Below are 60948 nucleotides of genomic sequence, written 5' to 3'. Positions count from 1 at the left end.
GGGGCTGAAAATTCCAAGCTTCTAATCAGGACTTGCTCTTTCTGGTGACCGTCTGTCAGTCAGGAGCCACCCAGGAACCTGCCTAAAGTTGCCTCATTAGATTAGAACAAAAGACATGCCTATCCCCTGGGGAATTACAGGGTGTCAGAAACTGGGGTCAAAGACCAAATACTAGAACAAAAGATGCTCCCAGTACTCTTATCACTTAGGAAATTACAAGGGTTTCTGGAACTTTGTGCTAGGAACCAGGGGCAGAAACCAATACATGTATTTTCTATTATCTCACAGTATGTCATTTAAGACTGACAGTTGGGAATTACAAGACAGACTATGTGGGAGAAAGAACAGTGACTTATGAGTGAGGGAGTCCACAGTTTATATTCTGGCTCTGTCAGTTACCAGTATATAAGGCCCCAGTTTTCAGAGGACTAAATGCATGAACCTATAGAATAGCCTTAGGACAGTGTCTGGCATAGCGTAGACATTATAAAAACCTAAACCTAGTTATTTCCCCATCCTTGTTACTGAATTTTCTCCATTTTTGCAAATCATTTCATAAACATTGACCAATTATTTGGGAGTGATCTATTTAATTCTGGACTCATCAGAATTCAAAAGACAGTTAACTTGACCTGAACAACTTTTACTGAGAAGGTTACAGTAAGTTTTTGACTCACTGACCTGCCTGTGTCCAAAGATTAAGTGTAAATATACCATCCACAGTACCTAAGCTTCATAATTCTAAAACAAAGCTCACTGACATAGATTATGTTTATTGACCTAGGTTGTCCATGTGTATTCCTTCTCATGTTTCTAAATATGTCAGTAACACTTCTCTGCTAGATATCTAAGCTTTTAAATTCAGCTTTGACTGTGCTGAACAAGGAGTGATAGAAAGATAAGATCCACTTTTGTTGACAAACGTTTGTCATGTCCGTATTCACCTGCTCTGTGCTAGGTACAGAAGAGTCAAGGGCAAGAACGCTCGGTACCACTGCCCAGAAGCAATGAGCCTAGTGAACAAGTCGGGCAGAAAACGCAATGATAACAATGAAGTGTGGTAAGTGCTAAGAATTTAAACACAAAGTCTTATTGAACCACTGAAGAGGAAGAAATTACTTGGTCCAGTGGTAGCAGAGAGAGCATGCCAGAGGAAGTGCTCTTTGAAATGTGTTTTAAGGAATGAGTGAGAAGTTCAGTAGAAGAGGGACAGGGAGGTCATTCTAAGAACTTAGGAGATTCCAACAGTTAGTCTCCTTGTTCTGGACTTATTATGAAATGTTTGGGTGGAAAGTGATGGGAAATGAAATCTGAAAGTTACACAATCTGTTGCAAGGGTGTGAAGGGTTGGGTTTTCTGCTAGTAAGGGCAGGCATCCTGAAGGTTTTGTTGAATGTTTAAAGACATAAGTTTATCCTGGTGTTATCAGAATTTGTTTCCCTCTTCCTTTTTAAAAAACAGACATCTTTTTGAGCATTTGACTTGAAACTTCCATTAATAATATTTTTATGTTTAGTATTAAGCATGACTTTAGTTACAACAAAATGAACCATATGAAATTGTTAATGTTCAACCATTCTGATTTACAAACAATAATTTCATAGGCTTCAAACTGTATATTATGGCTACACTACCTAAATTTGTCATCATTTTATTGATTTTATTTGGTTGATTATAAAATGTATAGTCTATAGGCACAGACCTGATCATCTACATTTGCCCTCTTACAGCACTAAATTATGTTTTCTACCTTTATCTTGCATCTACCTACCACTTCAGCATTTTATTAAAAAAATAATGATAATAATAATAAGGGAGAAATGTGGGATTCACATATAAATCAAGTATAAAAATTTAAAAAATTATATAATACATGAATATTTATCATAGTTTTTTTATACAAGTCATACTATATAGACAATTTTAACCATTTCTCACTTACAAATAGCACACTAACCTAAAAGAATTCTATTAAAGAATATAGTGAAAAGCATGCTGTGTTTGACAAGTTTTAAGTGACAATACCTTATGCTTGACTTGGGAAAGGATGAATGTTAAACACTGATTGGAGTTTTATGACCTATTACACCATTAATACTGAACAAAAGCAGCTTTTACGATTTTGTGTTTATAATTGTTACAACTTATATTTAAATATCAATGGAATTATTTTTGTAATGTTCATGGTCTTTAATAAATAAGGAAATAAGGAAATAAAATATGAGTTTATCTGTAAGCATTCCTTAGACCAATATGTAATGTTTTCCAGGAAGAATATTTTATCACTGACATTGTTTGAAATTGTGGGCACATTATTATTGTTTTAAAGTTATCTATAGACATACTTAGCCTAATATAGATGACTCATATTGCCCTGTAAACCTTAGTATGCCGTAGGGGAACTGTAAATGAAAAATGTTCACTTAAGTTCCAATACAGTACAACAGTTAACTGTATGAGAGTAGGCCGGAACTGGGAGAATGGGTTGGGATAGGGTTTGAGCATGCACCTTGCTTCTCTTATATAGTACATTTCTTTCCCCACAGACATTCAAACTCAGTTTTTGATTTAAGAGTCATAAGAATATCCAAATCTGACACTTTGAGAGAAAAATTTTTATTTTTAACAAGCTTGTTATCTTATATATCCTAATACTATGCTAAATGTGTTCTTGGACTAGATAATTAAATGTCATCTTTAAAAAACTTTGCCTCTATTGGTTTACTTGATGTTTGTTATTCTGGATATAAAAGCAGAGTTTGGCAAGCCAAATGATTTCATTTGGCTGAATGCTCACTTGTCTAGCAAACAAACTGTCCCCAACATAAATCACTCTAAAGTTTACAGAGGTTCAGCCTCCCTACTAATTGAAATGAGATCCTAGCTAAGAGCACACAGAGCGGGCTGATTGGCTGGCGCAGGGTGAGCAGGGCATATAAAAGGCAGCTGTAGAACATCTGGGGAGGGCCGTGGTATCATCTGTCTAGAGGCAAACCTCGGTGCTTCTCAGACAGTGCTTTTCACCATGAGTGGGTGCCCATTTTTAGGAAACAACTTTGGGTGAGTATTTACTTCTGTACTATGGTTGGGCTCTTAGAATTGCCAAATATGAACACTTTAATTTCTGAAGTTCAAGAGTATTGAAAGCTGTCACCCTTATTCCTTTATTTAATAATCTCCTTTTAACAAATTTGGTAGTGAGAGAATTGTAATGACTCATGGTATTAGTGGATTTTCTCAAGATCTATTTTTTTTTCTCATTTAATTAATCTGCAGATATGCTTTTAAAAAATTTTCTGTAGAAGGCGGTGAAGAAGACAAATCACAGACCGGCATGAACAGAGCCAGCAAAGGAGGTCTTATCTATGGGAACTATCTGCATGTAAGTGACAGAGTCCTTACAGTGTTTAGCTTCCACTGTTAGGGGCTAAATTCGCTGTTTTCTTTTTTTTTTTTTTTCCTCAGTCACCAAATAGTATTCTGGACCTAACGATATCTCTTTTCATATAACTTCATGCTTTTCCAACTTTTGTTAGAACAATTCTAGAGACTCCTCTATGAAAATTCACCTCTCCCACAAATGTACAGCAAAAGCCAGGATTGTTGCAGAATCTGGGCAGAAGAATATAAATGATAAGATAAAGGGTAGATAACTGGCAGGCATTGCACAACTTGTATAAATAAGACATAGTCACTAAATTCCAACCCAGACAATTACAAATGTATCTAGAAAAAAATTTTATCTTTTAAATCCCTTATCATAAAGTAGAAACATTGAAGGCACATGTTTTCTTGAAATCATTAGTAAATAAAAGAGGGATGTTGTAAACGAGGTATTTGGAGATTATTCTGGGATAAATATTAGCCTGCTTGTCTTCTATGTTTTTTAAGTGAAATGAATAGAGCCCTTGATCCTTCATCAATGGTTTTCTAAGGATGAGATGATAAAGAATGTTAAGATCTTAGAATGAAGTTCTTTAGGATTGAAAAGAATGGAAGATACATGTTCTACTAAGCAAGTTACTGAGCCTTTATCATACTCATTTCAAGAAATTGAAGCGATATGACTTCTCAGGGAGTGTAACAGCACTTGTTATGACAAAATCCTACCAAATATTATTTCTTCTGAAAAGAATAAAAATCATAAATTCAGCTCATGCTTTATGAGACTCATTAAGTGCTTAAAAGAAAATAAGTCAGTTCCTGAGAAGTTGGGAATTTGGGGACTTTTTCAGTATTGTATTTTACTTCTTATTAAAGTGGACAAAAACCAAGGTTTGCAATTTCAAAATCTGTCTTTCTTTCTAATCTTCTTTCTAGCTTTATTGAGATATAATTGACATATAACATACAACCTTGATGAATATCATTGTGTAAATTTAAGGTGCACAACATGGTGATTTTTACAATATGGAGGTGCACAGTCAGTGAATATACACTTATATACTGCAAAATGATTACCCCCATAGCATTATCTAACACCTGTATCACATCACATAATTACCATCTTTTTTGTAGTGAGAACATTTAAAATCTACTCTCTTAGCAACTTTCACGCATATAATACTGTATTATTAACTTAGATCACTATGCTATACAATAAGTCTTTATAACTTAATTCTTAAATCTTATAACTGGAAGCTTGTACAAAATCTCTCCTCCTTCTTTTTGTTTACAGCTAGAAAAAGTTTTGAATGCACAGGAGCTTCAAAGTGAAATAAAAGGAAATAAAATCCATGATGAACATCTTTTTATCATAACTCATCAAGGTAAGTTGCACAAAATGTTGAACAGTAACTATTCCACAGGCATTTTGCATCAACAATGAAGAAATCTATAATTCCTTTAACTTGAAGATGGTGAAAGATCAAGGAATCACTTTTGTTTGAAATGCCTAAGAGTATTTTGCAGCCATATAAATTTTCATAGGCCTCTTGCCTGGCTTTATAACAGCCTTCTTTGTTACCTCACTGCTAATTGAATCAAGTAGGACTTTAGCTTTATTCTAAATCCAAAGGGACTTTTTATCTTTCAGAATTTATGGAGAATTTGCAAACTAATATTTGCTAACATCTTTGCAAGGAAGATGTTACTATTTTTTAACTTGCAACTTAAAAAAAAAGTATTTTCAAGAAAGAGACCACTTAAATTTATTATGACTTTGTGAAGTAATCCTCATAAATCTGGTACTAAACAGTAATATAAATTTTACCTAAAATGTGCTTATCTTTTCCAGGCTTCTAATCTCTGGAGAGGAGTTTTTAATAGGAGAGTCCATGTCTGGGAGTTTAGGCAACCCTGAACTCTTCGAAATTGCTTGAAATTGCAAAATATCTTTGAAATTGCAAATTTTCATGAATATGGACTTTTAAAAGTCTGTGACCCCAAAATATTAAGATTTTTTCTAAAACAGTTGTTTTTATAACACTGTACCCTTGCTGACCAGGGAGGGCCCAGTGACTCATGCTATCCAGTGCCCCATTTGTAGACATATTTCTTTCCCTGCCAATTCTTAGAGTCTTTTCCTGAAGTGGTTGTTTGCTTCACTGACTAGCTAAAATGATCAACTCCTTGGAGTTAAAAAAAAAGAGATGGGAAATAATTGGCTTCATGTGTAATAATTGGCTCCTGTTTTATGTTTACATTTTTATTGGGGGATTATACCAAGACACATTAACAGACAAGGAACCATGGCAGAACAGCACAAATCAGGAATCAGAAAATTGTTGAGAAACCCACTTCTACCATTATAAATTGTGTGATCTTGGTCAGGTATCTTTACCAGGAATTCTTTCCATTTCCCCATCTGCAAAACGGAATTATTGTATCTTCTCATTCACAGAGGTTTTGTGAAGGTGAGATGAGGTAACGTGCATTAAGCACTCAGATGGGGTACAGCACAAAATAAACAACAGCAAGCAGTAGCTATCATGATTTGATAGGAAGACTTTCCTTCCAATCAAATCTTTGGTTACAACATGTAGTCAGTGGGTCATGGGACTAGCCACCCAAAGTAGTAGCCTGAAAAGCAGAAATGTAAATGGATCAAGGAATATTTGATTTGCTCTTTGTCCATTTATGAAAGTTAGAACCTAAAAGTCTCCTTAAAAGTAATTTAAAATTATAATTTGATTCCTTTAGTACAGAAACATAGCCTTTACCTATCTGATAGCACCAAGAAGAATGTACCAGAGATCTCTAGCACTGATTTTCTGTGCTCATTTAATGATTACTAGCGATTTAATTCATTTATTCATAGAGTGTTTATCTTTGCTAAGCACTATGCTAGGTATTGAGGGAAACAGATGAATATAGCAGTGTTAGACTAGTCATAAGCTTGTCCTTTCCATAATACTCTAGGCCACTAGAAACCACAAATTTGTCATATTCATTAAATTGAATATCACTTCTGTTTCTCCACATACCTCCAGCTTCCATATGGGAAGTTAGAATTAGATTATGTACCTAAAAGACCTAATCAATACATTTGCTGAGAGAAATCGGTGTAATAATAATGAATATAAAGCATTTCATTAACATGCCTGCCATAGAATGACAATACAAGAAGCTATGAAAACTGTATCACTAATATTTGTTTATGGCATAATAATATGGCTATATTGGCTTTTATTGACTTTTTTATTGAAGTATAGTTGATATACACTATTATATTAGTTTCAAGTATACAACACAGTGGTTCACCAGTTACCCACATTATTGAATCCTCACCCCCACTTGTTACTATCTGTCAATACAGGAAGATGTAACAGAATCACTAGTTGTATTCCCCATGCTGTGCTACCATCCCATCCCTTTGGCCAACTTATGTTATGATTGAGATTTTTGTGCCCCTTTATATCCCTGTTCCTCCCTACCGACCAACTCTAATCCTTCCCCTATGGTAACACCAGTTACTTCTCAGTGTTTATGTGTCTACAGCTATTTTATTCATTTGTTTTGTTTTGTTTTTACATTCCACAATAAGTGAAATCATATGGTATTTGTCTTTCTTCACCTAGCTTATTTAGTTTAGCATAATATTGTCACAAAAGACAGAATTTCTTCTTTATGGCTGAATAATACTCTATTGTGTATATATACCACTTCTTCTATATCCAGTCATCTACTGATGGACATTTTGATTGCTTTCTTATCTTGGTTATTGTAAATAATGTGGCAATAAACAAAGGAGTGAATATATCTTTTCAAATCAGAGATTTTGTTTTCTTTGGGTAAATTCCTAGAAGTGGAATTACTTGGTCATATGGTATTTCTATTTTTATTTTTTGGGGGACCTCCATACTGCTTTCCACAATGGCTGCACCAATTTACATTCCCACCAACAGTGCAAAAAGGTTCCTTTTTCTCTACATTCTCACCACATTTATTATTTCTTGTCTTTTGGATACTGGCCATTTTAGCTTGTGTGAGGTGATATCTCACTGTGGTTTTGATTTGCATTTCCCTGATGATTAGTGATGTGGAACATCCTTTTATGTGCCTGTTGGCCATCTGAATTTATTCTTCGGAAAAATGTCTGTTCAGGCACTATGCTCATTTTCTGATCAGATATTTGTGTTTTTGGTGTTGAGTCATATGATTTTTTTTTATATTTTGGATGTTAACCTCTTATCAGATAAGTTGTTTACCAATATATCCTCCCATACTATAGGCTGCCTTTTTGTTCTGTTAATAGTGTCCTTTGCTGTACAGAGCTTCTTAGTTTGATGTAATTCCACTTGTTCATTTTTGCTTTCATTTCCCTTGCCTAAGGAGATTCATCTAGAAAAAAAGTTGCTCATGCTTATGTTCAAGAGATTTTTGCCAATATTTTTCTTCTAAGAGTTTTATAGTTTCATGTATTATATTCAGGTCTTTAATTCAGTTCAAGTTTAATTTTATGTATGGAGTTAAATGTTAATCCAGTTTCATTCTCTTGCACATAGCTGCCAGTTTTCTGAACACCGTTTTTTGAAGATACTATCTTTTCCCCATTGTATAAGTGTGGCTTCTTTATTATGTATTGATTGACTATATAGGCACTGGTTTATATCAGGGTTCTTTATTTTGTTCCATTGATCTATGGGTCTGTTCTTGTGCCAGTACCATACTGTTTTGATCACTATAGCTTTCTAGTATTATTTGAAGTCAAGTAGTGTAATACCCCAGCTTTGTTCTTATTTCTCAAGATTGTCTGGCTATCTTAAGATTCTTTTGTAGTTCCATATGAATTTTTAGAATTGTTTGCTCTAGTTCATTGAAAAATTCCATTGGTATTTTGACAGGGTTTGTATTGAATCTGTAAATTGTTTTGGGCATGATGGACATTTTGACAGTATTACTTCTTTTTATTCATGAACATGGGATAGATTTCCATTCATTTGTGTCTTCCTTAATTCCTTTCATCAATGCCTTATAGTTTTTCAGAGTACAGGTCTTTCACCTCCTTCCTTCTGTTTATTCTTAGGTATTTTATTTATTTGAATGCAATTGTAAATGGAATTATTTTCCTGATTTCTCTTTCTGCTAGTTTGTTGTTAGTATATAGGAATCCATTGGATTTCTGTGCATTAATTTTGTATCCTGCAAGTTTGCTGAATCCATTTATTGGTTTTAATAGTTTTTCGTCTTTTGGGTTTTCTATGTATAATATCATGTCATTTGCAAATAGTGACAGTTTAACTTTTTCTTTACCAATTTGGATGTCTTTTATTTATTCATCTTGTTTGATTGCCATGGCTAGGACTTCCAGTACTATGTTGAATAAAAGTGATGAGAGTGGACGTCCTTGTCTTGTTCCTGATCTTAGAGAAAAAGATTTCAGCTTTTCACCATTGAGTAGAATGTTAGCTATGGGTTTGATCTATATGGCTTTTATTCTGTTGAGGTATATGTTGAGACATTCTGTCTATGCCCATTTTGTTGAGAGTTTTTATCATGAACAGATGTTGAGTTTTGTTAAATGCTATTTCAGCATCTATTGAGACGATCATGTGGTTCTTATCCTTTTCATTAATGTGGTATATGATATTGATTTATTTATGAATATTGTATCATCCTTGCATCCCTGGAATTAATCCCATTTTGTAATGATGTATGATACTTTTCTATATATTTTTGAATTCAGTTTGCTAATATTTTGTTAATCTTCACATCTACATTCATTAGAGATACTGCTGTATAATTTTCATTTTTTATAGTGTCTGGTTTTGGTATTAGAGTGGTGTTGGCCTCATGGAATGAGTTTGGGAGTATTCCCTCCTCTTCTGCTTTCTGTAATACTTGAAGAAGGATAGGTATTAGCTCTCCTTTAAATGTTAGGTAGAAGCTAGCTGTGAAGACGTCGGGTCCTGGCATTTTGCTTATTGGGAGTATTTTGATTACCAGTTCAATTTCATTGCTAGTAATTGGTCTGTTCAGATTTTCTGCTTCTTCCTGGGTCAGTCTTGAAGATTGTACATTTCCAGAAATTTGTCCTCTAGGTTTTCCAGTTTATTGGCATGTATTTTTTCATAGAATTCTAATAATTCTTTATATTTCTGTTGTGTCCATTGTGATTATTCCTTTTTCATTTATGATTTTGTTTGTGCCCTTTCTCTCTTTTTTTTTTGATAAGTCTGGATAGTGGTTTGCCTATTTTGTTTATCTTCCCAAAGAACCTGCTCTTGGTTTCATTGAATTTTTCTACTGTTTTATTTTCCCCTATTTTGTTTGTTTTTGTTCTGATCTTTATTATGTCCCTCCTTCTACTAACTTAGGGTTTCATTTGTCTTTTTCTAGTTTCTTTAGTTGTATATTTAGACTGTTTATTTGTGATTGTTGGCATTTATTGATTAAATGATAATTTAATATCTCTTTAGTGTGTTAATTCTATCTTTCATGTACTTATGGCCAAAGAAGCTCCCATAACTTTCCAACTGACACTGTTTTTCTCATTGCAGCTTATGAACTCTGGTTTAAGCAAATCCTCTGGGAATTAGATTCTGTTCGAGAGATCTTTCAGAATGGCCATGTGAGTTACCATGTTACAATATTGTTTTATACTTTTTTGGACAATGTTAGAAATATTGTTAATGAGAAAAATCTAACACCAAATAATAGTGGAATTACTACTTAATGGAGAAAAAAACAGCCTTTCTGAGTGTCCAAGAGTTTAGTCCTATTTTCCTGATGGCATTACTATCCTGGAGCTACACATTGCTTTAAGGATCCTTTCAATTTTCAGTTTCAGAAGCCTTGTTTAGAACTACAAAGAAGAATTTTGCTCTTAAAAAAGTTATTATAAATGATGTTAGATTGCCAGGATAGCTAATATAGATTTTATAATTAACAGACACCAGGATTATATTTTTAATGAGTACTCACTGTGGGAACATAGGAAGAATAATGAAGAAAGTGAAACAGGAAAAGAAGGAGGTTGGGAAAGAGTAGCAGGAGGAAGAAAAAGAGGAAAGAGACACAGAGGTGGGAATAAGGGAGGAAAGGATAAAGGGGATCAAGAGTGGGGAAGCAGACTGCCAAGTGACTGAAGAGGTCTGTACTGCGCTTTTTCCCTCCCACTTTCCTCCTGCTTCCACACACCTTCCAGACACAAGATACAGCCTTTGGTTCTCTGTCACTGAGCCCCTGCTCCAAGAACGGGTGGAAAACAGAGAACATCCTACACAGGCAGCCCTCTTATTATATATATGAATATAATTTCCATTTATGTCAATGGCAACTGTGACCTTCAGTAAAGAGGAGAATTATGCAGGTGTTGTTTAATCCTTACCTGAAAGTTTCCATGTTACCTTGACCTTTACTCCTTAAAGCAAACCAAAGTCTCATTTCTTAACCATCAGGTCAGGGATGAAAGGAACATGCTTAAAGTTGTTACTCGCATGCACCGTGTGACAGTGATCCTTAAACTACTTGTACAGCAGTTTTCTGTTCTGGAAACGATGACAGCCTTGGACTTCAATGACTTCAGGTGTGCAACTGTGGCTTTGTAACAATGCAGTGACATTTACCCCCTCATTTTGGTGGGTAAAAGAAGAACATGGTGGGTAAAATGACAGACCTAAGGAGTCTGTCCTACTGATACTTTGTCACTATAAGCACTTGGGAGCCTTAATCACAAACCATTTGAGATATTATTAAAAATATCTTATCACTCACTTTTACATACAAACATAACATAACCTATAAATTTCAGTTAAGCATTGTGTGCCCTGCTTTTATCCAAAAAGTATTTAGACAACTTACTCAAATGGCTAAAATTACTGATATAATATATGTAGCTAAATATTTAAAATTAAAACATTTTTAAGTTAAAAACTAAAAATAAAAGAGAAACAGGAGTGATATATATACCACTGTAATACTTCAAGAAGGATAGGTATTAGCTCTCCTTTAAATGTTAGGTAGAAGCTAGCTGTGAAGACACTGGGTCCTGGCATTTTGCTTGTTGGGAGTATTTTGATTACCAGTTCAATTTCATTGCTAGTAATTGGTCTGTTCAGATTTTCTGCTTCTTCCTGGGTCAGTCTTGAAGATTGTACATTTCCAGAAATTTGTCTTCTAGGTTGTCCATATGTGTGTCCTTTAGTGTGTTAATTGTATCTTTCATGTACTTATGGCCAAAGAGGCTCCCATAACTTTCCAACTGACACTGTTTTTCTCATTGCAGCTTATGAACTCTGGTTCATATATATATATATATATATTAAAGAATCTCATCAGCAAAAATGTCAATATGAGTTTTGGATTGAACTATAAATTTTAGTTCTACCTTTTCAAGCAGCCAAAGCCATGCATATGTAAAGAAAAAAGTTTTTTCATATCAATATTTGAAAGGAAATTTTTTTAAGAACACCTGGTGCATTTAATGGTGTGATAGGCAGGGTCTCCAACATGTTTGACAATCAAAGAAATGCAGTAAAATTCCTCTGTGTGAAGGATTTAAAAAATTGAACTCTTAGTATCAATTAGATGAAGACATTTATAAAAATGTAAACATTTGGGTTATTGTGTGGGGTGAGAGTAATTACATTTTTGATCATCTATTTTGTAGTAGGCAAAATACTAGGTAATGAGATCAATGATAAATCATAAAATGTAAGTTTTAGAAGGGATCAAATAATATTTATAAAAATCTTTTAGCACTATTGAATGAAAAATATTGCTCAATGTCCCCCCTGTCTTTATCTTTGGAAAAATTTAATACACATATATATGATATATATTTATACACACACACACACATGACGGCATCTCACAAACTATATAAACATTCCAACAAAATTGACTGACCAACAGTAATAATGATGCTCAGTATCTCATTTTCCTTATTTCAGAAAGGCCAAAACTGTAGGTCCTTCTCTAGGCAGTTGTGTATCTGTATTCTTGGCGATATCTAGAAGAGTAAAACTGACAACCTCTCACACTAGAAGGAATCATTACGGTGACTTATAATGTCAATCCATCTCCCTGTCTCTTCTTCTCCCTTCCCCCATTTATTCTCAAAGAGAGTACTTATCTCCAGCGTCAGGCTTCCAGAGTTTGCAATTCCGACTGTTAGAAAACAAGATAGGTGTCCTTCAGAGTCTGAGAGTCCCTTACAACAGAAGACATTATCGTGATAACTTCAGAGGAGAAGAGAATGAACTGCTACTTAAGTCCGAGCAGGAAAAAACACTTTTGCAACTAGTAGAGGTACATGCTCAACTACTATTTCTAAAGTCTAACTCAATATATTTTACTAATTTAGCTTCTACTAAATCAGTATTTAAAACTCATAGTAAAGTTTGGTCACATTCATTGTAACTAAAAAAAGAAAAAAATTATAACAATATACTTAAACTGGTAAATTCAACTAATTGAAATATTTAAAATAGTAAGAACTCTCTTGAGAATTTCAGAAATGTTTATATAATCAATTATTTAGTATTTGAAAACCTTACCTTATAAAAACAATTCTTTTAAACATCCCTAGTACGCAACATTTAATTAGTTGATTTTTAAACTAAGTGTGGTTAATTATTCAATAAGGTTTATTTCTTTAAAATATTCTGTAATTGAAAAGTTTCAACAGTTGTAAATTTTTTTTAAAACTAAATTACTTATAGTATACCCTTCAGAATTTCTTCTCTTCATATCTTAATTCCACACAGACCTATAAATAACTGAGGAATCATTGATTTAGAATTGGTTATGATAATTATATGTATTTAAATTTATATTTATTATAATCATAAACTACACTTGTTCATAAGTGAATTAGATTCACAAATGAGGATTATATGGTCTTTATTTTCTTCACAAAGGCTTTTCCTTTGCAAATTAAACCTTTCTTTTAGTGAATTATACTCTGTGCACTAATCTCCTTGGTATTGTAAATGTGGACTTAGGTTAATATATTGTACCTAATGCTATACAACAGCTTAAAGATAGGGAGAGAAAAAAGCACACAGCTAATTTCAAAAACTTTTTCAAATTCAAACCTATTCAAAGCTATTTTAATCTATTCAAGAATAGGTTAAATGAAATATACAGAAATGCATGAATTTGGTTTTATTTCTACATTAAATTCCTTCAGTTCCTAAGATGAAGTATTTAGAGAGTAAACTGGAAGCTTCAACAAAATATTTAGATATTTTCATAGATTTATAAGGAAAATTTGGGTTTCTATAATATATTTCTTAAAAAATAAAAAATAAGGATTGTTAATATGATTACCTTAAAGATTAAGAAATGAAATAGACCATTTTTTAAATGAAGAAAATTATGGGGAGGAGAAAATATTTATACACAAAAGGACTTATGACATGTTTTGAAAATCATTGAATCTTCCTGTTTCAAGTTTATAAATGTTAGTTACAATTTTTTACATATTTTAAATTATATAACACATTCACTTAAGAAATAATATTTACTTAAGGCATGGCTGGAAAGAACACCAGGCTTAGAGCCACATGGATTTAACTTCTGGGGAAAGTTTGAAAAAAACATTGTCGAAGGCCTAGAAGAAGAATTCAGAAGGATTCAGGTATTTATGACACCATAAGTCACTATATGTTTCCTACAGAAGTATTGGTGATTACAGTTAACCGTTCTCTACTTCTCTCTTAAACTTTCATTATTATATTCTTTTTCTCTCACCAATGAATCTGCTTGGAATATATTATATGGTTGATTTAATTTTATTAATGCACAATAAAAATTAAAGTTTCATTGTAGGCAAGGTTTTGCCTTTAATAAGCAAATTAGATTAATAGGTCTTTTTCATTTCTATTGAAAATTTCATATTATCACCGATTCTAGACAAAAGTAAGCTCACAAAAGACCAATCAAGTTAATGTATTTAGCCAAATAAGTTTCCCTTGGCTCTTACATATTCGCTGGGTCCTTCCTATTGGCTCTCAGATAATGTCATTCCTTTCTTTTAAATAAATACTGTTGATGCTCAGTTCCCTCAAATAACAGTCCTCTCATCCTCTCTTCATGACTAAATTTCCTGAAAGAGTTATTTCAATTCTTTATCTTGAGGGGCTTATCAGGTAGTGCTTATGGCAGGGACTTGGAAGTCATACTACATGAGTTCAAATCCTGCCTTCACTTCTTAATAACAATGTGACATTGAACTCCTTTTATTTAACCTCTCATTGCTTCATTTTCATCATTACTAAAATAGAAAATAAAAGTATATATCATATAGGATTATTATGAGCTTAAATTAGATAAACATTTTTAAAGTGTTTATACCAGTAATTAGCATAATTAATCTCCCATCTAATCCTTAACCCAATTCAATACTAATTACTACTTACTCTTTCTTAAGAATTTTTCCTTTGTATGTGGTACACAAAATTCTGTCTTCATCTAACTCTATGGCTTTTATTTCTCTATCTTCTTAACAGGCTTATTTTTCTCTCTCAGACCAATAAATAGCAGTTTCATGATCCATTAGTGTAGATCCTTTTTATTATTTCTCTGTAGCCTTTCAATAGATGAACTCAGTTATACCCAATGTTTCAATATCCCTTTATATGCCAACAATTCTCAAACTTTTCTCCCTAGCTTAGATATGTCCTTAAATTTCAGATCATAAACTTAACATCCCCCTTTATATTTTATATTGAGAGGACACATGATAAGACCAAATTGAAAAAGATTTCACTTTCTTCCAGTCTGGTATAATTTTGGTCGTCTCTAAGTTGAAGAAATTTTCTCCTATAAACCATCTAATTCATCAGGTAATACACATACAATTGATCCTTGGCATCTCCCTCTGTCTCAAACACTTAAGGCTATTACCAAATCATGCCAATTTTACCTTTAAATAGCTCTCAAATATCTCCCTTTAATGTACTACTTCCTATCAAGTGCAAATTGCCATTATTTTCCACACGGACTAGATTAATAGTCTCTCAACTATTTTATATGCCTCTTCCATATGGCTCTGTTCCAATTTATTCTCCATACTGCAGTTTGAACAATCTTTTCAAAAAGCAAATCTGATCACATTTTCCTTTTGCATAAAACTCTTTGATGTCTCCCATTGTTTTCAAGAAAAAGATAAAAATCCTTAACATTAGTCTTCAGGTGTTTCAGGATCATATGTGGTCCGACCATACTGAATTTCCTTGAAGCTGAATTTAGTTCTTAGAATTTACCACCACAGAGTCTTCTCATGTGTTATCTATGGGCTCAGAATGTTCTTTCCCAGGTAACTCCTTCCCATTCTTTAGGTCCTGACTGAAGGAAAACTTCAGGAAGGTCTTCCCTGACCTCTTTACTACTATAAATTATCATGGCACTGTACTGCTCCTGTATACTACTGTCCATGGTTGCAATTTAATGCTCAGGTGATTATTTGTTCAGTGTCTTATTTCCACCAGATAATATACTACATGAGATCAGGGGACTCAATTTTTGTTCACAATTTTATCTCTATCATCTTAGCATGCTTTTTCCTGAATAAGTGAGTAATTAATTGGCAATAATGTGCACATAAGTTCTTACCATACAGTATGGATGCTCTGAGGAATTGAAGATAATTGGGATAGCTAATTTTTACTCCAGCACGTTGTAAATCAAGCATGTGTTGTTGGCATAAAGTATAAATTTCCTTAAATGAATCAATAGATATCAAATGAATAAAAACATATAGGAAATTATATTTAAAGAATACAATACTGAATACTGAATTTCAGTAGAGCTCATATTTTTTCTGACTCGGAGTTCTTAACTTTTCCTAAGTAAAATTACTTTACTTCCTGCATTAAATAATTGTTGTCTAAAATTAGATCATTATTGACCACTTGTATTTACCTCCAGTTTTGCCCATCTGAGCCCACTTCTCACAATGTTTATGAAGAGAATATCTGAGATCAACAAATCATTAAAATCAAGTGAAAGGATAGAACCAGTGAGTTTAAGAAAGATCCCTTCTCAGAAGGTGTAATTTCCAAATTTTAATATTAGATGATATGGTTAATATTCCAAGTACACCCTTTCTGAATCTTGCAAGTCCTTTTCTCACAAGCAATGTTTTTCTAAAATAAGAATCTATTCTCCTATTAATATTAATACAGTGTTTTTCCCAAAGGCTAAAGAAGAGTCAGAGGAAAAAGAGGAACAAATGGCTGAATTTCAGAAACAAAAAGAGGTGTTACTCTCCTTGTTTGATGAGAAGCGTCATGAACATCTCCTTAGTAAAGGGAGGTATTTTAATTCTAAGGTTCCTTCCCCTGGAATGTATTTTTGCAAGATCAAATTTTCAAACCATATTTGGGGGACATAAAATGAAAACTGTTATTCCACTCACAGAAACAAGGGCTCAGATAATGTTATCTTTGATAACCCTATATGAATAGCCTTAACCAAGTTTATCTCAAAGACGTAAGTAGAAACTTTCACAGTATGTGTTAGACCTGAGGATTACCAAGATAAATTGAATATGGTTTTTCAAGTAGTTCACAGCCTAATAGGGGCAGAAATGAAGACACTCAGTGTAGCTGTAAATCCTACAGTAATGGTAGGAGAGGGAAAGTATAACTATTGTGGAGGCTAGGGTGGCTTGGCAGAGGAAATCAGTTTCCCAAGCAGACCAGGAAGGGCACACATTAAGACTACTGTCATAATTACTATTGATCTATTTATTATCTGAAACTAATTGACCCATATTATCAATACCTTGGTTTTCTTATCTCTTTTCTTTTTGAAATGTTTGTGTTCACTTTTGGTAAAACTTCTGCTATAAAATACCTATACATTTTTTGGAACTAGGCATAACAGAAGTAAAAATTGAGTTTTGTAACACAAATACAAGGCATAGCAATATATGTAGAATGAAATCTATAAGCTTAAAGGCTGTTACCTGTTTTCTATAAAACCTTCATAAAGAATAACAAAATCTTGTTTTCCTGCAGATAAAGTATTTCATATGAGCACACGTATGAGATTTTAAATAATGGTTGTATCCCTTGAAGCCAAGTGATTTTAAGTAATTTAAGTAATCTTAAGTGAATTAGAGAACATTACTTTCAAATGAAATTTGGAATGAACTTTTTAAAAAGTAAGTCGTATACTATTTACTTGAAAAATAGTATACAATAGAACACTATCATGTAAGTTAAGTATTTTCTATATCAGGTTTTACTAACATGATCTTTAAAGTGTGTATATATTTTAGTTTGTCTTTTAAAATCCAGTGTTAAAGTAATGTTTTGTATGATAGTTTTCCAAATTCAAGCTAAGGGACAACAATTTTAAACTAAAACATTGTTTTCTAAAATCATGTAACAATGACTTAAGGTGATGATGACAAGTTAATATAAGACTTCTCAGATTACCTATTAAGTTAAAAGTTCCTATGTATCTTGCAGGTGAGAGACGACTGTCCTACCGAGCACTTCAGGGGGCCTTGATGATATATTTTTACAGGTAAAAGTAAATCCAGAGAAGAGAAGCAGAAGTTAAAATTGAGGAGTGGATACAGCTACTATGTCAAGTTCAAAGATTATAAATTGCAATTGCAGTTTTAAAAAGTCATTAAGTTTTAGAGGAAAGCTTAGAAGATAATTGTGATGTTTCATGAGTTTTTTTAATAGTAAAACTTTATCTGTGTAGTGAATACAAAAATTAAGAAAATATACCCACATACATACACATTAATCAAATATCTTTTTATTAAATTCCACAAAATATTGTTAGTTTAAAGGTCCTAAAGGGCCAAAGTTTAATCTACCTCAGTCATGAAATGTGTTCTATCATTAAACATTTGTATTATTTTGCTTTTAAAATGAAAAAAATATATGATAAAGTAAAAATGCCTTATAAATTGTTCTCCTTAATTAGCAATTTCAAGTAAAATAGCTTTCACTCTCTAAAGTATGAAATGTCCATTTACACCTATGCCATGTGTATGAAGGGTCCACTTTATGCTCCATGATTTAAATGTGTCAGACAGTGGGTAGCAATTTAGCAAAAACAAAAACAAAAATCTATGTTTACTGGATGTCCTACTTATTTAATTTTTTAATCCTCTCAAATCTGTTTCTTCAGAATGGCAGTATAAACAAAATCTTTAAACTCACCTCATTAACTCTTACTGAATATATGCCACTCAAGCTTATGCATCCTAAACAGAAAAGCACCAAGAAAGCCAAAAGATTAGATGGAGAAATATATCAGAGGAAATAAAAAACCTTTGCTTTTATGGTTTAGTGTCTTTCTGTAAAAAAAGGTTTTGGCTATTACTAGCTGGAAAATTTAAGATAGTGTGTATATCTGCCGTTTAATAAGAATTGATATTAGGTGTGACTGGCTGGTTAGTGTATTACATGGAATATTCTAGACTCTTCAAGCAAATGCTGTAAATTGAGTGGTAGTATCCCGATTTTTGAACTGAAGAAACTGAGTGTAATCTAGAGCTGCCACAGCTCCTAAGAAGCAAAGTCGACATTTGTTTCCAAGGTTTACAGATTTTAGAACTTATATTTTTTCTAATACACTGGATTTGCTGAATAAATTTGTTATTATTTCTCCTTTAGGGAAGAGCCTAGATTCCAGATCCCTTTTCAGCTTCTAACTTCTCTTATGGACATAGACACACTCATGACCAAATGGAGATGTAAGTCCTTCCTGCCATCTCTGACCCTATAAACCTTCCCTGCCAACTGTCCCTTTACGCATTTACTCCTTCTGTCTGGCCTCATTCTCACTCTCTCTTTTCTTTTTTCCTTTGTGAGTTGTTTTTATTTAAATCAGATGGATAATTACTCTCTCCCAGGGCACTTAATCCAGTATACAGAGCAGGTACAGTGCCCAGAGCCCACAGAATGAAAATGAAAATGAAGATGAAAAGTGTTTTATTTGATAATTAGAAGGAAAAAATGAACTGTAGGTCAAAGAAAATGTTTTAATATATAACTGTAATTTATTCATCATTTATGTACAGTGATTTATTCTTTATGCCAATGCAATTTTAAAACATGACTTAATAGTTTTTTTTTTTTTTGAGAGGGCATCTCTCATATTTATTGATCAAATGGTTGTTAACAACAATAAAATTCAGTATAGGGGGGTCAACACTCAATGTACAATCATTAATCCATCTCAAGCCTAATTCTCGTCAGTCTCCAATCTTCTGAAGCACAACGAACAAGTTCTTACATGGTGAACGAATTCTTACATAGTGAATAAATTCTTACATGGTGAACAGTACAAGGGCAGTCATCACAGAAACTTTCGGTTTTGATCATGCAATATGACCTATAAACAATCAGGTCAAATATGAATATTCGTTTGATTTTTGTACTTGATTTATATGTTGATCCCACATTTCTCCTATTATTATTATTATTTTTATTTTTAATAAAATGCTGAAGTGGTAGGTAGATGCAAGATAAAGGTAGAAAACATAGTTTAGTGCTGTAAGAAGGCAAATGTAGATGATCAGATGATCAGGTGTGTGCCTATGGACTAAGTATTAATCCAGGCTAGACAAGGGCAGCAAGACATCCACAGATGCAGAAGATTTCTCTCAAAGCAGGGGGGGGTGAGGTTCTGAGCCTCACCTCTGTTGATCCCCAAATTCTCACCTGATGGCCCCCCTGCGACTGTGCCTGTCTTAGGTTGTTCCTCCCTTGAGGAATCTTACCCGTCTCTGGCTAACCAGTCATCTTCCGGGGCCATACAGGGAAATGTAAAGTTGGTAAGTGAGAGAGAAGCCATATTGTTTGCAAAGGTTAGCTTTTTACTTCTTTGCAGATTTATGCCCTGTGGCTTCTATGCCCAGCACTTGTCTCGAGGTATCTTACCACCTGGAGGAATTATGATACTCGGTAAATTCGATATGAGGCACGAATTCTATTTAAGGGTTGTAATTAGGAAGGAAGAAGAAAAGCTATAGATGTAGCATATGAAGGAAACTTGGGAGGATTGATTATTTCTTTGACATATCTTCTTGTATAGTACCTTAAGTATGTATAGGTTTTAAACTACTAACTAATTTGCACACACATATTAACATAATAGGAATACGGTGACATAAACAAAGCAAATCTATAATTACCATCCATCTCCAGTGAAGCCAAGAAAACCATTTAGGCACCCTAGGATTTTGTGAAAATTTATCTATGATATGATGGATATTGTCCAACTGTACTTGAACCATCAGACAAATTAAAGCAGCCCATTTCTGGGATCTGTTCACATCCCATATGTTCTTTTAACCATAGTCTATAGTCATGAGATTTTGGAGTGCTACAACTTGCACCCCTCCCAACTCCTGGTTGAGTTCCAACAGTACAGATCCGGTCAAATTCGTTGTCTCACTGTATGCACATGCCAGCCTAGACATCTCCCTCCTCATTCTTATGGCAAGTCCAGGTGACGGTGGGCTGGATGCAGCCACAACCGCAGCATCGTCCGGATCCCTGTGGAGGCTTTTTGATGATCATCCCCCGGTACAAGTCCTCCAGAGAGTGCTGATGCCGGAAGCTCCTCCTCATATCGTATCTTAGTTCATTTTCTGGGTATCCAAGCTAGGCCTTGATCTTCTGCGTAGAAACAAACAGACCCTTTGCCCACACTTTGACATGCCCTCTATACCACTGTGCAGAACTCATTGGAGGTCAGCACACAGAAACTGCTTTTTTTTTTTTTTTTTTAATTAAGAGAAAGGAATATTATCAAAAAAGAGTACCTCCATAGCTGATCATCTGACACCCTTTAAGTGATCAACATTAAGGATATTTAAAGCATGCGTTGATCTTTGATTTACCAATAGTTTTATCCTGTTAAGGAGTAATCCCCCTTTTCTTTCTTTCTTTCTTTTTTTTTTTTTTTAAATTTTTAATCTACACTTACATGAAGAATACTATGTTTACTATGCTCTCCCCTATATCAGGTCCCCCCTAACAACCACATTACGGTTACTGTCCATCAGCTTAGCAAAATGTTGTAGAGTCACTACTTGTCCTCTCTGTGTTGTGCAGCTCACCCTCCCCATGCTCCCTCCCCCCCATGCATGCTAATCTTAATACCCCCCTTCTTCTTCCCCCCCCTTGTCCCTCCCTGCCCACCCATCCTCCCCAGTTCCTTTCCCTTTGGTACCTGTTAGTCCATTTTTGGGTTCTGTAATTCTGCTGCTGCTTTGTTCCTTCAGTTTTTCCTTTGTTCCTATACTCCTCAGATGAGTGAAATCATTTGGTATTTCTCTTTCTCCGCTTGGCTTATTTCACTGAGCATAATACTCTCCAGCTCCATCCATGTTGCTGCAAATGGTTGGATTTTTCCACTTCTTATGGCTGAGTAGTATTCCATTGTGTATATGTACCACATCTTCTTTATCCATTCATCTACCGATGGACATTTAGGTTGCTTCCAATTCTTGGCTATTGTAAATAGTGCTGCGATAAACATAGGAGTGCATCTGTCTTTCTCAAACTTGATTGCTGCGTTCTTAGGGTAAATTCCTAGGAGTGGAATTCCTGGGTCAAATGGTAGGTCTGTTTTGAGCATTTTGATGCACCTCCATACTGCTTTCCACAATGGTTGAACTAATTTACATTCCCACCAGCAGTGTAGGAGGGTTCCCCTTTCTCCACAGCCTCGCCAACATTTGTTGTTGTTTGTCTTTTGGATGGCAGCTATCCTTACTGGTGTGAGGTGATACCTCATTGTAGTTTTAATTTGCATTTCTCTGATAATTAGCGATGTGGAGCATCTTTTCATGTGTCTCTTGGCCATCTGTATTTCTTTTTTGGAGAACTGTCTGTTCAGTTCCTCTGCCCATTTTTTAATTGGGTTATTTGTTTTTTGTTTGTTGAGGCGTGTGAGCTCTTTATATATTCTGGACGTCAAGCCTTTATCGGATCTGTCATTTTCAAATATATTCTCCCATACTGTAGGGTTCCTTTTTGTTCTATTGATGGTGTCTTACGCTGTACAGAAGCTTTTCAGCTTAATGTAGTCCCACTTGCTCATTTTTGCTGTTGTTTTCCTTGCCCGGGGAGATATGTTCAAGAAGAGATCACTCATGTTTATGTCTAAGAGGTTTTTGCCTATGTTTTTTTCCAAGAGTTTAATGGTTTCATGACTTACATTCAGGTCTTTGATCCATTTTGAGTTTACCTTTGTATATGGGGTTAGACAATGGTCCAGTTTCATTCTCCTACATGTAGCTGTCCAGTTTTGCCAGCACCATCTGTTGAAGAGACTGTCATTTTGCCATTGTATGTCCATGGCTCCTTTATCAAATATTAATTGACCATATATGTTTGGGTTAATTTCTGGGGTCTCTAATCTGTTCCACTGGTCTGTGGCTCTGTTCTTGTGCCAGTACCAAATTGTCTTGATTACTATGGCTTTGTAGTAGAGCTTGAAGTTGGGGAGTGAGATCCCCCCTACTTTATTCTTCTTTTTCAGGATTGCTTTGGCTATTCGGGGTCTTTGGTGTTTCCATATGAATTTTTGAATTATTTGTTCCAATTCATAGAAGAATGTTGCTGGTAATTTGAGAGGGATTGCATCAAATCTGTATATTGCTTTGGGCAGGATGGCCATTTTGACGATATTAATTCTTCCTAACCATGAGCATGGGATGAGTTTCCATTTATTAGTGTCCCCTTTAATTTCTCTTAAGAGTGACTTGTAGTTTTCAGAGTATAAGTCTTTCACTTCTTTGGTTAGGTTTATTCCTAGGTATTTTATTCTTTTTGATGCAATTGTGAATGGAGTTGTTTTCCTGATTTCTGTCTCTATTGGTTCATTGTTAGTGTATAGGAAAGCTACAGATTTCTGTGTGTTAATTTTGTATCCTGCAACTTTGCTGTATTCCGATATCAGTTCTAGTAGTTTTGGAGTGGAGTCTTTAGGGTTTTTTATGTACAGTATCATATCATCTGCAAATAGTGACAGTTTAACTTCCTCTTTACCAATCTGGATTCCTTGTATTTCTTTGTTTTGTCTGATTGCCGTGGCTAGGACCTCCAGTACTATGTTAAATAACAGTGGGGAGAGTGGGCATCCCTGTCTGGTTCCCGATCTCAGTGGAAATGCTTTCAGCTTCTCGCTGTTCAGTATAATGCTGGCTGTGGGTTTATCATATATGGCCTTTATTATGTTGAGGTACTTGCCCTCTATTCCCATTTTGCTGAGAGTTTTTATCATGAATGGATGTTGAATTTTGTCAAATGCTTTTTCAGCATCTATGGAGATGATCATGTGGTTTTTGTCTTTCTTTTTGTTGATGTGGTGGATGATGTTGATGGATTTTCGAATGTTGTACCATCCTTGCATCCCTGGGATGAACCCCACTTGGTCATGGTGTATGATCCTTTTGATATACTGTTGAATTCTGTTTGCTAATATTTTATTGAGTATTTTTGCATCTACATTCATCAGAGATATTGGTCTGTAATTTTCTTTTTTGGTGGGGTCTTTTCCTGGTTTTGGTATTAGGGTGATGTTGGCTTCATAGAATGAGTTTGGGAGTATTCCCTCTTCTTCTATTTTGTGGAACACTTTAAGGAGAATGGGTATTATGTCTTCTCTGTGTGTCTGATAAAATTCCGAGGTAAATCCGTCCGGCCCCGGGGTTTTGTTCTTGGGTAGTTTTTTGATTACTGTTTCAATTTCTTTGCTTGTAATTGGTTTGTTTAACTTTTGTGTTTCTTCCTTGGTCAGTCTTGGGAGGTTGTATTTTTCTAGGAAGTTGTCCATTTCTTCTAGGTTTTCCAGCTTGTTGGCATATAGGTTTTCATAGTAGTCTTTAATAATTCTTTGTATTTCTGTGGAGTCTGTCGTGATTTTTCCATTCTCATTTCTGATTATGTTGATTTGTGTTGACTCTCTTTTTCTCTTAATAAGTTGGGCTAGAGGCTTATCTATTTTGTTTATTTTCTCAAAGAACCAGCTCTTGGTTTCGTTGATTTTTGCTATTGTTTTATTCTTCTCAATTTTGTTTATTTCTTCTCTGATCTTTATTATGTCCCTCCTTCTGCTGACTTTAGGCCTCATTTGTTCTTCTTTTTCCAGTTTTAATAATTGTGATGTTAGACTATTCATTTGGGATTGTTCTTCCTTCTTCAAGTGTGCCTGGATTGCTATATACTTTCCTCTTAAGACTGCTTTCGCTGCATCCCACAGAAGTTGGGGCTTAGTGTTGTTGTTGTCATTTGTTTCTATATATTCCTTGATCTCTATTTTGATTTGTTCATTGATCCATTGATTATTTAGTAGCATGTTGTTAAGCCTCCATGTGTTTGTGAGCCTTTTTGTTTTCTTTGTAGAATTTATTTCTACTTTCATACCTTTGTGGTCTGAAAAACTGGTTGGTAGAATTTCAATATTTTGGAATTTACTGAGGCTCTTTTTGTGAGCTAGTATGTGGTCTATTCTGGAGAATGTTCCATGTGCACTTGAGAAGAATGTATATCCTGTTGCTTTTGGATGTAGAGTTCTATAGATGTCTATTAGGTCCATCTGTTCTAGTTTGTTGTTCAGTGCCTGTGTGTCTTTACTTATTTTCTGCCTGGTGGATCTATCCTTTGGGGTGAGTGGTGTGTTGAAGTCTCCTACAATGAATGCATTGCAGTCTATTTCCCTCTTTAGTTCTGTTAGTATTTGCTTCACATATGCTGGTGCTCCTGTATTGGGTGCATATATATTTAGAATGGTTATATCCTCTTGTTGGACTGAGCCCTTTATCATTATGTAGTGGCCTTCTTTATCTCTTGTTACTTTCTTTGTTTTGAAGTCTATTTTGTCTGATATTAGTACTGCAACCCCTGCTTTCTTCTCACTGTTGTTTGCCTGAAATATGTTTTTCCATCCCTTGACTTTTTGTCTATGCTTATCTTTGGGTTTAATGTGAGTTTCTTGTAAGCAGCATATAGATGGGTCTTGCTTTTTTATCCATTCTATTACTCTATGTCTTTTGATTGGTGCATTAAGTCCATTTACATTTAGGGTGACTATTGAGAGATATGTACTTATTGCCATTTCAGGCTTTAGATTCGTGGTTACCAAAGGTTCAAGGTTAGCTTCTTTAGTATCTTACTGCCTAACTTAGCTCGCTTATTGAGCTGTTATATACACTGTCTGGAGATTCTTTTCTTCTCTCCCTTCTTATTCCTCCTCCTCCATTCTTCATATGTTGTGTGTTTTGTTCTGTGCTCTTTTTAGGGGTGGTCCCATCTAGAGCAGTCCCTGTAGGATGCCCTGTAGAGGTGGTTTGTGGGAAGCAAATTCCCTCAGCTTTTGCTTGTCTGGGAATTGTTTGATCCCACCATCATATTTAAATGATAGTCGTGCTGGATACAGTATCCTTGGTTCAAGGCCCTTCTGTTTCATTGCATTAAGTATATCATGCCATTCTCTTCTGGCCTGTAGGGTTTCTGTTGAGAAGTCTGATGTTAGCCTGATTGGTTTTCCTTTATAGGTGACCTTTTTCTCTCTAGCTGCCTTTAAAACTCTTTCCTTGTCCTTGATCCTTGCCATTTTAATTACTATGTGTCTTGGTGTTGTCCTCCTTGGATCCTTTCTGTTGGGGGTTCTGTGTAATTCCATGGTCTGTTCGATTATTTCCTCCCCCAGTTTGGGGAAGTTTTCAGCAATTATTTCTTCAAAGACACTTTCTATCCCTTTTCCTCTTTCTTCCTCTTCTGGTATCCCTATAATACGAATGTTATTCCTTTTGTATTGGTCACATATTTCTCTTAGTGTTGTTTCATTCCTGGAGATCCTTTTATCTCTCTCTATGTCAGCTTGTATACGTTCCTGTTCTCTGGCTTCTATTCCTTCAATGGCCTCTTGCATCTTATCCATTCTGCTTATAAATCCTTCCAGGGATTGTTTCACTTCTGTGATCTCTTTCCTGACATCTGTGATCTCCTTCCGGACTTTATCCCACTGCTCTTGCATTTTTCTCTGCATCTCATCCCACTGCTCTTGCATTTTTCTCTGCATCTCATCCCATTGCTCTTGCATTTTTCTCTGCATCTCTGTCAGCATGTTCATGATTTTTATTTTGAATTCTTTTTCAGGAGGACTAGTTAGGTCTATCTCCTTCTCAGGTGTTGTCTCTGTGATCTTTGTCTGCCTGTAGTTTTGCCTTTTCATGGTGATAGAGATAGTTTGCAGAGCTGGTACAAGTGACCGCTGGAAGAGCTTCCCTTCTTGTTGGTTTGTAGCCTTTTCCTGGCATAATAGCGACCTCTAGTTGCTTGTGCTGGGCAGCTGTGAGCAGACAGGGCTTCTGCTTCCTGCCCAGTTGCTTTGGGGTTTATCTCCGCTCTTGCTGTGGGCTTGGCCTGGCTGGGGCTGTTCCTCCAAAATGGTGGAGCCCCGTTGGAGGGGGAACGGCCAGGAGGCTATTTATCTCCGTAAGGGGCCTCTGTGCTCCCTGCTGCCCAGGGGGTTAGAGTGCCCAGAGATCCCCAGATTCCCTGCCTCTGGTCTAAGTGACCTGTCCTGCCCCTTTAAGACTTCCAAAAAGCACTCTCCAAACCAAAACAACAACAGCAACAATGAGAGAGGGAACAGAAAGAAAGAAAAAAAAAAAAAAAAAAGGAAAAAACAAGCGATTTTTTTTTTTTTTTTTTTTTTGTCCTCAGGTGCCGGTACCAGGCACCCGCTCACTGGTCCTGTTGCCCTGTCTCCCTAGCACCAGGGTCCCTGTCCTTTCAAGGCTTCCAAAAAGCACCCACCCACCGGTCCCGCAGGGAAGGAACGCTCGATATTCTTTGTCCTCAGGCACTGGTCCCAGGCACCCGCTCACCAGTCCCGCCGCCCTGCCTCCCTAGCACCGGGGTCCCTGTCCCTTCAAGGCTTCAAAAAAGAGAGAAAAAAAGGGGAAAAACGCGCGATTTCTTCCGTCCTCAGGTGCCAGTCTCAGGCACCCACCCACCGGTCCCACAGAGAAAAACGTGGGATATTCTTTGTCCTCAGGCGCCGGTCCCAGGCACCTGCTCACCGGTCCTGCCACCCTGCCTCCCTAGCACCGGGGTCCCCGTCCCTTCAAGGCTTCCAAAAAGCGCTCGCCAAAAAGAGAAAAAAAAAAGGGGAAAAACGCGCGACCTCCTCCGTCCTCAGGCACCGGTCTCAGGCACCTGCCCGCCGGTCCCGCAGGGAGAAACGCGGGATATTCTTTGTCCTCCAGCGCCGTTCCCAGGCACCTGCTCACTGGTCCCGCCACCCTGCCTCCCCAGCAATGGGGGCCCGTCCCTCTAAGGCTTCCAAAAAGCGCTCGCCAAAAAAAAAAAAAAACCCGCTCTGGTTTCTCTCCACCCGCCGGGAGCCAGGGGGAGGGGCGCTCGGGTCCCGCCGGGCCGGGGCTTGTATCTTACCCCCTTCGCAAGGCGCTGGGTTCTTGCAGGTGTGGATGTGGTCTGGATATTGTCCTGTGTCCTGTGGTCTCTATTTTAGGAAGATTTTTCTTTGTTATATTTTCATAGCTCTATGTGTTTTGGGGAGGAGATTTCCACTGCTGTACTCACGCCGCCATCCTGGCTCCACCCCACCTTAATAGTTTTTTTTAATGGAGGAAGGGTCCCATAAATGCAAAAGTGGCCAGGGCTCATGAAAGTCGTACTGTGGCCCTGCTCTCCCCTACTGTGTGCACAGGCTAAATGTAATGATAGATGGAGTCAAATGCATGTAGCCTGAAACCACTGGGGTGCCAGGCAACCTACTCTTCTCATCTGACACTCAAACATGAACCTTCCATATGGCTAAGTGATAAGGTGTGAGCCTTTTCTCAGAAGCAATAATCATTACCAATTCCTTGTTTTTAGAACATTGTGGTACTAGTGGCATAAAAATACTCAGTTAATTTGTGTGTTTGCCTAGATAACCATGTGTGCATGGTGCACCGAATGCTGGGCAGCAAAGCTGGCACTGGGGGGTCCTCGGGCTATCAGTACCTGCGCTCAACAGTGAGGTAATAGAGGGAACTGCACCGTTTTATTTTGGTGAAAGTCACTAACTCCTTGTCTTTCCATATATATGTTATCTGGGAAAAGTCATTTGTACTTGCTCTTGTCTAAACTGTTAACAGCACATTTGTAGTTAGAGTAAGGTATTTCTATTACAAACTTTGGAGGTCATTCTAAAAATCCTTTGATCTGGAAGTTCATCATTTTGATTCTGTGTTGAGAAAGGGTGTGGTACCAATGGCTGCATGACTTGTTGGGACATGAAGAAGTTAATCCAGGTAGAAATATTTTCAACTTATTCTGGCCTAAGTTTGGACAAGCCTAAAACAGTTATCATTAAGTTCATTATATTCTCTTGGCCAGATGAATGACACAATTAAAAAATATTTCCTTGTTTCCAGATATGGCTCTATTTTCTGTACTATAAAAGAACTACAACCATCTACTCCAGAGAGTACCCTTTTCCTACTGTTTACAAGGAAAGAGGGTGAATATTTATTGAATACTTTAAATATACTAGAGAGATTTCTAAGACATTGTGTTCTTATTTAATATTCATTCACAAAATTATACATACATGAATCAATATATCTGAAAACTAGGAAACTTCTAAGACCCCTTTTGAAAGGAGAATCAGCTCAAGCAGAAATGAGATGTTTGCATTTAGTCTCCAAATTCTTTATAGCACATTTTTTTCATCCCTATTCTTTACTATCAGACTGTTATAAAATGCAAAGATTCAATTTTTCATCATTTATTATTTATTTCTTCATTTTCTATGGGAATAAACTCTAGATCAAATGATTTTTTAAAAGCATTAGTTTGAATTTCACAATCATTACATATTTTCTCTTTGCCTGGGAACAAATTCTGCAAGCATGGAACAGTAAATGACTGTCTGTACAAAATAAGCACACACACAGTAGGTGGTGGGAACAATGAACACAAACAGTATTTTTAATATGTCATTATCTCATTCAATTTTCACAAAGGCAGGGCCAGAGGAAGGGATTGTATTTTTTATTTTAGAGTTAGAAATCAAGACACTGAGGCTTAGAAAACTGATAAAAAATCACATGACTTACAAAGTCACAGAACAGGATTTGAACCCAACTTTGACTTCAAAGGCAAATACCCTTCTTTCATAAAACTGCGACAGTTAAAATGAGTTGACTCACACAAAAACAATTTTAAATGTGAAAACTTTGAATCCAAGATGGCTTTTCAATTTATTAATTCATTCATATCAGTCCCATGGTAGCTAATTTGCTGGTGGGAAATATTTTCCATTGAACAACTAGGAACTCTGTATTGTGTACATTTTTGTTTTGCATATTATCCTTTAAAAGTTAGAAATAAGAACATAGCTTTATCTTTATGATGGTAGAATGACAATAGTAAGACTCTAGGATTTTTAATCTGGACTAGCCTGGTCAGGAACAATGTAAAAGAGAACGGTTTTATGGGCATAAACTTTGGATATAGAAATGAAAATGAGGCAATCTTAATACTAATACTATTTAATATAATATAAATGATATATGTAACATGCAATATGGAAATATTGAATACCAATTTTTTCTGGCAAAATATTTGAAAAATGAAAATTTTCAATGCAAATTTTTAAGTAATTCATGTCAATAAATCTATAACATCTGTTTATATGTATTTTTCCAGTGACAGGTACAAGGTATTTGTAGATTTATTTAATCTTTCAACGTATCTGGTTCCCCGACACTGGATACCGAAGATGAACCCAATTATTCATAAATTCCTTTACATGGCTGAATATTGTGACAGTTCTTACTTCAGTAGTGATGAATCAGATTGAAATCATCTGCAAAAATCTACGAAGAAAATCCATTTCTTAGTCTGTATTTTTAAGAACTTTTCTATGACTTTTCATGAATACACAGAGTCCTAATGTAGTATATGTGTATATATATGTATATATAGTTAAACACTGTGGTGCTCTGACTCAATCCTGGAAATAACTTTATTATCTCATTTTCTATGATGATGTAAGACTAAAAAGAAATTACTTCAATTAAACTGTAACATTGTACATAGTTTTCCTATTAAAATCTCAATGCTCTCTGATATTTACCTTAATGTAACCTTTAATGCAATCACTACCTAATTGTTTCACACCTTATAAGCTTGTAAACTGCAGTTATTTCAAATATTTTATGCAATAAAATGTGTCACTGTATAAATACTTATTTTATCAAAATTTTAAAAAAATAATAAAAATTAGCTTCTATTTGTTAGGACTCTTTGGTCAATTATAGAAATCTATCTGAAGCTTTCCTAAAAGGGTTTTGGGCAGTTGGGACAATCATCCACCAGCTCAAAGGGCTAAGAGAGGCCTGGTTTGCTCTGAAGCCACAGAGATGGACCCAGGTCCTGGGGACGACACTCCTGCACTTGGAGAACCCTGTGGGTCTTGTCTCTTTTTTTGTGAGTGTTGGCTTTATTCTTCCCTGTTGTAGACCGGCTACTTCTCAGGGTGGGTCTCAGCTTCAAGCATCTTTGGACTCTTAGAAGGGCAAAGGTGCTTTTCCAGCTCTAATGCTTGTGGTCTGGGAGGTAGAGTCAATGCTAACACATCACAGGATTGAGGTAGTTTCCTCAAGTGAAGATGTTCTTTCCAGAAGAAAGGAGAGGTAAGCAAACTAAAAAATGACCCCGCTCATTTCTAATAGAGTATAAGACCAAGAGTTTAGATCAGACATGAGTTCTGCTCTTCATCTTCTGACTCTGCCTGATGTGTTGGCAGCACTCATTTAAATTTCTGTTACAACTGGAGTACAAAACATCAAAGAAATGTAAACTGTCCACCAATCTTAACCTAGGATGATTATTTGTAGCAAGCAACAAGTTCTTGATGGAACTGAACTATCTGTTAGTCAACTACAAGTTTTTTCTTATGAGGATTATATTGTCTAGTTTGCCTCTAAATCAGATATAATTGCTTTTGGCCACATGAGTTTTGTGTAGAGAGAGTGTGTGTGTTTGTGTGTGTGTGTGTATGCACATGAGAATGTATATACTACTTGGAGAGTTGAAGATAAGAGATACTAAAGAACACGCATCTAGAAAGGGAGAATAGAAATGGAGAGGAGGTAGGGGATCAACAATTTACTCATGGTTAAGCTAAAAAAGAGACAAGTAGAATGGTGGTGAAAAGCTGATATCAGCTCATGCTTGGAAATCAGCAAGCTTGGGAGCAAATTCTGACTCTGCCATTTATTATCTTCTCTGGCACAAACACAGGATTAAGACCCAGTTTCCCATCTATATAATGGGGATAAAAATATTTATCTCATATTTTTTTTCTCATGAAGAAAAAAATTTTGATATATGCTCCACCACTAAAATGCCTTAGAACCTTGGAATAAATATTACTTGTTAATTTTGTTCTTTTAATGGACTAAGTAATTTGATATTTTAAATTTTTATTTCTGGGTATGACTAAGCTATATCATAGTTTTTTCAAACATGTCATAAATTCTTAACATAAATGTCAAAACAATTTATAATTCCGATGTTTACTCTTGTCCCCATTCAAATTTGCTTCTAGTGCTAGCAATCCAATTTATAATCTTAAGTGGGTCAGAGGGTCACTCTAAGGTTATTTTAAGGTTATCTAATATAGTATTCACTTTGAGATCCTTGTGAAATCACACCCAGGGACATCTTAATGATTTCAATTATGACTCCTAATTATTATGTGAAGATTTCATTTCTTTCCTCATAGCCTGAGGGAGAACTTCAAGTGATTTATGACTGGCACAGGGCATTTGCCTATGCAGCACAGCAGCAGGGAGGCTGAGAAGGTAGAGAGGGGCATCTTTGTGAGAGCTCTTTTAAGGGTTTGCATGCTATCTTTCATTAGGGAGTCCCTGAATGGCTTTCAAGGGAATTACATGAAAATGCTGTCCTAAAAATGTAAATCTAGGGGACACCTATTTCATGGATTATAATGACTATCCATCAGAATAATCTAGAGGATTTACTAAAACAGTGATTCACAAGTCCTCAGGTGGCTTCTGGTCTGGGGACTATACTTTGAGAACCTCTGGATTAAGGGACGTGGGGTCTAGTGAGTAGACTGCTAGAGAGTTGAAGATAATAGATACTGAAGAACATGCATCTAGAAAGGGAGAATAGAAACGGAGAGGAGGTAGGGGATCAAGTGATGGGTTACTAAGGTATAGTTGAACTGATTAAATATCTAAGATTTCCCTCAGTTTCATTGATTGGTGTTTATATGATGTTAACCAAAATAGAGACTTTAGGAGGAGGAGGGGGAAGGAGGAGGATGAATGGAGCTCTGGAGACATTGAGGTGAAGGTGTCTATGGAGAAAATAAAAACAGGAATATATGGACTTTGAGCTGAGAAAACTCCTATGTGACTTTTCGTAAAAGCACATGAACACTGTGTTGACAAAATGTAAGCTGCACGCTTATTTGACCAAAATAAAATATTGTTTTATTATGTCATCAAAATCCAGAACAGCTGAGGTTAATCATTTTGTAATTTAAAAAATGCCTTAGCATTTGAAAAAGCGTATCATAAAAGTGTTTATATTATACAGAAATCAGTAAATGAATACAAACTAGAACAATCGGGTCACAGTTCCTTTTAGGCAAACTTGGATAATTTGAATATCAATCAAGTAAAATGTCAAAATTTTTCTTCCTCCATTTCTAAACCTGAATCATATTCTCTTAAGGTTGCTTCTGGTTGGTGTAAGAAAAGGAATTACAGTGTTTTGTTATTTATTTATTTATTTTCTAGTAACAGGAAAGGATAAATGAAGGCCAAAAGTGAGTGGAAAAATGGGACATCCTCTATTTTGTCTAGTGGTTGCTGCTATAACTAAGTTTGTTTTGTTAAAGCTCTTCTACATTAGAAAGCAACCCTGAATTTAGAGAAATATTTACATATGTAGTATTGGACAGGATTCTCTTATATGAACCCCTTTAGAATGGTTATACATTGGTTCAATCAGAAGGTGGTTCTCACACTGCCGCACATGACAATTTAGGTGAGAAAGAAGGTGGGCGTCAAGAACCGGGACCCTGGTGAAAGCCAATGGGCTGCACAAAAGCACAGTTAGCATGGGAGTCCAGGAAATACAAGCAGGGACCTGGGGGATCAGAGAGCCTGGGAAACTCACATTTTGGATGATACCCCAGATGAATGAGACTGGACTTTGAAAGGCATGGTGCTTGTGAATGGCAGGAGAGGAAGGGAAGGGTGAGCTCCTGATGTTGACAAAGGCTCAGGGACAAATGCAGCCAAACAAATGGTCGTAATATAGAAATGGTAAGTAAACAACCAGAGTTCTTCCGCCATGGAAGCCAAACCACAAGGAAAGCTCAAGAGTGTCACCGCAGAGTAAGAGAGTGTGGGAAAACACATTGCTCTTCAGCAGCGGTAGGACACGGTAAGAAAGAAAACGTAGTGAGAGCCTATTGACAGTGAAAATTTCTGAACTGTAACTTGTTTCTCAGACAATGCAACTTGAATTTTTCTTATCATATAGTTGTTATATTGGTCATTTAATTTCAATCTATTTCTTTTAATGAGTGACTCTGTCCTTGTGTTTTCCACACGATCTTCCTCTAGTTCTTGAAGTAAACACAGTTGGTTGAGATAAAGCAATTGGTATTTCAAAATTCTTATGAAATTCCACCGCAGAAGGCTGAGAATATAATTGTGAGAGGCACACATAAACTTAGGTTGGCTATTTGTGTGCATAGGGAGGGATAAGCTAAGGCTGGGGATTATATCCTGTAAAGAAATTCTTATTGCCTCTTAAATCATAGGGGAGTTATGTTTTTAAAAATAAACAAACAACAGTAATAATTTTTAAAAATAGCCTTTTCAAATTGAAGTGGTGTAAATATCTCCTAATCTGACCTTCATCTCAGAGCAGGAAACTGTTCCACAGATTTCCTCCTAAACGGTACTGGTTCTGCTCCTATTTACTTTGGTTGTCCATCTCTCTCTAACAAAGGAACATTCTGCAACTTAATTTAGATATTACTAGGCCCTGGGACCTTTGCAGGGGATTTGAATAATGCCAAGAATGAAGTACTGGGCTACATGTCATTAGAATTCTTCATTTCTGTAGTTGGCTCTTGATCTACCCCAAATATCACACAAGTACAGCAGAAACAGCATCTGCAATACCTAAGAAAAAAAGAAATTATTGGCATTAGCCTCGTCCTTCATTATGGGCCTTTTAAATGGCAAATCAGAAGAATTTTCATTTGGTTTCAGAAAGAGCTAGTATCTACTAAGGGAATAACTTCATGATTATAACTATCTGTAAGTATAAACATGGCAATCTCAAAGATATTAGAAGACATGAACTAATATTTTTGTTTCAAGAAACTACAAAATAAAAAAAATACCAAAATGACTAATTAACTGAATAGGTGAATATATCTGAAATCTTTATTTTGCTCATATATATCACTTAGAAGCAGTAAAATAATTTATAGGATTATTTTAAATGCAATTTGAAAATTCAAAGTTTTGTTTTGTACTCTTCCTTTTGAAAATGTTAGTATGTTCAATAAGGTCTCTTTTAAAACACTATTTTATTTTTATCCATTAGTTAAAGGATAAAAGTTATTGCTATAAAAGTGATTTGAATCATTGGAAGCATACTATGAACTGGACAGGTTTATAATTTTTAATATATTCAAAGTATCTTCCTGACATTTAACATGCAGCTTTAAACATAAATTTAGGACTCACCACAAATATTACCTCCCATTTTAACATGGGCATAGCCATCTACTCCCCATGAACTTCCCCATGAGTTTCGCACAATCCAGTAGGGTATACTTCCTACAAAACATAAAATGGTATCAAACCCTGAAAAACTCACATTTTGTTGTGAATGCATGTTCATTTAAAGTTTAGTTCTTGACAAGTGTAGTAGCTCTGAGAAAAAGATTAAAAATGTCATGTGATGCTAACTTAAACTAGATAAGTAAACTTGAACTGTATGTGATGTAACAATTCAGTTAATGAAAAAAATATGTGTTTGAATTCACTTAATGTATGGACTGCATAAAATGAAACACTCATTTCCTAATCCAAGGAATTAGGAAAAGGCAAAAAAAAAAAAAGAATTGTTAGGTGTGTATGATAAAATAGTAAGTTCTTCTCCCTTCCCAACAATTATTTTAAACATTCCAGATGGAGAATACACATTATTTTAACCAATAATTATCCTAATTTTAACAAGGTATCCACCCAAATTGATAGGGGACTTATACTTGGAAGTCTATGGAAAAGCTGTAAAGGTCTTGGGATGACTTAGACATCGCAGGACCAAATATCAACATTTTAAAGGATGGTGATCACTTGTTAATCAGAGTTCAAGCTGTAATCAATTGATCAAGTCTTATCAGCACTTACCTGTTTTATCAAACCCAGTTATGAGAACTGCATGATTTGCTTCTCTGCTAGAGCAGTGATGCTGTATTATGCCTCCTAGGTAATCTTGCCAGCTCACTGCATCTACGATCACTACCAAAGGGCCAAAGGTAAGAAGAGCATTTGCCATTTCATCTTCTTGGTCACTATCAAAAGAGGAAATATTTGGGTAAGGTGTTTAGTTTTTAAGTTAAAATTATTTTATAAAAATGATGTATTTAATCTGTGTATGGTTAGGAGTAGATTTGGTTGCAATTACAGAAGACCAAAATAATGGAGGCTGAAAGAATTCTGGAAGATTGGCAGTCCTGGACTGCAATGCGATCCAGGACATCAGGAACTTGGGATCTTTCTATATAATGTTTCTGCTATGTAAGGTTTCTATTGGGATGGTGAATTACTGGTCCAAGGAGGCTGCTGAAGCTTCAACCATTTAACACATATTTCAGACTGCAAGAAGTAGAAAGGAGAAGGGCTATATTCTAGGTGAGAGAAGATTCCAAAAGTTAACACACATTCAGCATACATCTGCACAGATCTCATTAGCTAGAACTCAGTCATCACAAGGTTAAGTCTAGCTTCAAGGACAATGGGAAATGGAGTTTTGTAGCTGGCTGGCAAAGTACCCAGCTATCACACAGGGACTCTTGTAATATGGAAAGTGGGAAGACTGGATGCATGGAGATATCTCTGTCACATCATATGAGAATCAAGAGACTAACCAATTTATGTTAATGAATGTCAAATATAGAAATCATAGGGAATGATTACCCAAAAGTTGCAAATATAATTATATGACAGAAGAAATGTTAAGATGCCAGGAGAACTAGTACTAGAAGTGAAGAGGGCAAAAGACACAATTATTGCTTTCATACATGGACGTATGTTGATAAAGTCTAGTGTTACACAACATTCAGCCTTCATCGATCTCAGATGTATGTGATTAAGCCATTATTTACATTTTTAAAGGTCAGTGCTGTGGGTGAAGGACACTGAAACCAAGTCACTGGTATTTCAGCTCATTAAGACAGCACTGGGTAGTTTATTGCAGCAGGAACCCGTGGGTGGACAGTGGCTTGAAAGAGTAAATAATCCCTCATCAAACCCAGGTGGTGATCAGTTTCTATCAAGGGGATATATTGTCCACAGATAAGGGAAAAAGTGAGTGCTTAACAGTGGAATTTATTGAAATAGAAACCATGCACTCATTCTAAACATTTATTCATGTTACCTGCTAATGTGAATATCTGTTTTTTGGAGATCTATAAGCAGTCATTTCTAATTTTTGCTATTGTAATAATAATTTGTATTCATCAAGATTACCCTGAGACAGACAAAATTATAGTATTTTTAAAAGGCATCATGTGGTAGGGTACAGGCTTTGAAGTTCCACATACCTGGATTCAAATTCCAGATGTACACTGGAGTCATTCCCCTACCTTGCAGAATTGGTATAAGGACAAAATTAAAGGTATTAAGTTTTGTAGCATGCTTTACATTAATTATACTCCAGGTTTGCAATAAATGTTTTTTGTTCCCCTTATTTCTAAATTATCTAATAAATTAGCTTGCTCAGCATAGGTTGTGTAAGACCCCAACCTCCCTGAGAAATAAGTTAGCCTAAGAGTGGCCATCTTGAAGCCCAAAAAGCCATTCTGATATATGACTCAGAGGGAACAACTGAAACCAGGTAACTCCTCTGGAAAAACAAGTTAATCAATCATGACTGCTGGCAGCGCTAACCTTTCGGTTAGTTAATCATAAATGCCGACCCTACCTTGCTAAATCACCCTAGCAGTAAGAGAATGATCCTATCTTGCTACACCCCCAGGACGTGGCACCAACCCAGAAATCATAGGTTTGAAAAATTACTGCCTTTGTAGAATTGTTATCTAATCTGTAACCATGGTAATCCTTTAGGGCTGAATGCCTCGGAAATCCTATATAACCCCTTAGTTAGAAGTGCTTGGGGTCCTCGTTGAGACCCACTGCGTCGGGCTGACTTGGACCCCAGCTAGCTGGCTTCTGAATAAATTCCTCTTGCTTGTTGCATCAAGAAACGTCTTTGGTGAGTGATTTGGGGCGGCGCCTTCCTCAGGGGAATCCAACAGTTGTAGTGTATAACATTTTACTGTTACCACATTTTTTTAATATTGTATAATCTAAATATGATAAATATGATAATCTCTGTATTAAACAGAACAAAATTGTGTCCACCTTTTTAAGATAACAAAAGGTATACTGTAAATATATGACATCAAATATCTAGTTACAGGGACAGCATGACGGAAAGAGAATTATCAAGGAAAAATATATTTTAGAGTGCAAAGGGTAATTAACACTGTAAGATCAAAGAAACAATTTAGTAGTAGTCCTTGCTTTGAGGCAGGGCTAAACAGAAGATACCCAAGCTATTGGGAAATATGAAATAGGAGGGCAAGCCACAGTCAGGAAGCAGGCGCATGTTCCATTTAGCCCCCAAACTGACTAGCATTGCTATCACTTGTCTTCGAAGAGATGTTGGCTTTCAGAGAGTTAAAATATGCTCCAAACAGCATTTTGTTTCCATTTTTAGTCCAAAATGGAACTACTAGCAAAATGTACACGTTTGATAATGGATGTATTATCAAACCTTGTTCTATGAGCTTACTATTCACAGATCTGAAAGATACAAATCCAACAGCGTTTAAAGAATTCTCCTAAACATCATCATCTTCAAGGTTTGGCTGTTAATGGAAGTCTTATCTGTTACAGACCTTTGATGAGTGTGTAGATTTCCATCTCACCATTCCTAGAATTCCATGTGCTATATTGTTTCTTAGTGTTTCAGTCCATTGTTATAGGTAGTAGGTTCTTTCCCTTTTTGTTTATTTAAATAGTCATTCTCATGTTATAGTTTGAGCTCTGAAATGTCTTTCCTGGAATCTGATGTGCAAAGCAGCATGAAGAAACCCAGGTATGAAAGGTCATGTCGCTTTAAAACTAGACTATCTGTATGATGCAGTGGTTTCTCGAGTTCCTTTCAGGTCTACACAAGCTTTCAGGGAGTTTTTGGTTGATGGCTGTGCCCTGGGCTCTACTGTACTAATCTGGCCCCTATAGTTTACTAGCTGTGTGACCCTCCCCAGGGACTTCAGATGGGAGCTGTGAGCGCTGAGCGCCGGGGCCTGGCCCAGGGTCTGTCACAGGAGATGCTGTGGGAGGCTTTCCCACAGCCTCCGGGTACCACTGCCCTGCAGCCAGGCTTCCAACAAGGAGCCCAACGGCCCTTTGCCTGAGGCCCTCCTCTCTTGAAGAGCCAGGAAATCAAGCTCACTCCCCACCTCTATCCTGGCTGCACCTCAACTAATGGATCATGAACAGTGAGGAACATCAAATCAGGTGGAAAGCACATATGTTACCTTGGCTCTGAGCGGTCCCCAGGAGGGTTAAATTCCAGGTTATCCTCAGTACTAATTTGCTTAATAAGGAGACCCTGCCTTCCCTGTTCTGTCTTATTCATCTGTTTCCCTACCAGTGTTTCCCAGGGTCACTTCCAACACGTCCCAGTGATGTCCCCTTCCAAATCTGTTGCTAAATATTTATGTCTCAATTAATTGTTATTCTGTTCTTTCAATTCGTTCACGCCAAAAGGCCCAGAGACATTTTTGATTCTTTTCTCTTCTCCCCTATATAAAATCCCTCAATATGCCCCTTGGGGGCTTATTCTCTGTGAGGGGTATACCCTGTTACCTCTCATATCAAGACCATTCTTTTAATACTCTGCTCTAAGATTATTAACTGATAATCATTATTATCCCATTTCCTACTAATCCTACCCATCTTCTCTTCACTGTATTCATATTGGCTTCCTCATTCTTTAAATATGCCAGAAATGATTCTGCCTCAGGGCCTTTGCATATACAGTTCCTTCTGCTTGGAACAGTATTACCCCAGATACCCACATGGTTAAGTGCCCACACTTCTCCAGGTCTTCACTCAAATGTCATCTTCTCAGGGAGCACCCCCCTGGCCATTCTAGGATTGTATGCACCCCTTTCATCACTCAGTTGCTTCTTCCTTCCACTGTTTTATTTTCTTCTCTTTAGAAATAATTATATCTGACATACCATTCATATTTTTATTTTATTACCTGTCTCTATCACTAAAATATAATCTGGAGGGCAGTTTTTGTCTATTTTGTTCTCTGCTGAATCCCCAGAGTCTAAAACAATATTCAACAAATATTGGAATGAGTGAATAAATCAAAGAAATGTCTTCTTGAGTCTAACACAGGTAGCTTACTTAGCATGTATTATGACAATGTTTAATGTTTAGTGTAAATGTAGGGATTTTTATAGGGATCTTTTTCTTCTTCATCAAAGGATTGGATAACTTCTACTTCGGGCCTACTGATGTTTTTGCATTCTCTCCTCTAATTCCAACTAACACCTATTATTTTTTAATTGCTTCCTAAATTTTCCAATTTGTTACTCATGACCAAGAACTTCCCGAATCCTTTTAACTGAGATTTTGAAAATGTAGTTCCTCATTGTGCACATGCTTCACTTGTGCTCCTAAGGAACTGACAGCTTATAGACACACGTTCCCATTTTAGAAAGCATGTTACCTTTGCCCTCAGAGATGCTAATCAATGTGCTCAGTGACCCTGCATATCTTATTATAGATTCTATGTAGCCTGCTGTCTGCAGAGTTGAGGCTCTCTGGTGTATAGGTCCGATGTAGGGTCACCAAGAGAGCCCATGTGAGGGATAGGAGCTGTGTTGACAACCTACCAGGCCTCTGGTACTCTTACAACTTATTTGGAGGGGTTCCATTTTGTTCAAGGATCCAATTTCACCCTTGATTTCCTTCAGATCCCATAGGTAGCCTCCATCTGGATCAAGAGATTCTTTGATACTATCAGTATGTTAGAGGTCACTCTGTCGCCTTAGGCAAATTTAATTTCTGTTTTCTCTGTTTAAAAAGACTGTGTGAAGTGACTGCTGGTTACCATCAGGAAGGGGTTGGAGGCATCGGGGTTGGTGAGTGGGGAAGGGGGGGGAGGATAAGGAGGCACAAAATCTCAATCAAAATAAAAGTTGGCCATGGGGGAGGTAGCACAGCATGGCAAATATAGCCAATGATTTTATAGCATCTTCCTATGTTAACAGATAGTAACTGCTAGTTGGGGTGAGGATTTAATAATGTAACTGTTGAATAACTGTGTTGTATACCTGAAATCATTATAATACTGCATATCATTTATACTTCAATAAAAATACATTAAAAAAAGACTTGTAAACTTTCCTTTTTTAAAATTTAAACTTAAAAACATTGTTGGATGAGTCTTCGTTAATCCTTATTGTCCCTGAACACCTATTTTATACTATTTGAAATGATTTCCTAGCTGGATTTGAGTTTTACATGTGTTTGTAAAGCATTTTTTTTAATGATTGTTTTCCCCTGAACTGTCCAAAGTCATCTTGCCCCTCGAGTCCCAGCCCAGGTGCTCCTTCTCAGCCAATCCTGACCTAACCCTGCACTCCCCTGTGCTTGTATGTGTGCTAGCGCATCTATTACCAGGGCCACAGTCCCACTTGCTTCCTATGTGAAAGTTTCAGTTTATGCTTTTCTTATAGTTGATACCTTGAAAAATGCAAGGAACAATGAGCGTGTTTAAAAAGGCTTCTTGGTAAGTAAACTGCTTGAAATTAGCTGGAGAGCTTACACAAATCAATTTTGGACTCTGATTCAACAACCAATTTTGGACTGAAATATGCTACTGGTAATTATGACCCCCTAAATTTAGCAAGAGGAAGATGGTAAGTGTAAACTACACTTAACCTGGATTTAAATGTGTTAAGTTTGTTATTTCTATTATAATGAGACATGGAGAACTAAGTAGATCATATTTAAGTAACAACATCCATAGCACACCATTGTAATTTCCAATTACACTTTTTGGTAAAAATTAGATTTTAAAATAATTACAAGTATGAAGTGATGCTTTCAATCAAATTATTAATTCATAATAGTCACTGGATCATAAATTAAGAAATATAGGGGAAAACACACTAAAATAAGACAATTACCTGAAGTCATATGAATAATATCCTTCGATTGAAAATCCAGAATGTGAAACAGAAAAGTAATGGCACAGGCCGTTTTGTGCTTTAAATGGATATTCTGAATCTCTCACCAGTTTCACTTGCATCTAAAAGAAAATAATCACATGAAGGTTCTCTATTGAAAATGCAGTTGTTTGAAAAATCAAATCAAATTTACTGCAATGTGTCTAGATTCATTTGACTACATGTAAATATTTTTTGGGATATTAAGATCTTAAATCTTCAGGTGTCTGTTATGGACAGCCTAGGTAATTAAACACAATATCTTTCTTTCTGTTTTAGTCCTATTTTTCTATTTCTTCCTTCTCTAGAATTTCCTTCAATTTGTTAATAAAGTCTTGTCTTCTTTCTCCTGAAGGTACAGTAGGGCAACACACTCTCCTTCTGGACATTCTGTGTTAGCAAGTCTCTGAGACTTACCCCAGGCAATGGTCAAATCCAACATTCTTTCTAGCCCCTTCTTTCTGTGCCATGCATCTGGTATGTGTCACATATAGTTGTCTATACAGAATCCTTCCTTTCTGGGATTATGGAAGCCAATTCATTGTTGACCATGATGTATATAGAGCAGCTTCTTGTATGCAGTGGCCCAAAATACAGCAAATGAACAAGAGCAGCCTGATACTCGAGTTTGGAACACTCTAGCCTAAAAACCTTTTACAAAACATAGTAGCATCCTCATTGGCTGGTTTACAAAACATGGTAGCACCCTCATTGGCTGCCTATCTGCAATTGATGCTGGATATAGGACAATGCCAGAGAGTGTCCTAAGAACACCGAGGGACACTATGGTATATTAGATTAAGTCCTTCAGTAGGAGGCAGAGAACTTAAGGTGCAGTCCTGGCTCAGCCACTGATTTGATCCCACCTCTAAGGTCTCATTTCTTTACTTAAAGAGTTGCTAAACTAGCTGGCCCCTAATGTCCCTTTTACCTTAAAAATATTCAGAAATTCTATGGAAATAAATAATCATATGATCTCATCTTCCTAGATCAGTATGTGACACATACTGCAAAAGAAAAAAAAATCACTTACCTATTAAGAAATGTTAAGAAATAAACTTAAGTACCTATCTGAAAACAAATCTCAGGCAAGATTTTTCACACTCTGATTTCTCAATGGCTGACTTGCCTGGAAGCAATTCATTTTTAAATCTGAATAATTCAAGCTTTGTTCATCTAAATTTCTGAACTTAAAAACCTCACTTACTGTAGGAGTAAATGATTTCAATTCTGAACACATGTTAAACAAGAGGAGCAAAGACTTTAAGGGCTAAGAAACTAGTCACCTTATTTAACCAGTTCAAAGCATTGAGAGTAGACCCTCCATTGCAGCCGTAATTATTATATGAACAATCAATGACCTGCTGGACACTTAGGTCTTCCAAGGGATGCCCTTTTATTGCATATGCAGATTCTACTGCACCCACCACGCTGAAGGCCCAGCATCCTCCACACTGTTTGAAAATAGAGATAGAAATAGTATTTACCATAAAATAACTTTCAAATCAAGTTTACCTACATCTCTAAATATCACAAGCTACCAAATCAAGTAAATTGAGCTGAACCCGGGGGCCTACAAAATATAAATGCCCATCCTGTAGATTTTCAGATCGAAAAAGGAAAACCAAAATGCTCTTTTTAGCATTAAAATATAATTGTTACTCAGAAGTAAATTGGTAGTATCACTATTGTGAATTAAGACAATGCAAGATAAAAGTGAATTTTAGAAATTGAGAAAATATTTGGACTGATGGTCTTTTAAAAGACTAGTCAGTTCTTTGAACATTGACCTATTTCTGTGAAATGTACCAACTCCCATTCCATTCTTCAATCCTTGTTCCTCCCCCGATACTCAGCTTCTATGTCATCTACCCTCCACCCTCAGGGCTGGAGGCAGTGGTGAAATGAGGGGAGGATGTATGTCATGTATGTTGTGCTCATTTGATGGACATGAGAGCTGAGTGAACTACTTTTTAAGCTATCAAGATGCCACATGGCACATCACGGATGCACATGAAATGTCCTAATGATAGGAACCCATATTAGTCATTCCTTATTCAAATCCTGGCTGACCATCTTCCTGTTCTGGATCTACTAATGTGCTTTTATTGAACGAACTGGAAAAAAAGAATAAAGTGATTGGTCCTGCAAACAAGGGAGGGCCTGGAGGGAATGAAATCAAGGATCGCACCCAAGGAGGAAGGATGCATGCAAAGGGCAGAGTGGGAGTAAGATTTGAAATTGGGCAGAACTAACTTAATCACAGGATATGGGCTGCAGAGTTACACAAAGACAGGAAGAAGAGCAATTGGCTGTTTTTGTGGAGTAAGGTTTTGAGCATCTGTATGGCATCAAATGGTTTTATTTATGTTTGTATCTCCAGTGCTGATAGCATAGTAAAATATTCACTGGGGGACTTACTGCAGGGTCTCTACCCCTTGAGAAATGTGAATACAGGTTGCTGGCACCATGCCCAAGGCTAGTCTCAGTTTACCTTCCTACACCTGCCCCAGGAGGGCTCTTCCTGCTCAAAACGTCTCTTCAGCAGATTCTTTTAATTAAAAATTCTCAATTACAAGTGCCTTTTTTTTAATACAATGTAGACATTTCCTGGTAGGATTGGGTTTCTCACTGATTCACACTTCATTTTGAATTCAATAATAAGGCAAATGATTTGGTGGTAAAATTAAAATTAAATTCACAGTAGATATGGAATCTGAGAAGTAAATAAGGATCATCCCGTCTATACAAGGGGAGCTGAAGGACCTGTTGAGGTTTCCAGTGCGGACAAAGTGAGACTCTATCCCTGCAGGTAAGGTATCGACTCTTCCTGGTGAGCTGGCATTCCTTGTACCAACAGTAGGGGTATCTTCAGAGGGGTAGGCTTATCTTCAGAATCAAAGTTGGGCTTTGACTCTGCCTCTCATTCTACCAGAGAGTCTCCCTTCATTGAAATTTTTGGATGACTGGGGTGTGTTTTTACCCAGAAAAATGATGAGTTCCATTAGAAGTTTGATTGAACCTGACCTCAAAGGTGACTTCCCATGCTAAGACAATAAACTTACTGTCTGCTGGTTTCTCACTTGTGTTACAACATGCTTGTCCCTCCAGTCAAATCTTAATGGCAAAGACACATTGAGTGTGGATGTTTGTACTTTTGCTGGGTATCTGGGAAATCTGGAAGGTTTGCTTCTTAAATAAATAGCTAAATAGAAATATGAAATGAAAAGACAACATATTATATTATAGGGAGGGCCTCCTGGGATTCTTTTTGGAGGAGCTTCTCAAATACAACAGTGGCTTTCTAGTAGTGCTTTCTGTTTGTGATTTACCTTTGTGATTTTCCATGCCATGAAATGCACTCAGCTGAAAACTATAAAGATAAGAATTCCTACAATAGGACTGAAGCTGCCACATAAGATGACTTGTTTGACAGAATGAGGTCAATAATAAAAATGAATATAACTTAGATCATTTGTTTTAGCATAACCCATGGAAACACAGGTGTCTTGAATAGAAATAGCAGTAAAAACTGGCAGAATGGATGAGGCATTGTAGAACACATGGAAATGTCTATTATTATAATATTTAGTTCTTATGCAATAATTAGAAAAGAGTAACCAGGAGTTTATATTTCTGTAAGCACCTGGTACATGCTTGACACTTAATATTTAATAAATGATAGCTAGCCAATTTACTAGATTCATAATTAAACAATTCCTCAAAAATTAAGGAAACAAATTAAAATCAGAAAATTAATCAACTAATAGCACCACCACACCATACCTTTAAACTCTTCAGGAAACAAATAAGAAAACTGATTTATTCCATACACAGCACCATTGTTTTCATGAGGAAATAAAGAATTCAAGTGTTGATGTCTATTAAGACTTTCCTAGAAGAAAAAAAGAGAGAGATGATTTCAGGTATATTTTTGAATCTAGAAACATACATCTTATGTATTTATAATTCCCCTTCACTAAGCATGTTGAGGGCACTAAATGCCTATTTATTATAGTGGACAGATGAAATAATTTTCAAATAAACACTAGACGCTAGTGGAAATTGTCGCCAATACACATTCATTAGATTAAATAATTATGAATTTGGAAAGTGTGTCTTTATCTTTGTATTTCCCAGCACTAAGCAATGAAGCATGAGAAATGAGTAAATAATGAATAGATAAATATAATTCTTTTTGGGTTTTACAGATGTCTCTACCTGTTTAGAGTAAAAGGCTTTGTAAAAGAGATGCAATCCTGAAAATGTTCCAGGAAGATAGATTGGTTTATCTCTCTGGAGGGAAAATATGACCATTATGTACAGATTCTTCAGCTCTGAATTTTGTGGTAATTTATCTTAGGCTTGTCTTTTATGTGAACACGCCTCAATTTCCTAATACTAACCAATTATGTAGGATAAATAAAACTTCAGGGTACTGCCGCTTGGTAAATTTCCAACTCTTGCTCTATATATGTGTTTATGCATTCTTGTGTTTATTGTGTGTCTATCTAATAATAAACCTATAAGCCAAATGAGAACAAGACCTGTCTTTCTTATTCATCACTGCATTCCCCAGACTGAGTACATGCCTGGCACACAATAGATGCTTAATTAATAGTTGTTGAAAAAATAAATAAATGACATTTTATATATGCCATATCCTTAACAACTTTCAGCTGGTTTCTTTTTAAGCATATTATCACTGGACTTACCATACTCTTATTTTTTCCTTATCGAGCATTGCCTATAAAGATTGTTAATCAATGAAATAATAAACAGCTGTGAGTTTTAGGCATTTAAAAATAATCTTGATGAAGCAAAGCTTTGAATATAATTTGGAGAGGAGATGTATAAATACAAAAATATAACTGAAATAACAAGGAAGTATGTATATGACTAATATAATCCAGAAACTGCCAACTGCTAAGGAATTCAGGATTCACTCATTCTGTATTGATTGAGCATCTTTGTGAGCTGGAGTGATCAGAGAAGACACTGACATGAAGGACATGAAGAATGCATAGGAAAGCATGAGGTGGTCATGAGAATGGCTCAAGGACTTTCGTTTGTAGGGAATTTCGCTGCTGCATGCTAAACTGCCACTCTTACACCAAGAGAGGCCACAGTTCCCGCAGGCTGCCCCTAGCTAATGACTGAGCACTAAAGCTGCTATTTTGGGGAAACCTGGGACTTCCTTGAAAACTGGTTTAGGATAAGTAAGTCCCTGCTGCTTTCTCTGATGCTTCCTTGGACTGCACAACACTTTCCCCAATCTTCCTTCTCTTCTTCACTCAAGGTCAACAGATTGCTTTCATAATAAAATAACATTACTAGTACATCCAAGAATATTTTTTCTTCTAGTTGCTACAACACTAGGACACATATCCACCTAAAAGTGGTTTCAAATCATTTAAATTTTAAAAAGCCCTCTATTTTGTTTCTGGAATTAACTATTATACTAAGTGACTTGGCGGGTCCACTTCAATCCTTGTATTAGAGCAGATTTCCTAGAAGGATCACAAACAATGAGTCTCTATTGAGCTGTTGCTCCTCATCATATCAACAACCTCTTTACAGAATCAACCATAAGTAAATGATCAACTATATCATATGTCCTTAACATAAGGAAACAGAGAATAAAATAGTGGTCAACTGTATAGTAAATGTCCCAAAATGAAGGACTTGAGCCTTAATTTATAAACAAAAATATGTAACATTTTGAGGGATATACAGAAAATATCATTAGTAATTTTGAAATGTGCAGAAGTTTGAAAACCAGACGGATCATATACAAGAAAAATTAGAGTGGATGAATCAGAACAGCTTTTCAACAGATCAGGTGAAAAATAATTATTTTTATATATTTTTGCTTTGTTTTATTTTTAATTGAATAAGTTATAATAAGACATACCAGAATCTTCCATGGAAGGGGATCCATGGCCAGAGAACTTGAGGAAATTACCCCATATTATAAAATTAGAGAAAACATCCCTTTAGACAATAGATAATATGCAGCCTAAAGCTCTCTCATTTGAGATTTCAAATTTATGATATATTTCCATTTTGGCAACATATGTATTAAGCTAGAACTTTTTGAAATGATCACCTGAGCAACAGCGCCTTACATCAAATTCACCTCTTAATGTTTTAGTAGAAGTAAAATGTGGTTTAAAGCATTCCTGGATGAATTTTTTTTTTGGAGGATATAATCCAGATTTCAAGGGGGCTTATTAGTGCAAACATCTGTGGTTCGTTAGTTATGATAATTCATTATAAAATGCTATGCTCTTCTATATTTACAGATCAATATACATGCCTAAAGTATACATAATTTTATTTTAAAAATAAAGCATGTATCATTATGGTGAAAATTTTAAGGGGAATTTTTTGAAATTTTCTACAAAAAATCACAGGTGTATTAGCATATGAACATTATTCTGAAGTGAGTTCATGCAACTTTTATTAGTTCTATTATTTGGTCTGTGGTCCCCAGCGGTATTAGAATACTACTTTGTGGTAAAATGATGAGCATCTGTAAATACCAGTGCACACCTGGGCACTGGCACAGAGTAGGCCAAATCCATCAGCAAGGAGCCTCCTGAGCACTGAAAGTTTCTAAAAGAGTGAAAGGACAGAGATAGGGGAGGAATCCCTTCTTCACTCTGTCCACAAATTATCCTGAGAGGCATCCCACAGTAAACCAAGGAGTCTGGTCTTCACCCAACAATAATATACTGATAGTTTGTAGGCAAGTTTCATCTGTGTAACCTAACTTCCATTTGAGGAATATTCCTGGGGAACTTAGGAAAACAGAATAGGCAGGGATGACAAAAACCTTTCAACATTCTCTGAACTCCTGACCCTGAAAGGCATTACTAACCAAGCAGGCAGGTCCTCCAACCGCATCTCCAGCGGCGATCCCCAGAACACCGGTCAACACCATGTTCCAGGCAGCCACATTAGTTGGTTTGCAAACCTGATGAGTACTATTTGCTTACTGTCCCTAAACAGGATGCCAAGATCAAAGGCTATCGGTCTTGGTCCTCAGTGTTTGTGTACTTTTCGTGATATAGTCTACAGATTCTAGTACAACACAGAGGGCTCTGTAATTCTATTTTAATCTTTAGGCTTCATTATTTTTAACTTCAATTTCATTATGAAGCCAGGAAATTTTCTAGATTCTATATATAATTTACCTGATAGGTCAATGGTGGAGAGTCTCAACTAACTCATAATTTGGCATTATTTTATATAAGCTTTATAGAGCTTTCTAGAGTTATACCGAGTTTTAGTTATCATATGCTTTAAACCATCCTGTCAGGACAGAAGAATATTTACTAATGCTCATGGTACCAAGGAAGCAAGACCATTTCTGTCTTTGCCTGTGTCCTGCCCTCTAGTCCACGTCCAAACAGCGGTCTACATTCAAACACCTAGAGATGCTCCCAGTTTCCAGCAACTGTGTTTGGAAGCCTAAACACTCTCCTTTCCGGGCAACCACTTCAAGTAGTAAATTCTCACTGGAAGCAATTGCTCTGAAAACTTATTCAGGCTCTCTGACTCAAGGTTTTGAAATGTAGTAAAAATCTTTATAACTGTCCTCTGCCACTTACAATTTTTCCCAACATGGACTCTTGTATTCCTCCTGAGAACAGCTATATGTTCTAAACATTCATCTCCTGGGTATGGCCTTTTTACAGGACCAATATAAGTATATAAATAAGTATATAATATGAATAAATATACACACACATAAAATTCACATATTATATAATTATATTTATTTTCATATAAATTGCATAATTTACTCATTGATTACAATTAAATATAACTGTATTTATAATAAATACAAATTATATAAAAATGTAAATGCATATTCGTACATGATATATTAAATTTATTAAATATTAGACTTTATACAATGTTAAATATATAGGTATGTAAATGATATATTTAACATATATATTATGAATATAGTACAAATATATGTTAAATCTATAGAATGGTATATAAAATATAATTATATTTATGATAAGCATAATAAATTATGTTATATATGTTAAAAAATGTATTTGTTACTGTGGCCCTTGTGTCTCAAATCCTCAAAAATGATTTTTGTGAAGAGGATGGCAGTGTGTTTACTTATTTAGCCAATCAGTATACATGAGATGGACTAGCTTCTTCAAGGGGTTTGGTTCACTACCATATGCAATTAAGCTCAGACAGGGCTAGAATACAGGACACAGTTTGTTCTCAAGTGATTGTACTAGTGCTTCTGGTTTTGAAAGCTAGAATGGAACTCAAGACCAGTAAAAATACACATCTTGGTTTGAGAAAAAAATAAGTGTGACCAGAATTAGGCAAGGCAGGGACTTCCTAAACATTGGAGCTTTCCAAGGGGAGAGAAGAGTAGGAGAGGGTACAGCTATAGCATCCCATGAGAAATCAAGAAAATACCAGGATAAAACAAATGTAACTCCAATAAGCAGTATTACTAAATTCGTACCTATTTCTCATTCAGAATCAATTTCCTTTTATAGTAAGTCACGATAATGACATCTTTTATTATTTTTTAAAAGTCGTTAAATAATATCAGATCTTAGAACACAGTGAGGCAAACTGTAAATCGGTTTCTCCGCAGTTTCTTTGGTTTCAGGAAAACCCGTCTATAAATAGTCAGCTAACTGGTCCAGTCCAGAATTTTAACGATGGGGTAAAATCTAGGCATCATGAAGCTTTTCAGAAAAATCTGAAAAGAAAATTAAATGCTTCCCTTCTGCTAAATCCATTTCTTCCAAGTCAGGAAGAACCTTTAAGCCGCTGCCCTCGTTCAAGGGGCCCCAGTTCAGGAGAATCACAAATGGGCGGGACTGGGCGCGACGGGGCGAGCCTGGAGAAGCGGGCTCCTGCTCGCCAGTAAAACTGATTTCCGGAGGTTCGCAGCGCCCCTCGGGGAGCAAAAATGAAGGTTCCTTCCGCCTCTAACGGGTTCCGGTAACCGAAAAGGAACAGCTACGGAGGCACACCGTCAGGGGGACTGCTAAAGGCGGGTGCTTTCTGCACCCACGAATACTTGGGGCACATCCATGGATGGCTTGGGAGAGTCACATAAACCACAGCAACACATCCTCCCTGGAAAATCAAGTATTTGGGTCAGCAAAGGCATGGGAGACGCGACCCGGGGCGCGCGGGGCGCGGAGGGAGCAGTTCGCTGCTGGGGACCCAGCTCAGAACCCCCTGCCGCCCCCCGCAAATGCGCCGGGCGGCCCCCGGGCGGGGCGGCTCCGCGGGGCCCCGACGCGGCCGGAGGGGCGGCAGGCAAGGGGGAGGCGCGCGCTCGGTACCCGGAAGGCGGCGGCCCGTCGCTCCTGGCTCCGCGGCTCCGTGCGGCCGGAGGTGGCGCGGGGATCGGCGCGGCGCCCACCGCAGCAGCATAGCCAGCAGAGCAGCCAGAGGCGCCGCAGCGCCCGCCGCTCCATGCCCGCGCCCAGGCCGCGCCCGCTCTCCTGCGGGCCCCGCGGCTCCTCCCCCTGCTGGGCCGGCGGGGCGGGCCGCGGAGCCCCGGGGAGCACGCTGCGGCCCTCGCAGTGCCGCCTCGGGACCTGGGTATCCGTGGGCTGGAGACTGTTGGGATTTCCTTTTTTCACTATTCTTCTGTGGGAGCATCAGGCACATGACCACGTGCTTACTGGGCTCACCTCCTGCTTGTTAGAGAACCTCCTGACACTCATCTTCAGTAACGTGAAAATGCAAACTCTTGTGCGATCGTCACTTGCAGAATTGCCTTTATTTCTCTTCCTTTTGTCTCAAAGTGAACAATTGAGAGAATTTAAATTTAACATGCGTTTAATTTGAATTTAACTGTTGTTCCTTCTGTGATGGTCCCTAAATTTGGGACCTAATTCTAAATATGTTCTTGAATTTACACAGAGGCATTCATTCACTCAGCAAGTTTATAGATATATAAAAATTTATAGTTGCATAATAATGCATAATTTCTTGATATATAATGTCCATTTCAAGACTCTCAAGTTTGTTTCTCTGCAAAAGAACATAGGGGCAGCACCTACTTCTAAACTTCGTAGTGAAATTTAAAGTAATCCACGTAAACCTAATCCACGTAAACCTCTGTAAGATGCCTGGCACATTTTAGGTGCTCAGTGTTAGCTACTTATTATATTTTTAAGATAGTTTATTTCTCCCTCATTTTATTACCGTTGCTGTTTTCCACCAGTTCGGCTTCATAATAGCTCACTCTTCAGGCTTTATTCATGTTTAATTTTTCCCAAACCATTTCACTTCATATAAACCTAATCCAAGGGAATGGAGCACAGAAGGAACAAAAATGTAATGTTCAAATCAGTTAGCATTCCAATCTGGCAGCATCTCAGGCTAGTTGTTTTCTGCTAGAAGAAGAAAAGAGAATACCCTTTAGGGATCCCTGTAAAGGCAAAGCCCCCTCAAATGTCCTTTGTCACAGAGGTTCGGCATGCCTTTGAAACAGCTCAGATGTTTTTCAAATTTAAAGTATATAGGAAATGCAAATTCTGGTGCCCAGTTCTGGAGTGGGTCCTGATTCTGCTTTTCTAACAAGGTGCGGCTGCTGCCTTTGAGTAACAAACACACGGCCCGTGGATCTCTTGATCCAGTTCTCCTGAGGCAGGGGGAAGGCAGGAAGGGGGCTGAGGTGCAGAACTCAGAGAATGCTCTTCTGGTCATTCCACCTCTGTTTATGTTTCTGGACAGTGACCAGTAGCTGAGTAATACTACCTTCTCTGGGCCTCAGGGTCAGCCATGTGATTTGCAATGCCCACTGTAAAAGGGATATGGAGGCCCCTTATCCATCAGTAAGAATTCCAAGACAGCAAGAGCAGAGCATTAAACTCAGCACAGGATCCTGTGTGGCTGCCCAGGCCATACATTCATGAAAGCAGTGCAGATGAGCCTTTCTATTATAATCTTTTCTAAGTATGGCTTTCAGAAGTCTTCAAAATTGATGTCATAGCACCTTAGGCTTTTTAGAACCACCAGCTGATTTATGTCTTTAGTGTTTCCCTAGGTACAATGAGTAATCTTATTCTCTGATGAAAAATTGGTAATAAAAATAATGTACATTTGTTCTGAATATTAAAAGGAAAGTCATGGAGGTCTTTATATGCATGTATGACAAGATATATTGTTCTTAGGATGTGTGATGATAAATATTTAATTTAGATAATAAGTTCACAGATCAATATTCTTCTCAACCTCTATAATTTTGCTCCTAGATCTTTATTATAAATTACTCAAGCTAATACTTTTTTTATTTTCAAATGGAGATTTGCTTATAAAGCATAGCTAGTGTTTATTGACAACCTACTGAGTCAGAAAATTTAAATATAGGCAATCATCCTTACCCCAGGATAATTGATACTATAAAAGAACCATTGAAACTAAATATAATTCCTAAGCTCACATCAACAAATATTTATTGTGTACTTACTGAGTGCTAGGAATTTTTCTAGATAATGAGGATATATCAGTATATAAGGGACTAAAGTGACACAAATCCCCTCCCCTATAGAGCTGGCATCCAGTGGGGAGAGAGAGACAATGAAATCAGTGAAAGTGTAATGGAGCAATAAAATGGGGTAAAGAGAGTCAGGAGTGTGAGGTGTGAGGTTGAAATTTTAATCAAAGTCTTTGGGATACTTTCACTTGAGGAGACATTAGACAAAGATTTCAGGAGGTGATAGTGAGAGAGTCAGATATTTGGGTAAGAGAAATTAAGTTAGAAGGAATAGTCAATGCAAAGGCCTTGAGATAGAATATGTCTGGCATATTCTAGAAAAAGAAGAAGTCAGTATGGATGGAGTAGAAAGAAAGGGGAAGAATAGATGAGATAAGTAAGAAGCACATAGATCATAGAGGTCTTGTAGGTCAATTAAAGGAAAATAAAAATGATCTATTATATAGTAAAAAAGGTGGCATAAAAGCTCTTGAAAAATGAAGGTCACAAGTATTTGCTAATTTTTAGAATACGTACTATAAAAAGTATCTACATGGGAGGTGTAATTTTTTTCATGAAATTTGCAAAATAACAAATGGAGCTTCCTTCAACCCTGTTGCTGCAGAACAGTTACCTCCAAATATAGCAGCTTAAAACTGAACATTTTTTATCTCACCAGTTTCTGTGGGGCAGGAATCTGGGAACTGCTTAGCGGGATGTTCTGACTCAGACTGTCTCATGAAGTTGCAGACAAGAAGTCAAGATGGCTGTAGTCGTCTCAAGGAGGATTCGGATTCAGTCTCTCATGGCTGTAGGCAGAAATCCTTACTGCTTCTCAAACTTTTGGATAAGAGCCTCCCAGATCCTTATCACCTGGGTTCTCCAGAGGGCTGCTTGTGGCATGACAACTGTCTTCCTCCAAAGTGAGTGATTAGAAAGATTGGGAGAATGGGCCCGGGAAGGACTAAAATTGAAGCAGCAGTGTCTTCTAGAACCTAATGTTGAAAGTGACGTACCACCACTTCTGCTCTTGGTAGCACAGACCAAGCCTGGTGCAATATGAGATGGTGCAACTAAAAGGCAGCCACTACCCCCTCATCATTGACTTAAACAACCCTATAACAAATGTGAACATCTTTTGTGTATGTAAACAATCCAAGACTTCAGCTGTTTTCACAAATGCTTCTCAATATTTATTCCATTTACATTATTGTTTACTGTGTTTTTTTCCTGTCAAGGACCTTCTGGGTGGTCTTTAGTTTTTAATCATTTGACTTCACATTTGAATGGGTTTACTACGGGATTATTTTGTTTGTTTCTATTTTTACTTAATAAACACTCATGTGCTTATTATGATTTATCAAGCATTGTCCTAAGCATTTAACAAATATTACCTTTACTGAGTCCTCATAACAAATCCTGCAGTAGGTTGGTATTATCGTTTCCATATTATAGATGGGGAACCTGAAGCACAGAAACATTAAGGTGCTTGCTCAAGGTTACACATCTAGTAACTGGTGGCTCTAGTATTTTAATCTGTGCAATCTGGCACTAGTCTATGCCATGCAGCCTCTCTAGTTCTTCATCATCACTTTCATATACTTCATGAAATCATTCACCTTCTCAAGATATGCATTATTAATTTGTTATCAATGATCACTATAATTGCCTAAGATATTGTAAATTCAAATAGTCAGCTAAACATTGTCAAATAATTTGAAACATAAGCTGAGAAAGATAGTGTTAACCTGGGGAAGATGTTTGAATGGATATTAATCTTATAAGAGATTAGTTTTGTCATGAACATTTTCATAAGAGGCATTCTCATCACTGCACAACCTCATGACCGCACAGTTTCATGTAACAAATACACTGATGAGAAGGAAGCTTATCCATTACCTCCAGTCCTTACCACAACCATGCAAGGTAGGAATGAATATCCTCTCTTTACAAATGAGGAAACTGACTTTAGTGACTAAGGAATTTATTCAAGATCCTAAGTAGTAAGTGGTCATGGTGAGATGTAAACAGAGCCTTCAGACATCAGAGCCTGTGCATACTTTTTCTGCAATGCCAGGCTACCTTTATTCACTTTAAGGCATACCTTGTGGTTGTTTCTTATTATTCTTATTTTATGCAGGCTTTTCTTTATTAATCATATCTTTTTTAGTCCACCATGAGCTTTCTATGTTGTAATATAAATCACAAGAAAGCATGACCTCCAGTTATGCAATTAAGTCATTGTATTACTTCTGAGTTGAATGGTTGATTTTCCCTTATTAAATTTTTCTCCCAATATTATGGGAAGGGATATTATTCCTCCAGACAATTAGTTAACTAGTGTCTGGACTGAAAGATCTGATTATTTTTGCTGGATTTCACAGTGAAAATTGTCCTAGTGCCATAAACTCTCAGGAGCTCCCTTACCCCTTTTGTTGTTGATTGGGTTCATATAGTCTCCGCAGTCATCTTTCCCTCTTGTGTTGGCAGCGTTTCACAGGGGCTATATAAACCCCGAATGAGAAAACGTGTTACGTCAATTTCTAGGTAAGAGACTTTCAAATTTCCTTTCTGGCTAAAAGCAAAGAAATGCTGTCTGAACAGCCAATGCTAATGGGCAGGATTTATCAGGCTTTAGAAGTAGCTCATTCTAGTTTCTCAGCCAGAGGGGAAAGGCTGCAGCAGGGGATGCCAAAAATGTGGTAAAACAAAGGCGAAGGTACTAACCCCACTAACCAGCTTCTACCAAGGAGGGAAAAAGACCATTAATAAAAATCCGTAATGTGTACTTTCTTTCTCCAAGCAGTTAATGGAACAAAATGCCCTGAGAAACACCTGAAACCAGAAGTGGTTTCTATAGAAACCTCAATCCAGTTCTATTCTGCTGACATTTGAATAAATGTGAAGACTGAAGTGCTTAGCTCTGCTGCAGCACATACACTGTGAAGACAGAGCTAATGGGTTTAGCTAAGAACCATTATTAACTCCTTAGAGCAAAATCAAGTCGGTTTTCTCCTTATAGACTTAGACTATTCCATAGTCCTAAATATTTCAGAAAAACCTGAGGGTAGTAGGTAAAAACAATGCATTTCATATGACAGTAATATTCTGCAGGAGCCTAAAACTCTCTTTCCCTCTAATGCAATAATTTTAAATGGTGGAAATTTGTCATTTTCAAGATCTAAGAAAGTATTCTGATAAACTCTATTCTGAGTATGTCATTAATACTAATGTAAATTCTGTTTTGATAGCTTTCCATCCCCCTTAAGTTAAATGGAGCCTTACATACCTTTCGATTTCTATTGCCTATGCAAAAATCACATTATCTCAAAAATGTGACTCACTGGAGGGGACAAACATATAGAAAAAATAGTCTTAAGGTGGAATTTGTATAAATGATGGAGACTCATCGTGACTGTAAATCCAGCCTTACACTTCACAATCATAGAAAACTGTTGCTCAGGGAACATATGAAAGAGAGCTTCTTGCAGCTAAACTACAGGGGCAGTTGGCTGGAGTGGTTTTCATTTCACTGCTTCAGAAGATTACTTGGTTTATATAATTTTTAATTGATCATAAAATTAGTAAACTTTACTATTTAGAACATCTTAAGTTTGGAGCAAAATTGAGCAAAATATATAGAGAGTTCCCATATACTTCTTGTCCTGACACACATATAGCCTCACCCATTATCAGTATCCCCCACCAAAGTGGTGCAGTTGTTACAGTCAATGGTCTACTTTGAGAAATCACCATTCTCCATTGGGATTCACTCTTGGTGGTGAATATTGTATGGATTTTGACAAATATATTATGATGTGTATCCACCATTGTGGAATCATGCAGAATACTCCTATTCATCCCTCCTTCCCCCTTCACCCCTGGCAGCCACCAATCTTTTTGCCATCTCTGTAGTTTTGCCTTTTCCAGAATGTCATATAGGAATCATACACTACGAAGCCCTTCCAAATTGGCTTAAATTTCTCTTAGGAATATGAATTTCAGTTTCCTCCATATCTTTTCACGGTTTGATAGCTCATTTCTTTTTAGTGCTGATTAATACTCCATTGTTTGGATGTATCACCAGCTATTTATCCACTCACCTCCTAAAGGGTGTCTTGGTTGCTTTCAAGTTTTGGTAGTTACAGTTAAAGCTTCTAGAAATATCCATGTGCAGGTTTTGTGTGAATAAAAGTTTTGAATTCCATTTGAATATATACTGCTATATTATATGGTAAGATTATATCGCGTTTTGTGAGAAATGGTCAAATTATCAAAGTGGCTGTACCATTTTGTATTCCTACAGTTACAAATGAGAGTTTCTGTAGCTCCACATCCTTGACAGCATTTGGTGATATCGGTGATGTCATTTGGTCAGTGAACTGGATTTCAGTCATTCTAATGGGCATGTAGTAGTATCTCATTGTTGTTTTAATTTGCAGTTCATTAATGATGTATGATATTGAACATTTTTTCATATGTTTACTTGCCATCTGTGAATTTTCTTCAGTGAGGTGTCTATTAAGGTCTTTGGTCCATGTTTTAACTAGGCTATTTATTTTCCTATCGTTGAGTTTTAAGAGGTCTTTGTATATTTTGGGTGACGCTCTTTTATAAGATGCGTGCTTTGCAAACCTTTATTCCCAGTTTTCATCTTGTCATATCATTCCCTTGACATTGTCTTTTACAGTGCAGAACATATCAATTTTAATGAAGTTGTTCTTATGATTTACTGCTTTCCTAGATTGCACTTCCACTTATATTTTTATATTTGTATTTATTTATTATATTCATATTTTAAAAAGCCATCACCATACCCAATGTCATCTAGGTTTTTTCCTATGTTTTCTTAAAGCAGTTCATAGTTTTGCTTTTAACATTCAGGTCTATGATCTATTTTGAGTTAATTTTTGTGAAAGGTAGAAGGTCTGTATCTAGAGTCATTCTTTTGCATGTGGATGTCCAGTTGTTCCGCATCATTGGTTGCAGAGATGGCCTTTGTTCCATTGTACAGTCTTTGCTCTTTTGTCAAGAATCAGCAGATTACATTTATGTGGACTATTTCTGGGGTTTCTCTTCTGTTCCATCCACCTATTTGTCTATCCTTTCACAATTACCACACTCTCTTGATTACTGTAGCTTTATATTAAGTCTTGAAGTTGGGTAGTGTGTATCCTTGGCCTGTCCTTCTCCTTCAGTATCAGAGGGCTCTTGTCTTTTGTCTTCCTTTAAACTTTAGAGTCAGTTTGTTGATATCTACAAAAAAATTGCTGGCATTTTTGACTGGGATTGTGTTGAATTTACAGATGAAATTGGGAAGAACTGACATCTTGGCAATATTGTCTTTTGATCCTTGAACATAGAATATATTCCCATTTATATAGCTCTCATCAGAGTTTTAAAGATTTTTGTTAGATTTTTGTTAGATTTATTTCTCTTTTGAATTTTGAGTGTGCTGATATAAATGATAGTGTATTTTAAATTTCAAATTTCACTTGTCATTGCTGGTATATAGGAAAGAGAATGACTAGTATATTAACTTTGCATTTTGTAACCTTGCTATGATTGCTTATTAGTTCCAGGAGTTTCTTGGTTGATTCTTTCAGATTTCCTGCATAGATGAACCTGCCATTTATGAAAAAGGACAGTTATTTCTTCCCTCCCAATCCGAATAGCTTTCCCTGACTCTTCATGTCATATGAAGCATTAGTTAGGACTTCAAATACAGTGTTGAAAAGCAGAGCTGAGAAGAAACATTTTTGCCTTGTTCTTAATCACCATTTTTAACAGCATATACATGCATTGAGAAGTCTTTATTGCTAAGACCCTGGTAATGCCAAAGTGGGTGTAATGCAATGTAATGGGTATAAAGCAGCCTTGGATCGGGATTAAACATGAGTTCTTACACTTGTTTGTTTATTGTCTCTGTGAATTTAAGGTCATATGAATTATATATAATTTGGAAATAATTTCTAGTTCTGATGTTATGAGGATTAGCAATAATGGATAAAGAATAAGTTTGTAGCTCTTCCGTGTCTTTCCTGCATCTTGATCTTCTTACTGATGTTAACGTTGTATTAGAAGTCATAGATTATAAGAGCTAGCTATCATTATTATCAGGGAAATAAGGTAAATTCCTAATGACTCTTACTTGTTTAGGTTTTATAAATACAGCCACAGTTTCCTCTTAGATATTCTCACTGACCCAGCAAACTTGCAGAACTTTTGTTTAAGTTAATATTTCTTCATTTAGAGATATTTAAGGAAGCAGGATTCTTAGAATTTGTAATAGAATATAGAGGTGACCTGAATGCAGGGCCAGAAGCATTATTTCTGTATGGAATTTGGAAATCACTAGCTCTCTGTCTCTGTGTTAATCATTAAAAGGGTCTGATGGCACGTGCTTTGTCATTAAGTTGTTATGGACAGAGAGAGATGACCGTTAACCTCACGTCTTAGGGAGGTAGCTGAGAAATAGCTAAGTAAGTTAAATAAAGCCTAACAAACACAAATCCTCCTACCACGGGGTTTTCTAAACTTAACCCATAGAGTGAAGGATTTCTTAAGCAAAGTGGACCAAAGATGAGCATTTTTTTAGAATCACTAGGATGATAGAATGTAGAAGTCAGCAGAGCATGTACAAATCCTAGAGTCTAGTCTTTTTCATTTGCAAATGAGACATTTTCTGATGGGATGAATAGCTCCTGAAGTCATACATCTAGCCCTTGGAGTGTCAGAGAATAACATGGTATCTTGACTCCTACAATCATACGCTAATATCTCACACTGCCTCTTTGAGTGGATATGCCTTTCTTCTTTTAAAACTAAAAATGGCTCTTTTTTCTTTTTTGCAGCTTGAAACGCAGCCACTCTTCATCTGCTCTATGGTGTCATCTGATACCTCGGTAAACCTGAAAAAAAAATCCCCTTTCATTACAAAGTTTTTCACTTCTCATACTCATCAGTGATAGTTTGAAATATTGATACAATGGGAAATCATTGGTTGGCCTAAGATATTTATTCTCATTGTTGGTTCATATTACAATTGATTGATAGTGAATATTAATTTTTAAATGAAACAGCATCGTACTTATGGCAATAGAATAAGTTAACATTCTTTGAACTCCTATTTTCATACCAAGCATTACCAAGTATTCATGTACTTTTCATACATATTGTCTCATATTTTCAAGAATTTGTCTATTTCCTTATGAATGTCTCCTTAAAAAAATGTTGGAAAATGAGTTCTTAAAAATATAAAATGTTTGAGTGGGAATATAGGAGTGAGACAGTTCAGGCTATGGAACCGAACAATGTGGATTCGCACTGGCCTTCCCATTTTTTGTACTGGGACATCCTGGCACTTTTCCCAAATGTGTATTAGTTTCTGCATCTGAAAAATGACATATTAAAAATAAAGCACCTATCTTTAAAGAATCAAATGAGATGTGATT

The 60948-nt window shown here is 36.5% G+C and overlaps 2 protein-coding genes across 5 annotated transcripts; one reads left to right on the top strand and one right to left on the bottom strand.

Annotated features, from left to right (window-relative positions):
* Nucleotides 1–2833: 2833 nt before the first annotated feature.
* On the top strand, nt 2834–30697 carry TDO2 (tryptophan 2,3-dioxygenase). Of its 3 annotated transcripts, none has more exons than XM_073232539.1 (12): nt 2854–3060; nt 3277–3382; nt 4679–4769; nt 9942–10012; nt 10842–10969; nt 12507–12693; nt 13919–14026; nt 16589–16701; nt 17869–17925; nt 19035–19114; nt 28339–28429; nt 30102–30697. In XM_073232539.1, the coding sequence occupies exons 1-12, from the start codon at nt 3026–3028 to the stop codon at nt 30253–30255; spliced, it is 1221 nt and encodes a 406-aa protein (XP_073088640.1). In that variant the 5' UTR covers nt 2854–3025; the 3' UTR covers nt 30256–30697. The 3 variants fall into 3 exon arrangements, with proteins under 3 accessions (XP_073088642.1, XP_073088640.1, XP_073088641.1); XM_073232540.1 differs by having other exon boundaries at nt 2855–3060; nt 3303–3382; XM_073232541.1 differs by lacking the exon at nt 28339–28429 and having other exon boundaries at nt 2834–3060.
* A 2197-nt stretch (nt 30698–32894) lies between these two features.
* On the bottom strand, nt 32895–52526 carry CTSO (cathepsin O). Of its 2 annotated transcripts, XM_036999177.2 has the most exons (8): nt 51351–52521; nt 45790–45898; nt 45069–45208; nt 43290–43457; nt 41965–42086; nt 35873–36036; nt 35204–35296; nt 32895–34630 (listed from the first exon to the last, which is right to left on the bottom strand). In XM_036999177.2, exons 1-8 carry the CDS (start codon nt 51483–51485, stop codon nt 34596–34598), a joined length of 966 nt encoding a protein of 321 aa, XP_036855072.1. In that variant the 5' UTR covers nt 51486–52521; the 3' UTR covers nt 32895–34595. The 2 variants fall into 2 exon arrangements, with proteins under 2 accessions (XP_036855072.1, XP_036855073.1); XM_036999178.2 differs by lacking the exon at nt 35204–35296 and having other exon boundaries at nt 51351–52526.
* Nucleotides 52527–60948: the final 8422 nt, after the last annotated feature.

Source organism: Manis javanica, chromosome 3 (assembly GCF_040802235.1).
Source record: "Manis javanica isolate MJ-LG chromosome 3, MJ_LKY, whole genome shotgun sequence".
Taxonomy (NCBI): Eukaryota; Metazoa; Chordata; class Mammalia; order Pholidota; family Manidae; genus Manis; species Manis javanica.
This window is presented reverse-complemented; position numbering and strand designations above follow the sequence as displayed.

What these genes read in the sequence shown, in the direction of transcription:
- TDO2 (XM_073232539.1), top strand. Translation starts at nt 3,026, where the DNA reads ATGAGTGGGTGCCCATTTTTAGGAAACAACTTTGG. An exon ending in TTGGACTTCAATGACTTCAG is followed by an intron (nt 10,970 to 12,506) that starts GTGTGCAACTGT and finishes TTATTCTCAAAG; the next exon opens with AGAGTACTTATCTCCAGCGT. An exon ending in CACTTTTGCAACTAGTAGAG is followed by an intron (nt 12,694 to 13,918) that starts GTACATGCTCAA and finishes TATTTACTTAAG; the next exon opens with GCATGGCTGGAAAGAACACC.
- CTSO (XM_036999177.2), bottom strand. Translation starts at nt 51,485, where the DNA reads ATGGAGCGGCGGGCGCTGCGGCGCCTCTGGCTGCTCTGCTGGCTATGC. An exon ending in GACGGGCCGCCGCCTTCCGG is followed by an intron (nt 45,899 to 51,350) that starts GTACCGAGCGCG and finishes TTTTTCTTCTAG; the next exon opens with GAAAGTCTTAATAGACATCA. An exon ending in AATGGGAGGTAATATTTGTG is followed by an intron (nt 34,631 to 35,203) that starts GTGAGTCCTAAA and finishes TTTTTTTCTTAG; the next exon opens with GTATTGCAGATGCTGTTTCT.